The sequence below is a fragment of the Medicago truncatula genome, chromosome 6 (genome assembly GCF_003473485.1).
Source record: "Medicago truncatula cultivar Jemalong A17 chromosome 6, MtrunA17r5.0-ANR, whole genome shotgun sequence".
NCBI lineage: Eukaryota > Viridiplantae > Streptophyta > Magnoliopsida > Fabales > Fabaceae > Medicago > Medicago truncatula.
In genome coordinates, this window is record NC_053047.1 from 6681396 (window position 1) to 6753484 (window position 72089).

General features: G+C 31.9%; 4 protein-coding genes and 1 long non-coding RNA gene across 5 annotated transcripts; 3 read left to right on the forward strand and 2 right to left on the reverse strand.

The window, feature by feature from the left end:
- Positions 1 to 7278: 7278 nt before the first annotated feature.
- Positions 7279 to 11832, reverse strand: LOC25495583 (pentatricopeptide repeat-containing protein At1g09900). The gene is made up of 4 exons (XM_013595807.3): positions 10302 to 11832; positions 8404 to 10212; positions 8176 to 8289; positions 7279 to 7583 (listed from the first exon to the last, which is right to left on the reverse strand). The coding sequence occupies exon 1, from the start codon at positions 11769 to 11771 to the stop codon at positions 10425 to 10427; it is 1347 nt and encodes a 448-aa protein (XP_013451261.1). The 5' UTR covers positions 11772 to 11832; the 3' UTR covers positions 7279 to 7583; positions 8176 to 8289; positions 8404 to 10212; positions 10302 to 10424.
- Positions 11833 to 27614: 15782 nt separating this feature from the next.
- On the forward strand, positions 27615 to 30254 carry LOC25495586 (transcription factor DICHOTOMA). The gene is made up of 2 exons (XM_013595810.3): positions 27615 to 28923; positions 30003 to 30254. Exons 1-2 carry the CDS (start codon positions 27750 to 27752, stop codon positions 30056 to 30058), a joined length of 1230 nt encoding a protein of 409 aa, XP_013451264.1. The 5' UTR covers positions 27615 to 27749; the 3' UTR covers positions 30059 to 30254.
- Positions 30255 to 34457: 4203 nt separating this feature from the next.
- Positions 34458 to 36646, forward strand: LOC112422506 (uncharacterized). Its single transcript, XR_003012833.2, has 3 exons — positions 34458 to 34555; positions 34643 to 35829; positions 36471 to 36646. It is a non-coding gene; the product is annotated as an uncharacterized lncRNA (long non-coding RNA).
- Positions 36647 to 58780: 22134 nt separating this feature from the next.
- Positions 58781 to 64943, forward strand: LOC25495589 (translation initiation factor eIF-2B subunit delta). The gene is made up of 7 exons (XM_013595814.3): positions 58781 to 59388; positions 61506 to 61652; positions 61966 to 62315; positions 62737 to 63481; positions 63590 to 63686; positions 63769 to 63823; positions 64559 to 64943. The coding sequence occupies exons 1-7, from the start codon at positions 58890 to 58892 to the stop codon at positions 64619 to 64621; spliced, it is 1956 nt and encodes a 651-aa protein (XP_013451268.1). The 5' UTR covers positions 58781 to 58889; the 3' UTR covers positions 64622 to 64943.
- Positions 64944 to 66109: 1166 nt separating this feature from the next.
- Positions 66110 to 69602, reverse strand: LOC25495590 (probable transmembrane ascorbate ferrireductase 2). The gene is made up of 4 exons (XM_013595815.3): positions 69281 to 69602; positions 68101 to 68149; positions 67162 to 67361; positions 66110 to 66589 (listed from the first exon to the last, which is right to left on the reverse strand). The coding sequence occupies exons 1-4, from the start codon at positions 69425 to 69427 to the stop codon at positions 66287 to 66289; spliced, it is 699 nt and encodes a 232-aa protein (XP_013451269.1). The 5' UTR covers positions 69428 to 69602; the 3' UTR covers positions 66110 to 66286.
- Between the last annotated feature and the right edge of the window lie 2487 nt (positions 69603 to 72089).

Genomic DNA, 72089 nt, shown 5'->3' on the forward strand with positions numbered 1-72089 from the left:
GGAAGACATTTGCAATTATCAAATCCAGAGAGAAAGATACGAGAAAGATCATGGATAGAAGAAAGCCAGCTAGAAAACTGCTCACCAGGATATCGTCCACATTTATTCTTCTTAGATTTTGGTGTGGCCGAAGGTTTTCCAGCAGTTGTAGGGTGTCCTCTATTTTTCCCCGACAATCCCAATTTAAATCCAAAGACTCAAGGAATTTTTTGTCCATCAAATTGACATCCTGTGACTCCAGCCTAACATCTCTTACTTGATCTAGTCCGTTAATCTCTAAATTGCCTCTTAGGTTGATTAAATTCTGCAATTCATTCAGTTTTCCAGCAACTTTCTTCTTATTCTAGCTTATCATCCATCACCACGATGAATGTGGACAGGGATTGCAATGATGACAGTTTCCCCAATCCCGCCGGCATCATGTCCACAAAGGCTTTACACCAATAAATTTCAAGGTGTCTCAATTGATTAATTTTGTGACAACTTCTGTCCAAAATTCCAGTCTCTCGCAACCGCTCAATTACTTCAGAGTTTGCAAGTTAACAAGATTTCTTATGGATTTGGGAAGACTTTCAAGTCTTGCACACCAAGACAGGTCAAGATATCTTAGATGATGCAACCTACCAATTAAATCTTGTAACTTCTTTAGAGAAGAACGGGACAATTTCAAGACACGTAAGGATTTAAAACTTCAAATAAATGGCAGCTTCCCCACAATCTGTGTATTCACCGTGCCATGTTTCGACGGTATGTAAAATGTTCGCAACCTACTTGCATTCAATGAATTATGAAAAAAAATCAACGGTATTAGACTTCGACGGAAACCAATATATGTGAAAGGGTGTGTTTACTCTTTTCACACTATCCAAGTAAAAGTCATTGTGAGCTACCAGCAATGCAAGATCATGCATCAATTCGTGCATCTTGAAACTAACAAGATTGCCATATTTATCAAACTTTTCATCTAGGAAAAACGATTTCTTTAAACGAGTGTTAACAAATTCATTGCCCACATCCTCCATTTGTTCACTACTACAATAATGGCATTTAGTAACACTTAAAAATTGTAACTTAATCAAGAAAAATGTTACTAATTAAATTTAGTAACACTCGAACATTGTTAGGTAAAGTCCATGTTACTAAAGAGTTTTAGTTACATTTTATAGTATTATCTATTATCTATAACAATTAAAAAGTGTCGCAAATGTTATATTATTGTAACACTTCTTGTATCACTAGTAACAATAAAATAGTGTTACGTTTATAAATTTTGAGAAGTTGTAAAAAGTGTCGCAAAATTGTCTAAACTAAAGTTTCTTGAATCTACCAAATTTTTCTTTACTTAGACTTCATTCATATTTGAATTAACCAATATTAGATACAAGTTTTAATAACAAGTTTGAATTACATACTCTAAAATTTTCCCCCTTCACCGTTCTTATTCTTGCATAATGAAAATGAATTGTGCAACACAATTAGAACTATGCAACACAATTTGAATGACATACTAAAACGATTAGAAGTTTTCATCCAATGTAACATCTATGTACTCTATAAAATATCCCACTGCACTGTTCTTATTCATCCAACCATATTATCAGCCGTCCATTTTGTTTTCTGCTTGATTATTTTTGCTCCAAGTTGTTGACACTCTACAAATTTATTTTCCTCGTCTTTCTTCTTCAAATCTTCTTGCATCCTTTTACAGTATTCAACTTTTTGTCCTGCCAAAATAGACAATATAATGCATGCTTAAGCAGTGGTCACATATAAACTATAAGATAGTCACAGGTCATTAGTTGAGCTGGGAACATAAATTATGCAACAATTATACATAACCAAGAGTAAGAACTGATGCAGTACCTAAAGATTCAACAAGCTATACCTAACACTCTAAATCAAAAGGGCAGCATCCAACTGTTATACTAATATTCCAAATCAAAAGTTGGTTGTACAAAACTGATATCATACATGTAAGCTAGTAATATCCAAATAACTATGTTGAATGGACTGAGAAGACAATTTTGAATATATGCCAAAAACAACTCCCAAGTTAATCCATACTTCACAATGTCATCATGAAGCTCTTAGAGATCAAAATCAACCAGCAAAATTGGTTCTAGCATGACAAAACATAAGTTCAATCTCATGTATAATAGGTCTGAAATAAAGCTTAATTACCAAACTTCAGCTACTCGAGACTCTAGTTATGTTATTAGAATTTGAACACAATAGGAATTCGGCGGATTCTCAAGCATATCATGATCCTTCTCAACTTTGATTTTTTTGGCCTTGTGTTCTTTTGACTTGCTACCTTGGTATTCAGTTTAAAAATATAGAGTGAGTATTCAATTTAGCTACCCAAACAAATGGAACTTTGCTACCCAGTCATTCTACACTTTTACATAATCAAACTAAATTATTTTCTACATAATCAAACAACAAAACATTTAAAAAGAATAAACGAGTACCGGTTAATTTCTTTGGTATATACTAATCAACAACAACTTCATGTTTGAGGATTGGAGGTAACCCTCTGCCATCCATAATAGAATCAACTCGTTCTTTTCGATTTCATAACACTTGGGATTCAAAGAGCAATAGGCGAAACATTGCTTCAATGGGTGCGAAAGGTCTTGGTAACTCCGTCTTAGAGAGGACATGATACAATTCTTCTCTTCACCCATACTCCAGATGTCTCTTCCTTCACAAGCATGAACACAAGCATAAACCCATACTGCAGTTTTGATTGCTAGCGGTGTTTTGGAAAAAGGTTGCAGCATTTTAAGGTGTCTTTCTCGTAACTGTCTATAGACGGCAATGCCAACTTCTTCAACAAGCTAAAGGAATCTTCATAACTTAATCCCTTCAAATGAAATAGAGAGTTGACTCCAATTTCCTCGGCCACAATTCTACAACGAGTTGTCAATAGAAATCTTAGTTTCGCAAGCCACCCCACACATCAAAGAACTTGTGAGTTGATTCCATTTTTCACAAGTCAAGTTTCAGACATCGTCCAACACCAACAAATACCTTGTAACGAACAAGAAGCGAGTGTTGTTCGAATGGTTCTCGTTGATCATTGATATCATCTCCAAATAAAGCTTGTAAGATTTGCTTCGCAAAAGCTTGGATATCGAATGAGTAAGAAACATGAAACCAAACTTGGTTTTCAAATAAGCCTTTGACCTTAGCATCATTGTACACCATTTGAGCAAGAGTAGTCTTGCCTATATATACCACCAAGACCAACAATAGCAACAGAGGAAATAACATTAACATTGGAGTCTTGTTCAAGCAACATGCTTACCATCTTCATTTTCTCATCAGTTCTACCAATAATAATATGATCAGATTCTAAGCAATTAGAACTGGTTGTTATCAGACGTACACAGATCTTTGGTCCTCCTCCTTGGCTTAAATTGAACAAATTTTCCATGATAACACGAAAATCCTTTTGCATGTTGTTCATTTGACGACGAACTTGGAAGCGAGAAACAAGTGAATTTGATGATAAAGAGAAGAAATCAAGAACCTTTGGATGATAGGGTTTCAACAAAATATGATTAGCTATAACTATAAGCTCGAAATAGTTTATATCCTTTTTTTTTGCCATATCTTATCTTATTATCCTTTTACTAAATAATAAATCATTAGAAATTGAATCTTATGTTGAGTGCTTCGTGGTCATTTTGAAGGGTTATCTTATTATAAATTTATCTATGAACAATCTCATCTTCTTTTTTTTTGGTCATGTCTTATCTTATTTTACTCCCTCCGGTTCTTAATATAAAAGAAGTTTTTTTTTTAGGTTCATTGAATAAATGATGTATTTAGTTTACATTGTAGTCCAAATACATTAATTATTCAATGAACCTAAAAAAGATTCTTCTCTTATATTTAGGACCAGAGGGAGTATTATACAAACCTCCTTTTTTTTACACATAGTGGATCTTATGTTGAGTGCTTCTTGTGAGATTTTTGGATGAGATCCAACATAATCAAAGAGGAAACTCGAAAGGGGTTTTGGGTTGAGGGATTTGTAGTGGGAATTGAGGATCTGGAAACACCTTGGAGAGTGAAAATCATTCGAGGGTTGAGAGATTGGAAAACGAGGTTGAAATTAGTGTTTTCTATTATATATCTCTTGAAGCTAATTTCTTATATATCCTCTTTGTATATCTTGTAAGGATTACTTGATAACATATTGGAGAGTTGATCTCTCCCCCATATGTAGGTCAATTTGACCGAATTCTGTATCCAAGACTGACATGTATTTGTTCATATACTCTCTTTATCTAGTTTTTCGGCTATGATTATGGATTTTCGGTATACATAGGTTCCTATATTTACTCTTGGTAGAATGTTGGTGCTTAGACTGTTTGGTTGTTTGTTGTCATTGCTATTTGATCCACATCTTTGTTCTTGTTGATTTTGACAAAATTCACAATAGTTTAGATGAAGAAACTTGAAGGTATATATTGATTTTGATATGTTTAGATGTGCTTGAATACAATGATTTTGTTTTTAAAAATATTGAATATGATTTTAAGCTAAAATTTAGAGTGTTTTCCTTTGCAATTACAATTATAGATCAAATCATTTTTACATGAATAAATAAACATAATTATATTATATTCAAGACTTATTTTCCCCTTTGATATCTTGAGCATCACGATTGTGCAATTTTAGCCTGCATTTATTATAGCAATTTTGACCCTTTATATTGTTCCTCTTAAGCTTTGTTTGCGAGTTTGGAGGGGAGGGGAAGGCTTTGAGGGGTGGAAAATGGACAAATCTTTCAAAAAAATTAAAAGAGTAGTTTTTTAGAGAATGATAAATTAATGCATATGATTACTATATTTTTAATTTTAAAAATAATATAACAACTTAGAGTAAATTTAAAGAATTCGTCCTCGTGAGTTTAACTTAGTTGGTAGACATAACACATAAATGTGCAAGATTCGAGGTTCAAACCCGGGCCACCACCAAAAAAAAAAAAAAGAATTCATATAAACCCCCCAAAACTCTCCTCCAATACAATTTTTTAGTTCCCTAAATAAGGAGAGTTTAGTGTAATAATGAAGAAAAGTTAACCCTCCAAAGTCCTCCCCTCTCATTTCCCTCTATTTTTTCTACTTAATCGTTCCTTTTTTCTCAAACTTTTCCCTCCAAATTCACAAACAAAACCTTAGTAATTTGGTAGACTCCTCCCAAGTTTTTCAAATATTTAAGCTAAAGTGAGATCATTTATTGACCTAATAGCCAAGTCTAATAACCAAAGCGACTTTTATTTAAAATAAAAAACAGAAAACGGTAAAATCAAGCTAGTATATTTTAGAGCGAATTTGATAAAAAATAATAATATTCCTTAAAAAAAAAAATATGAGAGCCAATAAAATCCCTAATTAGGTTTCAAACTTTTTGGCCTTTTTTTTTTGTTTTTAATTAATATTTGAGAAAAGTCGCGGTGGATATGAGACATGTGTGACACAACGGTAAACGACGAGATTTTAGTGTAAATTTGAAAAGTATAAGAAATCTAATCATGGGCGGATTTACCGCCCAGGCTCATCGGCAGATCTTCTCTTAGACCCATTGAGCCATGGCATCTCCCAGTTTTTCTATATACATGATATCTAGAGTAATAGAGATTGAAGTTTTCCTCTGTCTCGGTAGTTAGGAACTGCAATTCTCTTCTACATGTCCCTTGTTCGAGTAATCCTACCTCCTCTCTTTTTTATATTTCTATTATATTTTTAATTGTATTAAAAAATAAAATAAAAAATAAAAAAAATAAAAAAAAACATGCTTGAGAGGGAATCGGACACTGCACCAAAAACTAACCACTGCACCAGTTAATTATCTCAATGATAGTTTGCAACGTCTAAATATATTCCATAAATTTTGGGGCAATTTCCGTATCTAAATTCATCCTATCACTAACTAAATGGTTGTCATCGCATGTTTTCTACTTTTACCAACGGATAAAACGTAGGTAATTTTAAGAAGACCATTTTAAAAATATTATGGACATCTACCTACGGCAGCAAAGGCCAAAATCTCGATGTGTTACGGGCAAGGACGGATCTAGATATTTGGGATATGTTTGACTAAAATTACAAAGAAACAATAATGCAAATTATATTAAAAAAAAATAACAAGGTTTGATACAATACATTACAATGAAAATCGTCTCCTATCCATTTATTGAAATTGAGCTAAAATGACATCATTGCTAATTGTTAAAAGATCATCTCTTTCTATATATAAGTTATAAGACAGTAATTCAGCCATTGTTCATCCACTTTGTTACATGGTGGACTCTTCACAACTTTAAACACGTTCAACACTTGCAGTTGCTACCGGCAAGAGCAAAGTCAACTTCAAAAGCTTATAAATCATAGCAAATGTGTTGTACTTATTTGTTTTCACAAGTTTTACACGAAGATCTGAAAGCCCTTTCAACTTAGCAAATTTAGGGCCAGATTGAAAATTTATAACATAATTTTTAAGTTGATGGTGTAACGCCACTTTCGACATATCTATAAAATCATTTGGATAAAACTCAATCATCTTCAATAATTTGTTCACAGGATATGAAATATTGGATGTTTTCTGGTTGTTGTTACATATTGTGTTTTATTTTATTTTTAAAATTAAATTAAATTTAAAAAATATATAAAAAATTAAAAAAAGGAATTGCATGTGTGGCTAAACCACACATAAACTAATTGTGGATCCGCCCTTGGTTGGAGGCCAAAAGTTTGATTAAACTTATAATCATGGTATGTTTGGTTCTACTCTAACAAGGGATAAAATTGACTCTAGAGATGTAAAATTGATTGACATTTTTAAATGTGTTGAGAAAACCCAAGATGAAGAAAATACATAACAGGATCAAAACGTAAAAAAAGAATGTGAAAATTCCAAAACAAGAGGAAAAAACCGTGATTGTTGTCTGATGACAAGAAGAAAATAAACCTATGTGAAAATTTCTTTTTTTAGAGAAAACTCTATGTACTGTAACAATTTTCAAATAAACTTTTTTTTAAAAAAAATATATAATAATCTATGTGAAAATTGTTACACAACATCGAGTTTTCTCTCAAACACCAACAATTATTATTGAAAGATATGTTGTTTGATGGTATTTTAGGAGAAACTAATTTGAGACGAGATGAGGATAGGTGTGCCATAAAATTTAAGGAGTAAACAACTATTCTAATTAATGCCTCTAAAAAAAAGAAAAAATAAATAAATAAATAAATCTCAGAATATTACAATTATAAACTTGGAATATGCAAAAATTTAATGGTGTAAAAGTTCTTGACAAAGCATAACACATTGCCAACCACATAAAATTTTAAGCATGAGAGTAGCTTCTGGCTACCAGAGAGGAATGGTGACTTTTTTTATTTTTTTTAAGAAGTCAAACTAATCCACCGAAATTGACATCGAGTAGGGTCCGGAACATGGTACCATTTAATTCAGCACAATCCAAATTTTGAGTAACACAGTTACAGAAACTAACCAGCTTTCTCATAAGATAGATAGATTAGACATATCTCGAGACCTGTCATCTGCACCAACAATTTATCTTTTTCAAAATCAAATAGTCTTCTTTTCTTAATCCTTTCCTCAAAGATTAATGGCACATATTAACACTACTTTTGAGTTTCAGGAGGGAGTAGGATTAAATAAATTTAACATGCAGAAAATCTTATTTTTGGATCAGCTAATTTAAGAAGTACATCAACAATCAAGGTTTACGGTTACCCCGCTAGTTGCAGCCCGACTACATAAATCAACCATTGGTAGACTTACAAAAATCCGGAGAGTTAAAGATAAACAAAAATGGTGAAGGAGATTCTGTAGTAAGAAAAAAACTAGTAGAGTTCATGGTTAGGTTAGCTTAACCTGTTATTACTTGAACCAATCACAATATCTAAGTTTGGGTTTGGTCGAGTTCATGTGTATTTTTTACCAAAACTATAAAAGTAAATTGGTTTGGTTCGGTTTCCGAGTTCATCACTAGAAAAAATCTGTATTTTTTTCTCTCCAACATTTTGCACTTACAAAAACGCAGTCAATAACAAAGAATTACGCTCAATGCTCTAAGTTAAAAACATATTCCAAAGATCTCTGAAACTTAAAAATTACATGCAATATTACCCTTCAAGGACATGAATGCATCCTCTTTGCAGAAAGCAGTTCTGTTAGATAGATCTAATTTTTCAACCAAATACATTTTCCCATGTGACATGTACACTGCAGCTTCATATATACCTGAATAGAGTAAAACATGAATATACTCTAAGTCAGTGAAAACAAACATAAGCCAGGTCGTTTATACCTGAATAGAGTAAAACATGAATATACCAGTAGTAAGGAAATCAATACCTGAAAGAAAGCTTTGCTTTCTCCAATCTCTTAAAGGACTTTCTTCCCCCCCTTTTTTTTTTGAATAAGCCAAACTACCCTACCGAAATTGGCACCGGAGAGAATCGAACCTGAGACCTTGAGAGGAGCACACTCCAAGGTCTAAAGTCAACACCACCAGGCCAACCCAAGTTGATTACTTTTTTCCCCCTTATCAAAGACTGTATTAAGTTAATAGATATTGACTACTTGTGAAGGTAATTTCTGAAACTGAGAGATTATCATGAGTAAAAAACAAATACTCATAAAAAGTCTCCAAATATTTCTAAGAGCTCATATATGAAGAAGTCAACTACACCAGACACACAATAAACTTGATTCTTTTCAAGTCTTGTCATATACATCATGAACCATGTAGTTACACTTCCATATTCTAGAACAGGGAAAATGTTACCTTGGAAAATGGTCAGCAGCGCTGTGGACAGTCGATGACACAATTAACTTGGATGGTCAACGCGGCACCGCTGTTACCTTGGAGTCTTTGGACAGTCGACACAAGGTGCTGAAAACTGTAACTCCACAGATCGACAGTGCAGTCGAGTTACACATAGCTCAAATGTTTTTTAAGCACCCTGCGCTGTATATATGCTAGACATTTTTTGCCAAAGATATCTTTATGATGGACAAAGATACATATATGCTCTACTCTGAAAACCAAAAGCTATAAAAGATACATTTTAATAAAAGATTCAAACATACTAGCCAATGCAAGAGAATACTAAAGATAATATCTTATGTACTACACTGCTACAATTCAAAATAGAGATTTTCCTTATGATTGGTAAAGGGAGTCGAGATCATAAAATGTGAGATTGTGACACTGATTGAAATATTCTGTAAAATTCATAAAAGCCGCATACATAAATGTGTGTATCAGTGCATGTGTCCGTGTGTGCACATCATAAGTTTGAGTTACTGCATGAAGAAGCTACTCAAATCATGAAAGGTGTGTAAGAGAGAAATTTAAATAACAGGTTCATTTCTAAATCAAATTGTTTATACAGTGTTTGTTATAACCCCTCACCCTATCCCCTAGATATAACAATTAGCATTAAATGGTTTGATGGTATATACAATACTGTTTGTGGTGCCAAAAACACACTTGCCACAGATGGAAACGACAAATATACTATCTGGACCAACATTACACAGTAATATATAAATACAAACGAAACAAGGCTAACAATATTTGCAAGATAGAATGCATACAACAACAACCAAGCCTTTTCCCACCAAGTGGGGTCGACTACATGAATCAAATATTACACGAAAGATGCACAATTTTTCTTTTCGGTCCAATTCTGCTACAAAAAAAAAAAATATCAATATCAAGATCTCATTTTACTTATCATGCTTATTGGTTACAGTGAGTAGGAAACAAGAAAAATGGAGCTATAGAATTTGAGACAAATGATCCAAAGGGAAGAGACATTATGTTAAGCAGGACAAGATTAACCATTTCTATTATTTTCAGGGAAAAAAAATTAAACGAAAAATACTTGTTTTGGCAAAATTGAGGCGGGACAAGTATGCATAGCCCCCATCTACATGCATTATTTTCAACTCGTGTCAACAAGACTAAACTTTCTTCCTTCTATAGACTACATTGAGCCTCGTTTGCAATTAAATCATTCAGAGATAGCTCTTTTATAGATTTCTTCTAAAAATTTCTTCACTCTTTCTCTACCCGTTTTAGCCGGACTATCTTTCATTCGATTGAGGAGCCTCTATGTCTCGTTCTCGTATGTCCAAACCACATTATGTCAGCTTCTGTCATCATTAAAACATCAAGAACATAGTCACAAAGAGACCAGTTTTCTTAGTACTTGTAACAGCACCTAGAACAGAATAGCAAATACCTGAATAGTAGCAAAAGATTGAAACAAACATCAATGCCTGAACCCCTCTGGACGCAGAGTAGCTATTGAGCGAACCCCGAATGACGGTACAAAAACATGTCACACAAAATCCAGCATCTTTGTTCACTTTTCAATCAAGCTCGTGTATCTTCTAGATAACTCCAAAGACAAATCTGTTTTATTTTTCTTCTCAAAATATTTTCTTATCTTCATATACACCGAATAATTAGGTTTAAGACCCTTATCCATCATCTCATGAAGAATCCTTTGAGAAAGTAAAACACTTCCTTTCTTAAAATGAAGAGAAGCAAGTAAGGTATAGTTTTCATTGCTGGAATAACTATTCTTACCAGCACAAACAACCACATACTCATGCGCTTCATCGTATTTTCCCAATTCAAAATAACACTTTATCACCGCAGCATGAGTTAAACTACATGGTTCAACACCCTTCAAAGTCATTTTATCAATAAACTTCAAAGCCAAATCAATTTGACCATGCTTACATAACAAACGAATAATTGTATCAAACGTAAACTCTTTCGATAAACCATTTTCATTTTCCATCGTCTCAAGAACTTGACAAGCCTCAGCAAAGTTACCAATCTTGAATAAACAACTAATCAACAAATTGTAAGTACTTCCATTTGGTTCAACACCGATTTTCTTCATCTTCTCTACCAAATCAACTACTCTTTCGTAATCACCTCTCTTGCATATCATCCTCAATAAAAAGTTATAACGATCAACGTTCCTCCCAGCTTCTCCTATCACAAACTCCGCTACATCAAAAATACCCGAAAAACTCAACAACTCTATCAAAACCTTAACACCAGAACTTTGACACACACCACCAACCTCTTTAAGCACATTCACAATCCTCACAATATCCATTCTAGAATCCTCATCCAACCATAAAACAACCAAAAACCTAAATGCCCTTCTCCCCAAACACACCCTTTTCGAGTTAAAATCCCTCAAAATCGGAACCATAGCATCAAAATCCCTTAACAAACCACAATTATCAACAACACAACAACCAATCTCAGGATCACAACAAAGCTCAGGATGTGAAACATTAAGCCAATGAAAAAACATCAATGCTGAAACTCTTTGACTAGCTAATGCATCAAAAATGTAAATAACTGAAGCCATAGACAATGAAACATTCATCATATTTAACCTATGTTCTAAACCATTATCACCTTCAATAACCATTGCAATTATTTGAGAAACTTGTTTTGAAGTAGCATATGGTTTATTCTTGTAAGAAGAATAAGGGTATGAAGAAAAGTACCTTGGAGTGTGAAATTGAAAACAATCATGAAAAGGGGTTGTGAGAGAGTGAAATGGGAATGACCCAGATGAAGAAAGTGAAGAACTTTGTGATTGGAAATGCAAAAGGGTCGTTGAAAATGGGGTTTTTGAGAAAAACCTGCAAATTTTGCAGAGGTTTTGAATCCTTCTCATAGGAGCAGAGTGACGAGGTTGTTGTCGAAATCTAAGGTAACCAAGGTAACAAAACTTGTGTGTTTGGTTTTTCTGAATTTTGGGCTTTGCATTTTGCAGTAGTTTTTCTTTCAGAAAATTTTATCCTACACCCCTTTATTTATATCCTTACCCCCAATAATTTATCCAAACTACCCATTTTACACTCACCTCTACATTTATAGCTTTTCAGCAATATTTTGGTTTTTTTTTTAAATAAACATAAATTGGTTGAAGTATTATATGATCATTTATCATGTTGTAATTTCTATTTTTAAAATATCAATTATATTTCAAAATATACACTTCACCATTCAAAACTCTTCCCTCCAAAGCCCTCTCCCAACAGACCACTAAGCTTTGTTAGCTAGTTTCGGATGGCTTTAGAAAAAAGTAAATGAATAAATGGGAGAAATAGAAGACATTGAGAGAAGAGGATTTTGGGGGGTTTATTATTTTTCATAATACAAAATCTTTTTAATGTGGGAAATTAAAAAATTATATTAGAGGATGATTTTAGAGGGTTTTATATGAATTCATCAAATGAAATCTATACTGTTATATATTCTTAAAATTAAAAATTATATTAATTATAAGCATTCATTTATCATTCTCTAAAAAAATACTCTTTCAAAAAGTATGAAAAATTTCTCCATTTTTCCATATATTCCCGCAATACGGATGTTACAGAATTTGGAAGCATTATCAAGGCTTGTAGAGAGTAGTTTTCAACTTCTTTTGCAAACTCCAGAGTTGAGTTTATTAGGCGACAAGCGAATGCGGCAACTCATGCTTTGGCTAGAGAAGCCACTTCCTTAACTAGTCTCTCTACTTATTATGTAATCATAAGTTGTATTGAAACTATTATCATTAATGAAATGTTATAAGCAACTTTCTTTCAAAAAAAAAAAAATTCTATATCCCCTCTTCTACGTTGAACCAAACTGACCTTAAAAAAAATTGTATGCTCCAACAAAAACTTCCAATTTTTTCATTACTTAACAATTTCTCTTAAATGTCGATCAAAATGTCATCTAAGCACAGCTCGGTTAGTAGCTGTAAATACAATTTTATACAGGGGTTGAGGTTCGAATCATACACTCTCTACTTCTCTACGTTTAAAATGTGTGAGCTCTCAACTACTATACTATTTGATCCAAAAAAATGTCGTTCAAAATAGACTCTTTGGAAGAAGAACTAAAACATTTCTGAAAATCATCTTTAACATTAATATTTTGAATGACCAATATGGACATTTTCTATTTTTTAAACACATGGACCACATGTTAGTCTAGCATTACGGTCACCACTTAATTAGTGTATTGAAGAATTGTACTCAGAAGAAAAAAGAAGAAAAGAGTTGTACTCAAATGTACCAATTTTGTAACGGGATAACCAACACAACAAGGACAATGACAATTACCGTTATTTCCTTTATCAAATACTATTCAATATTGGAATGATCAAACTCATGATGGATTGAGAATTGTGACAAAAGGCAAAAGAAGAAAAAAGGGGGAATTTAAGAGTTGATGATTTATTTGTACTAAGAAAGTAAAATTTCAGTAACGTACTAAGTCAAAAGCATTAATACAAATGATAAGACAGTTTGATGATTGTTTTAAAAACAACATGGTGTGGTCTGTTGTGTAATTGTAAGAGACAAATGTTTGATTTTTTTTAACATGTAAAAATTTGATTTCTTGATTGTTGTAATAAAAAACATGTATAGGGAGATTTTATTATTTGATTTTAGTCTCTAAAGTAGTGTTTAAATTTCATTTTTTTGTACATTTTAGAATACAAAATGATTTATTAAACCAATATAATCAATTTCATTTAATATTTTTTTCATTTGATAATAAAGCCAATTGATTTAATATTAATTTATTCAAACAATATTAATTTTATTTTTAAAAATAGTATGCTATAATACCTTTTTATTAAATAAATTTATACTTTTATATGTTTAAGACAATTTTATCTTGCTGGTTTGAGGACCAGAAGGTTGGAGGGATCTACTTGTGTGCAATAAATATATAGCAGCTGAAATATCTCTCTCAATAATAATTATTTGTGCTGTACATGATGAATATCATTTAAATTTTCACTAGCCAGCAAGTAATTTTTTTTTTTTTTGGATGTACTATATATCACCTAAATGAAATTTGAACCCCTTATATAGATTTCATATTTTAGTTTGATTTAAACTGAATTTTAAGAAAATTAAAAAAAATGCATAAAGGTTTTGTCCAACAAAATAGGAATGATAATTTGATTTTAGATCTAGTATTAATAAATAAATAATAAACAAACACATTCAAGTATTAAATTTTGAGTTAGAGATATAACAATATTGTGATGTCATCGATTTCAAACTATATATGCTGATCAATTATGAGTGTAAGATCAATTGTATTCATCATTTCATTTGCAGTTGTGCTCAAGAACAACCTCATGTGGTTCCTTTTTTGTTTTTTGGTTACACCATGTGGTTCCTTAAACCATCATGATACTGGTCATGGCCTTGCATCGAAGTATATCATTAATGCATATATTAAAACATACAACCAGGAACAATGTTGGGTCGGGGTTAGACTTCTACAATGTAGGTAAGGTAATTCATATATGATCGAAAAAAATATTTACATTTAGCGTCTAACACATTTCGACTGTTATTCATAGATATAACTTGTTTAAGAGGGGTATTCTTGGTCATGAGGGACATCGGATTGTGCTTGGTGTGTGGGAATGATAAAGGAGGAAGATCATCTTTTTTATAGGTGTGGTTTTGCCGGATCGGTTTGGTATCATATTTTCAAGTAGGTGAGTCTACGGGTATGATTTTACCCGTAAACATTATCATTCTCTTTGATTATTTCTACTCCTCTAATTTTAAGCATCGGAAAGGGCTAATGTGAATTTGGCAAACAACAGTCTAAAAAATTTGGGACTTAAGAAATAGAATTATCTTTTCTGCGAAGAATCCAAATATTGACGGAGACGGGGTTACTAATCTTCACAAGTAATTTAGTTGTTCGATTCGTGTTGATTCAACAAAAAAAGAAGGGAAATATAGAGTGGACGATTTATCTTCTTTTTACCGAATCAACATTAATCACGTCTTTTATTTTTAATTTTTTAAGAAGCTATGGGAAGAATCGAACATAAGACCTCAGAAAGGAGCACAATTCTAATCTCAAGCCAATACCACCAGACCAACCCGAATAGGTTAATCACGTCATTGTCTGAGTAATAGTGCGTAACATCGGTTATCGAGTAATTTTCAAACCTAGGTCCACTATAAACCATATCATATGTCACCATTCTAGCAATTGTCCTTCAAACTTAGTGTTGTTATGGAGCCATATCTCACTGGAAAGTGGCATAGTGAGCATTAATTTTAATGTTGGCTGTGTAACTGAAGGAGGAGGAGGGGTCCGGTGAGTTTGCAATAACCCAATGTTCCCTTTGGCGTTGCATAATTCAGCGCATAAAAAACTGCACCAAAAGTACTTGTGAATGGTCTTGAGTATCCTCAACGAAACAGTTTCGATCATAACTAGAAAAGGACCAAAAATTGGAAATTTGTAATGATGCATTTCTTACTTGACCTTGATTGATTCTTACTGTGTGAAGACTTGATCATGTAGGACCCTACACATAGACATAATGTTGAAATAAAACCAAGCACTATGAAGTGTATGAGAGAATGGTTCAGCAATTTGAAGATTTTTTGAGAGCTTGTGTCTAGAAAGATACTACCAAATTACCAATTAGGGGGAATGGATCCTCTCATATTAAATGAGAGTCCATCGAAATCTTCACCTTCTATTACAAAAGAGAAAAAGAAATTTTATAAAAAGTATGATTTAAGCATAGAGATATACACACTTGAGAAAACATGAGAGAAAAAAACTAAGAATTCATTATTTATTGCATTTCAATGAACTATAATTAAAGTATGCATTTTCCTCCGTCTTAAATTAGGTATCTTCTCTTTGTTTTTTTTTTTTTGTCTAAAAGTACTTATCCCTTTAATATTTACTTATCTTCTTCCTTATTTATTGCATTTCAATGAACTATAATTATTCCACTAACTATAATTAATAAGAAAAGTTTAAATATTACACATTCTACCATTAAAATCAACACTATTAATTATTTTCTTAATAACCATGTAAAATTCAAATGAGATTATTAATTTGAGACGAAGGGAATAAGAAACTAAAAAGACAATGCATAACTAAATCATCTATCCAAACAAAGAAGAAAAGAGAACCATTCATTAAAAAAATGCAAGAGTAACCTCAACTCCTCCCCATAAACCATTCCCAAAAAACTGGTTTGATTTCTTCTACAACCTCCCCCATCAATGGATGCAAGACATTGAAAATTTTGTCATTTCTCGTTTTTCAAATAAGCCAAACAGTTAAATGTCAAATCTACATAACCTTCTTTGAACCCTTTCTGTGTGCTGGGAGAAAGACACGAACAACCACGGATCGGGGCATTGAGGTCAACTGCCCCCACTCGTCCATTATTGTTTAAGGTAATAGTCACTTTGTTTCTTGAATATGTAACTGGTAGCGACAATAGCCCCTTAATGTATCGAAATTTTAAAATAATCGCTGATTGTGCTATATGTTATTCAAATAATCTTTTACGTTAAAATATTTCATTAGTATTGTGATATTAGTCCATCAATATACGTACTTATGGTCATATTGATCTCTATAATCACTTACTTACTCTCATATTTGTCCCTATATGAGAAGAGTTAATGTTAATATTGATGGACTATTTTAACGTCAATGACTATTTTGACTAACAAATGAGTGCATATTCAAGGACTATTTTGAAAATTTGATATATTGAGGGACTATTATGCCTACTTGTTATACATTTAGGGACCAAAATGACTATTACCCTTTATTATTTTTAACCAATATATACTTAGATAATTATGCATTATGAACTTGCTTGCATGGTATTATTCTTGCCACGTTCTATATTCATAACACTGCGACAAACTATTAAACCAATACTTACATATATATCATTGAGATTTTTTATTTTTTTCTCTCTAGTTTTTATTATGTTTTAGCCCTTGTGCTTGTATTAGAATTAAATAATTAATTAGTGTTATTGGACGTAATAAATAATTAATATCTTGACGCTTAAAGTTGATTAATTGTATAATTAGGTAAGCATGTAACTTGAATTTGGTTTTTTCGGTTTGTGGTTGTAGTACCACTTGTACTAATTCCCGCTTGTGGATGTAGTAACGTTTGTACTCTTTTCCATCTGCAGTATTGTATAAAAAAAATTATTTAAATAAAAAATATATGTGTGATGATTATTGATATATGTAATATAATAAAATGTCATAATTATATTTTGATTATGAATGTCATTATAATATTATTAGTTTTAGTTATAGATTATGTAAATATTAAATAATGATATTTATGGTATGATAAATATCCTATTGCATGTGTGTTTGGGGTATCCGGAGGAGCGTCATGGATAATATGAGTCATTGTCCCATAACGAACAAAAGAGGAAGATATCACTGATCCATCCAACACTAAGGAATATATATGTGTGTGTGTCCAACATTTAGCCTATTCGTAGTTGATATAGAACTTCACCCCTCAAACGTGAATCCAACAATATTTCCCTCAAGTGTGAGTCGTCCACATCATATACTTGCACAAATATTATTACCAACATAACACGGCTTTTAACTACACAAGTAGAAAGATTTTCAAAACAAGAGTCCAATACCAAGATCCGCTCACATTCCACCATCAAGTCAAACAAAAGTTATAATACCACTTGTTTGGAAGTATAGGGGAATGTCAAGAGCAACAGCGAGTTAATGCTATAGGTCCACCAGAGATGAATTCACTGATTCTCCAACAAAAATCTTACGCCATTAGAGATGTGGGTCACCTCTCTTGTTGATGTGAGACTTAACTATTCAACGTTTAACATATTCATAATCGATGTGAGATTTAACTACTCACACTTGAACTTAAGAATGAACATTCATAAGTAGAATATTTGTGTGTTCATACCTTAATAGAATCATAATAGAGAACTATTGTGGTCTTGGCGACGACACTCATAATAGGTTTTATGGAAATGTGGGACACCGCTAACATGTTCATGTTGATACTAAATCACATCAACAAGATGCTTCAATTTAAGTGGTGGCAAGTGGCGTCTATATATGTATCAAAGCAAAGATAATTGGATCTTCATCGTTGAAGTATATTAGTGTTGCATAGTAGAATTGTCATACATTATTGAAGGTTATATGGTATGTGTACATGATGTCTTAATATGTTTGTGTGTTATGATAATACTGCAAAGATAATACTGCATTCAAATTATCATATTCCACTCATTTGTTTTTCATAGGGCTACTTGTATATCATATGTGCGGGACTGTGAGTTGACAGTTGAGGATGGAACCAAAGCTGAAGTTCAAGAGTGAACGACATGTTGGTTTTATATAGTAGATAATTTAATTTGGCTTATTAGATCGTTTGGTCCCTTATTTAATTTCATATTTTCATTTTGGTCCCACAATTAATAAAAATGGTATTTTAGTCCCTCACATTTTCCTCCGTTTGCCAAATAAATCGTTTATGTCAACTTTAACCTCAAATATCTATTGTGGGTCAACATTATAGATGGTTCACTGTAGACCTTATTAATTTATTCAATTTTAGCCCTTTGATCATTTTGAACATAAAGGGGACCATTGGATCATGCAAGACCCTTGACTCTTATAATGGAATACAAACACATGATTTTTCTTTCCTTTTCTTCATCTTCTTCCTTCTATTTCTTCTTCATCGTCATCACCTTCATACATCTTCCTACTCATTTAAAACCAAAAAAATAATAAAAATTAAAACTCAAAATACAACCCATTCTTCATTCATCACCACAATATCGTCTCTTCTATAAAAAAAAAATCAAATTGGATAACCAAAAAATTTAAACTCATTCTTCATTCATCACCTTAATCCATTAACATTCAACACTGTTCTGATTCTGAATCTTTGTACTGTGTGAGGTGATTTTCCTTGTTCCATGGCTCTTCACTATGGTGGTTCTTTCACCTTCACAAGTGTGGTTTCTAACCCTCCTGGTTCAATTAAATTCATCCAACCCATTGTTTCGGGAACCGATCATGCAACAACCTCATTTATTTTACGATAGAGTTCAGAAGGATAAAACTAATTCACTCAAGGGAACATTATAATCAGAGTTCTTTTGAGGAACTCTAATTCCAACCCATTAGGAGTTCTAATTCATATTAGAGTTGTTTGACGGAGTTGAGAACACGGTGGAGGAATTGGGGTTTCGTAATGGCGGAATGAAAATGGGGCTAACGGAGTTATCGATTTGGGGGTTTGTGGAGAAAGAGTGGAATCGGAAATGGGGGATTTTAGAGAAGAAGGTTGTAGAAGAAGCTCTGAATGAGAGGGTCTTTGACTTTAATCAATGGTGTGGCCGGAATCGGAGCTGTGGCCGGAGATGATGATGGTGTTAGTTTTCGGTGGTGGAAAACGGAAGTGATGTTGTAAAGAGGAGTGACAGTTGTGGGAGCGACGCATTTGACTGGTGTGATGCATTCTTTGATGATTGTGCGCCTTATGATCTGATTTGGATTGTGAGCTGGTGGTGTTACTGATGAAGCTTGTGGTTTTACTTGATTTTGGAACATAGAATAAGAAATTGAAATTTGAAAGAGAGAGGTTAATCATGTGATGTTTATTTTGATTTTTGTTTCTGGAAATTTTTCTTGCTTGTTCATTAGTGATGATGATGGTGTTGTTGAATTATGAAGAAGATGAAGAAAAGGAAGTAAAATTTGGTGGTGTTGGTTCACCGTTAGATAAAGTAGACTGCATAATCCAATGGTAGTATTCTCTTTTAAAAAATCAAACGGTTTAAATTAAAAAATTAATAAGGTCTACGGTGGACCACATAGTTATTTGGAGTTAAACTTAACAGTCAGGATTTATTTGGCAAACGGAGGAAAACGTGAGGGATAAAACGCCATTTTTATTAATTGTGGGACCAAAATGAAAATATGAAATTAAATAAGGGACCAAACGATCTAATAAGCCATTTAATTTCTAGTTTCATTATGTGATTGTTTTTGTCTGGATTTGGTTATTGTTTTGGGATATTTAGAATTGGTTCTAAGATTATGTTACATTGATGTGTGAGTTATTTTTTCTTGTTGATTATATTTTGTGATTTTTGCGTATTTTAAATTTATTTATCTCATTGGTAGACATTTATTTTTTGTTGGCTAGTATGATTTGTGCATCAAATTATTGTTAACAATACATTTAATCAGAGAGAATAACAAATTCTGGACTAACAAAATTAACAAGAGTCTTATTAAAAAATAAAGAGGAGGATTCTATTGACTTCAAAAGTAACTCTTTCTAATCCTTGTGAAGATTTTCTTAGTCAAACTTATTGAATATGTTAAATCATGAACATACAAACATCATTATCTTTTGTTTTTTTTAAAGTCAAACATCATTATATCCTAAAATGCAAAGAATCCTCTTAACCTAATCCGTTTAATGAAATGAAAATAAGGCCATGAAAACGAAAAGAACTTGAAAGAAAATGAAACTAAAAAGGAAGAACCCTAAGAAGCTTTGGACGTCGTAAAGAAGAAAATTAAAAAGAAAAGAAATTGTTGTTTTTAAAATAATTTCAAATTGGGCCATTAGATGTTTTGGTTAGAGGCCTTTTACTTTTCCCACCCTATTTACCTCTCACGCACCCTAAAACTTTAACCAAAATGCCCATGGGATTTCAGATTCTAAAATCCGAACACATCCAAACTAAGTTCGGATTTTATAATGCGAAAAATGCTTATGTATAATCAATAATCAAAATCTTTTTTTATTTCAGCAGTTTTGAATTTTGCTTTTAAAGACAACCAAAAACCAAAGTAAGAAATGATAAAAACCTATTAAATAAAATCATCAAAATACCACCAAAAAATTCTATAAATCAAATAAAACTAACGCAAAAAATTTAAGATTTTTTTAAGAATATGAAAAGTTAAAAATAGGTCTAAAAATCTTGATCCTTGATTTTTTTGTTTCTTTCTGATTTCCTGAGAAGTTTCAGAGCAATCTGATCAAATAGTCCGAAAACCGGATTTTTGACATTAACAGCTAACAATGACCTAAAATCGAATGATGAGAGTTAGGAAGATTAATATTGTCCTTAAACTAGTTATCCATGTTACAAATAGATTTGGAATTTGTGCTAACACAGTTCGGATTATATAATTTGGATCGTTCCCCCGAAAAAGGGTGTTTATGGGGAACACAACCTATTTTTTAAGGTTTTTGGATTATAAAATCCGAATTTGTGAAAAAACTCTTTTTTCACCCTATAACAAAGGAAAAATTCAGTTCAGATTCTAAAATTCGAATATCACATGGATATTTTTGTAAAAAAAAAATATAGGATGCACGAGAAGGTGATATGGTGGGAAAAGTAAATCCCTTGGTTAAAAGGTTGTCATTAGTTAAGACCACAATTCTCCTAAATAAAAAATTTGCTCAAGATTAGTCTCTCCTATGTGAATTTAACCTACTACTGCTTTACTTTTAACCATAAAACATCATTGAAAAAGAAATGAATGTTCATCTTCATCATCATTGAACTGTAAAATGGAAGTTTCCTTTGTTGAACATCTTTTTTCAAAAGAATTAAAGAATAATATTGTTTTTTCTCTGTTTTCACTTGAAATGGTCCTCACCATCATCGTTGTTGGCATTGAGGGTGATGCTCAGAAACAATTTTCTCTCGAAATTTTCTGGATACTAACTTTGTACTATTAATCTAACACAACATATTGAATTAATTTTTCATGTTGTTCCCAATTTCGTAGATTGTGTTTAACCCTAATTTCATTTCGATTAAGCCTTTCACCTTAAGAAACCCATAATCTCTTAGTGGTTTTAAAATTAAAATTAAGCATAAATTTTTCAGAAACTATATCAGTTTCAAAGGTCTGTATCTATTTATAGACTATGAAGAAAAAATGTCTAATCTCAAGCATTCACAATTTTTACCCTCGATTCAAATAAAACAAAAAATACCCCCATTGACATATTTAGATGAACCAAAAAATAAAACAAAAACTACTCGAAATGTCTGGTTAATGAAGAAGCATAAACACTTTATTGATTTGCGCTATGAATAAGTTAATGAAGAATGTCTAAAATTAATTGATTCAATAATTAAAAATAACAATTTAATCAAAATGACTCTAAATTCAATACTAAACTAAAAGAAATAAACTAAATATTAGAGTTTGGGTATGCTCCAATTAGGTTAAGTTTCATTTATTCCATTTAAGATTTTGATGTAAGATATGTGGCAAAAAAAAAAATTACGGTTGAGATTTTAAATTAAAAAACAATAAAAGATTATTGTGATATGGGAATAAATGGAATTTAACCTAAATGGAGCATACCCGTAGCCAATCGAAGATACATTGCTCTCAAGTCTCAAGCTAGCACGTTCTGTACGTACCCCACAAAACTTTCTCTCCTAAAAAAATTTCCCATCAATTTGAGTAACCATATTTCATGACAAATATTTACCTGGTCACAAACATTTTTTTTTTAAAGGCTTGGTCACAAACATAAATAACAAATGTTTAGACACACGCATAAATGGAAAAGATAAGAAAAAATAATTGAATTTTGTGACTAATATCTTTCTCGTTTATAATTCTCCATTTATGTGAGTCTACTCAAACATTTTTTATTCCTATTTGTGTCAAAGTAAGACTTTCTCATATTTCATATATATAACAATATTAAATTTGTTCACGAAATTTAACTTCTCTAATACTTAGGGTGTGTTTGTTTCAAGTTATATTTGTTGATTCATTGGAATAAAATGGTAGAAATATATATGTCTATGTTTGTTACAAGTTTACTAAATTTTATTCCTAGGTATAAAATGTTCCTGGGAATAGAAAAATGTTCCCAAAGAAAAGGGTGGGAATAAAGTTCCCATGGAGATGAGAATAATTTCATATGTATTTACCTGTTTTTATAGTTCTTAGGAATATTATAAAGTTAACCAAATATATTTTTTCTAAATACCTTAGAATAAAATTCTCATCTTTATATTTCAAGGAATGTTATTCCTAGAAATAAAATTGGTAAACTTGAAACAAACATACCCTTAGCAATATAATTAAAGAGGGATTTTACATTTTGCTTTTTGTTAAATGACAAATTTATGTGTATATATATAAATAAATAAAAGAATTTGTACATTTTGCTATCTATAATTTTCTGATGTTATTTCAACATTTTAGTAGTTGTTCAACATCAACACCCATCCTTGTCGAAAATATAACCTAATTAAGGTACTACTTGCACGTACATGTAAAAGTTTTGAAGGGACAATAAAACGTATCATGTATTTGTGATTTGTGTGATTACTAGATTTACTATATAAGGCAGGTAAAAGAAATAAGTCAATAGACAGTTACTTTCCCTTTTTAGTTTGCCTTTGGAAAAACGTAACATGAAACCTTTCATCCATTCACTTAATTAGAAAAAGTTAAATTAGAAAAAATGACAATTATATTATAGCCCCAACCCTAACCCTAATTGTCATTCCCGAATTTCTTTTTGAGGTTTATCACTATGCTACGTATGAAATTACGTACCTAAACAAGTACTAAAATTCAGATATACACCAATATATATGGTACTAACTACTAAGTATGTACTATAATATATAAATTTTCTTTTCCTAGGTAGTGGTACAAATTTAAATATCAAGATGAGTAAGAAAGCATATGACTATGTGTAAACACCAATTCTTTGATTGATATGAGAGTTGGGGGACGACCCCTACCTTCCCAAAACATCATCAAAAGTGTGGCAGAGGCAATTGTTGTCAGAGTTTTGATGAATTTTCTGGATTGAAAGTGACACTAGGTAGTACGGGCCACTCTAAAGAACCCTAATTTTTGTAATTACCAATTTGTCTTTTTTGCTGCTGAGTTGGTGTGTTTAATAAATTTTATATTTGCTAGTGTTTTACACATAGGTTTAGTATATAGATTTATTTGCTTTTAATATGATTCTAGATTTTTAAATTTTTATTTAGATAAGCAATATGAAGTCTAGGATATGCTTAATGAGCAAGCACAAATTGATACATGTGGTCAAGAATTCATAGCTAAACTCTCACCTTCTCTATATGTGGCTTTAATTTTCTTAAAGTTGTTAAAAAACTGATTTGGTTGCAATTCTTTTGAAAGAGACCCTCTTAAGTCTCAAAACTATTTTTGATTGTCAAATGTGTTAATTAGTAGTAGAAAAAGTAGAATTGTTAATAGAAATTTAAATTTTGAGTCGATATGATCTTAACTCAGTTATTAGAGACAATATTATATAATTTATGCAGGAGTTGGAATATGAATCTCATACACTCCACGTACTAATCTTAAGAAGAGGTGAATTTTGAACCACTAAATTACTTAAAAAAAAAATCAATTTTGAACCACATTCATTAAATTAACTCTTTCAAGGTATCACTCATACCAGCTACTCCTTTGAGATGCCTGCAAACCTGTGAAGCCCGGATACGAGATACGATACGGATACGATATTGCACCGATACGGAAAAATTTTAAAAATCAAGATACGATACGGCTTGGATACGTTAATAAAAATATATATATAATTAAATGTACAATATAATTATAACCATTTTTTCAATATGCAAATATATTAACAAACAAAAGAAACCAGACATATCTCTAAAAAAACAAAACAAAAAAATCAGTCATAGGCTCGTAGCACATCAACATAAATATAAATAATATTGACGATTAAGAGAGTGATGATTAATCAATTACATACACAATACATCCCAAAAGGAGCACCATCAATGCTATACTATATCCAAAATGAACATTGTTAGTGTTATACTATATTGATCCAAAAAAAGAAGCATTATATCCATAAAAGAACACATCAATACTCAAGAGTTAAGTTATTTTAGTCAACATTAATTGGGGAATAACGGGGCAGGTATCGGTGCTGGGTAATTATCGAATACTCTTCTGATAAGTATCGGGAAGTATCGGATAATTATTTTTTTTTAAAATAATATTTAATCTTCGGATACTCTCCTGATACATATTGGAAAGTATCAGGAAGGTATCGGTGCATGATACACAGGGGATACAATATGTCATCCATTTTAAAGTATCGGGGCTTCACAACTAGAAACTAATTTCCTAGTTGATCTTGACTAGAATGACATTGGTGCCTTATATCAAATAATAATGGAGTGACTCACCTCATTTTCATATTTTGTGATAAAAAAGAAAACCCCAAACAACATAATAAAACTTTGTTTTTTCATAAAAATAATATATTTGAGAATAGTAGTGCTATATATGTCGCAAGAGTTTTGTTTGATATGAACCTCTTTTGGTGATGTTCCAGGTTCGAACCCCAGACTTTACATATATTAATTATGCAACGTTCCTACCTCTTTTGTACTTACCTATTTGATATGAGCCTCTAAAAAATATCTAAAGACATATATTACATTTTAAGTAAAAAATAATTTTATATATTATAATAATATATAAAATTAGTACAAAGGATATAGTTCAATGTTGAAACGGAAACATATTAGAAAGAAGAAAATTTTCAATCTAATTTTAATTGAAAATACCTATGAAAGATGATTTTCTAATTTGCAATTTTGACTAAAACACCGTAAACGATGATATTATTTGTTGACACTTTGTGACATCCAGCAATTTCCATTTGAAAGATTAATGTGATAAAATATTAAATATTTTAAAAATATTCTACCAAAAAAATATTTAAAAAATTAGATGTAAGATCTTTTCATTTAGAATTTACTCAAAAAAGATTTTTTCATAGAAGCACATGATTCACACTATTTAACCGGTTTTGTCCACCTTTACTTCAGGGCCCTGCCTTGGATAAAAGGTTGAACCCTTTTCTGTTTGAGAGGAAATTAAAAACCTTATATGTATGTACCTTATAATATAAATATAAACCTAATTAATTTCTTGGTCAAAATGAAAAACTTTTCACCATCTTTTACACCACAACATAAATTAATTATGGCTCTGTTTGGTAAAAATAGCGGATAGCTGATAAGCTAGCTGATAGCTTTCAGCTGATAAGCTAACTGAAGTGTTTGGTAAAAATAGCGGTTCAACTAGCTGATAAATGTAAAATGACATAAAGGGTATTCTTAATTCATAATAAAAATTATATCATTAATTTAAGTATTTGTAATTTTGTAAACTAATTTTTCTTTAAAAAAATACTTTAAATTTATTAATTTAATATATCCTATGTATTATAAATTAAATTAAATTTTATTCACTAAAATTTTATCTTATATTTATTATCATTTAAGTGTTTCTACTTTATAAAGAAAATAACATTTACCTCAAAAACAAAAAAAAAGGTAGCACTAATAGAGTAATATTAATAACAGAGAATAAAGAAAATAACATTTACTTACCTCAAAAAAATAAAAATAAAAAGTAACACTAATAGAATAATAGTATTTTGTTCCGTAAAAAAAAAAACGAAGGTATATATTTTTTCAAAAAAAAAAAAAAAAGGTTAGCTGATATATATACAAAAATTGGAATAAAGGGATAGTAGTCTTTATTACGTAGCTTATTATAAAAATTATAATGCATAAAAATACAATTTAAATGAAATAATAAGGGTAAAATTAGAAGAAAAAATGAGAAGCTATAAGCTATAAGCTCAAACGCTACTTGGAATAGCTTCTGAAAAATAGATTATAAGCTCGTGAAATAAGCTATAAGCTCATGGTGAAAAAGTGTTACCAAACAGAATTTTTTTTGTCAAACGAACTTATAAGCTATAAGCTTAAAAGCTCTTTTTTTGGTTTCCCAAACAGACCCTAAAAACCTTGATTTAGATTAAGACAAAAACATGTACTAACCTAACTGCACTTCATTTAATCATTGATTCCTTCAAATTCTCTGAGCAAAAAGGAACCCTAACCCTAACCAAATCAAAATATCACACACATATATGCAAGAAGAACATGGTCAAAATATGTTGAATGATTTGACCTTCCTCTGCTTACGTTTGCTTCACAAATTATGTGTGTCTTGTCCTCAATTACTCTCCCTCTCTACCCTACAATCTATTAGTACAAGAAAACCTGATCCAACCAATAATTTATTCACAAAATAATAATAGTAATAATATAAACTATGTAAATCAAATCCAACTTCCATCATTGCCCTAATTGAAATCTCTTCCTACTCTTTTATCTGGAATATGTGTCAGTCTTTGAAATATATATTTATTATCACATTCTTGGATATAGATTAGTACTCATTAATAGTACTCATTTTTTTTTTTTAAAATATAACATTTTTGTCCATAAATCAACACTCATTAATAGTACACATTTTTACTATTTTTTAATCATATTCTTGAATATAAATTAGTTCTCATTAATAGTACTCATTTTTTTTAAAAATATAACATTTTTGGACATAAATTAGCACTCATTAATGGTACACATTTTTACTATTTTTTATCATATTCTTGAGTATAAATTAGTTCTCATTAATAGCACACTTTTTTAATTTTTTTTTTTTAATTTTATCATATTCTTGGATAAAATGTGTATATAAAAGGATTCTTTAGAGGAACATGACTATGTATGGACTGTTAAGTTTATGCTTAGAAGAAGAGAAGAAACCAATTCATTACTCAAAGGAAGGTAGATAGATACTTTCTTCTTCTACACCATAAGGGGTCCTCTTCCTCTCACGAAAGAAATTAGGGCTAAAAAATTAAATTGAATTTTCCAATGTTCCCTTACAGTTCAAACCCTTACCCTTCATTTCTTCCTTCATCATCTTCTTCTTCTTCTTCTACTTCTTCACTCTTTCCTTTTCCTTTCCTAAATCCTGAAAATGCTTCTTCAAACAACAACAATAACACACTTTTTCATGATCCATTTTCAATTCCTTACATACCAATTCATCATCATCCTCATCCTAATCTTCATAACATTACAAATATTCCAGAAACCCTAACCAATTTGGCTGCTTCTCAAGAAAATAACAATAATAGTAACAACAATAATAATAACATTGCTATTCCAATGCCTAAACAAGATCCTTCATCTCTTGGTGGTGGTTCTCACTATGGTATTTCCTGTTTCCTCGCAAAGAAACCGGTGAAGAAAGACCGACACAGCAAGATTTACACTTCTCAAGGTTTGAGAGATCGAAGAGTGAGGCTTTCGATTGAGATCGCTCGAAAGTTCTTCGATCTTCAAGACATGTTAGGGTTTGACAAAGCTAGCAACACACTTGATTGGCTTTTCACAAAATCTAAGAAAGCAATTAAGGATCTAACTAAGAGTAAGCAAAGAAACAACAATAGTGAAGTTGGTGGTGATGCTAAAAGCTTCACATCTTCCTCAGATTGCGAAGATTCCGAGATTGCTACCAATAATTCTTCAAACCTAAAACAACATAAGGAAGGTGCAGGAAGTAAACATGAAGAGAAGAAGTTGAAAAGAGTACAGATCAAAGAACCAGCTTGTGTTAGAGCAAGTAAGATGAAGGAGTCAAGGGAAAAAGCAAGAGCAAGAGCAAGGGAAAGAACTAGTAACAAGATCTCAAACATAAGGGGGGTGCAAGAAGTAGAATTGAAGAAAAAATATGAAAATAATCTTCAAGCTTTTCAACAAGATCATCATAGTGAAGGACCAAGAAATGATTTTAATGTTATTGAAGAATCAATTGTGATTAAGAGAAAGTTGAAACCTTCTATGATGGTTTCTCATCATCATCATCATCCTCATTACCATCAAAGCCATGTGATCCCTAAGGAATCATCAACAAGTTTCAACAACAATGGAGATTTCAATTTCTTGCCAAATTCATCTCCAAATTGGGATGCTAATAATAATGGTACATCTTCCACTAATCGCTCCACCTTTTGTGCTATAGCCAGCATGAATCTTTCTACAGGTATGTCATATGTGTGTCAGTGTTTATTTTATTATTTTCATAAAAAAGAAATTGCTATTTTACTTATTACTTATAAAATATTAAAGACTTAAAAGTGTGAAATTCTTTTTAAATTCCATCTCTAAGTATTTAAAAAAACACAAATCAAAATATTAAAGACTTAAAAGTGTGAAATTCTTTTTAAATTCCATCTCTAAGTATTTAAAAAAAAACACAAATCTAGAGACCATAGTCATTTTTCCGTTTTAATTTTCGTTGATAATTATAATTTTTTTAGTAGTTTCTGCTTAAAAACAAGCTTTTAATTTACTAAAAAAAAGGTAAACAATTAGAAATTATAAATAAATAAAAAATAGAAAATTTTCTCTAATCCGTTTTTGAGTTATAAAATATGGAAAATTTGCAGACAATTAATTAACTTCATTTTTCCGCTCTTAAGTTTCAGTTTTGATTCAAATATTTCTAGTACTTTTTTATCAGAGGAAATTTTTCTAGTACTATCTTTAAATAGTTAAATATGTTTTTGGTCTCTATAAAATTTTTAGATTTTAAGTTTTATTCCCTATAAAAATATTTTTTGTCCCTAAATTTTTTTCTTCCGCAACTTATGGTCGCTGCTTTTAAATTAAATCATGTGTATACTTCAGATTTTTGAATGAATAATTTTTATTGAGATGTTTATAATATTATGACAATATATACTTCTATAAAAAATTTAAATTTTTTAACAAGATGTGAATTAAATATGAATTTTTAAGCCATAAAAATTTAAAAAGTTCATATTTAATTCATCACTTGTTAAAAAAATTAAACTTTTGCAAAAGAGATTTCTATAACGTAATAAACAACCACCAAAAAATAATACAAAATTTCGAAGGATACACATGGTTTTTCTTAAATGCACGGACCAAAAGTTGTGACGAATTTTTTTGAGGGACAAAAAAATGATAAAAATATTTATAGGATTAAAACTTAAAATTTAAAAAATTTATAGGGACTAAAAATATATTTAACCCATATTTAAATAAGACCTAGGGGAATTTTGATGATATTTAGTGATCTAAGTGGTAATTTTTCAGGGCTCCAAATCTTTGGAAAATCATGGGAGGAATGCACCAATCCACGTCTACATTAGTATGTTAGGTTTTATTTTTTTTATGCATTTATTATCCATTATGAACTCTCTCTAGGTTTGTTAAGGACTTTCAAGGATATTCTTTTCTGTGTTTTCTTCCAGCAGTGTAACTTTTTCTGTCCTATATTCTCCCTTGAACCATGTTTGTACCATGATCTGTTGTTCATGATGTTAAAATGTGACACTTGACCTTAAACTGTTGTTGAGTGTCATATTAATTTATGGCCAATATTTTAAAATGTGGTAAACATTATGTTCAATTAGTTAATATGTCAATTAGTTATCATAAATTTGTTCCTAGCTTCTAGCTGATTTTAATATTATTGTTTTTTATAATTTTTTTTAATATTATGCTGGTGACAAAAATATTTAAATATATTTATGTATAATTGTTAATGTTCAACAATGACCGTTATTATCTTAGCTTGAATTATTTTCAAGCAATTATAATGTTCAAATATTTTTTTATATACTTGTTGTGACTGGCCATGTGTATATATGTTTTTTTTTTTAAAAAAAAAAAAACAGAAAATTTTATTCAAAAACGAACCCTACACAAGAAGTGAAAATGCTAGAGAAAAGATACAATATAAAAGATCCCAAAAGACAACCAAACAAAGGCTAAAAAGCCACAAAACCACCCAGACACATGTGTATGTTTTTTTGAGTGGCAAATCAAATCATATATATAGAAAGAAATTGAGTACAAGAGATACATATATCCAATGCAATGTCAAAAGGAAAAGCAAAAACGATGCAACTAAAATCAAGAACCATGATTCAACAAACTCAATATCCTGCTAAAGGCCCGAGGAATCATCAAAACATAGGGGCACAATCAACAAGGTTTCTTAGGCATAGTGAACGTGAAACTAATCGGACGAGTCATTTACCCAAGACACATTATCCTCCATAAGAGTTAGGGTTTAACTACTAATGAGGTTAAAAAAATCCACCCTTAAATCTTGTTCTTGGATAAAAAAAAAAAAAAAAAAAAAAGCCTTACATCAAAGGGTACGTAAGTCAGAGACCACATCTCTTTGATTGGAAACTAGAAAACCCTAGATAATTGATCCGCAAAGCAAGAACCTATACCAAGATATTAAACAACCACTTTCACTACCCCCATCAGAGAACACCAAAGGGTAAGTCAGAGACGACCACAAGGAAGCAAGATACAATACATTGTAACTAGGCACATCAGGATTGACCAAAATAGATTCATATACTTTGCTATCAACACCTTCTTCCGTAACGATTCACCTTTTGATAATAAATTCCACATCCACTTTGCCAACAAAACTATGTTAAAAAGCCTTACATCTTTCAACCCAAGACCACCAGACCTCTTAGGCTTACACACACCCTTCCAGTTCACCTTACAAATTTTTTTCAACAATAATATGCAATATTTATATCGAATGAGCTAAGCTCACGTCGATAGATTGATTTTTTTAACAAAAAAAAAACAATTACATGACTATGAACTGAGAAATAATTGACAAAGACAAAGACCATTTTGAATTATTAATAAAGTCAGAGACCAATTTGAGAATTTGGTACAAAGACAATGATCATTTGATGGTTTACTCAATAATTATGCTTCAATTGCACACATGACAACTGACAAATTAGGCACCTTTGATGTGCACCTATGCACAACAAACCCAATGACAATTACATGCCTTCATTCAAACCAATATAGAGAAACACATTCAATCAAAGGTGGCCTTGTTGTCATTCTTTCATATTTATAATTTTATATCGTTTTCATAATGTTTATAAGTTTTTACTTGCAAAGTTTTCTATGATACACATACGGAGCATGTTAGTTTGTCATATATACAATAATTAAAATGAGAGAAGACATATACTAAATTTAATTTCCTACCTAAATATTGACCATGATGGAAATGTGATAGATTGGGATTGGTGTCTATACTTTTCTTTGCTGAGGAAGGTGTTAGTGATTGTGATGGTACACTCTTGGATCGGATGGGTTTTTTTTTTTTTTTTTTGATGGTAAATAAACTTCCATTAGAATCAAGCTGGAATACAGCCATTTGGATTACAAATATCAGTTACATGTACTGGAATGACAGAATGAAAAGTATTTTTGGAAATTTTGTAAGATGAAGTGGTAGCACTATTTCATGCTACTTTTCAGTCTCATTTCAAGTGCATCAATACTTTTTTTATTAAGAATTTTTTTTGAATTTTTTTGACTTTGTTTATTAATTTTAAATGCAGCACTTTGCCACATTAACAAGAGGAAACGACCTTTATCACTCAACCATTTTTGAAGGAAAAAAAAAAATATAACATGAAAATATTATTTAAAACAATATTATTATACATGAAAATATTTTAATATATAACATGTGCAATGTTTACTATCCACTCAAATTGAGTGTTTCACTATCCACTCATAAAATGTGCAATATTTATTAGTAACAAAGGAAAAACTTACTTAATATTTTAGAATATGCTAAGAAATTATAAAAATATTAATATTAGGATTTTATATATATATATTTATTTATTGCGTCAAAAAATATTAATTTATTTCGCTTAATTTTCAATTTTGTGACCAAAGAAAAGCTTAATTTGAATTTGCAATTTTATTGACTCATAAATTGCATTTTCTTTACTAAGTCAACTGATTTAATTAAATCATAAGCTTATAAGTAACAAAAATCATTTCATCCTGATCAAGAATTAAGAAAATAATCAAAAGATTATGAATAAACGTTGAGATTTAAAATATGTAATAAATAGGACACAAATACTGAAAAAAAAATGTTGAAATTGCTAAGTAAAATGCCATAACCGGAGTTGGATAGTTATGATCGTAAAGAAAAGGGATGTGCTTAGTAATTTCTATTATTTTTACTTCCAATATATCATTATGCTGGAAGAAATGTAAGGAATAATTCAAGTTTGGACGTAAAGTTTCATGTTTTTTGTTTATTTTACACCCAAATATATCATTATGCAATCAAACAAGAGGAAATATTTGTTAGTTTGTGAGTGTTTCAATTTTTTTGTTTGTTTTCTCTGTGTTGAGCTTAATCAAAGTTAATCATTGTTCATTTAATTACACTCATATATGATTATGCAAAAACAAAAAACAAAATGTGGAAAATTTGTAGTTTGTGATTTAAAGTTTCAATTTTTATTGGCTTTCCTCTATGTTTGCGTTCAATAAAAGTTAATCATTGTTCATTTAGACCAATATATATCATTATGCAAAAACTAAAATCAAAATGGGGAAATTTTTTAGTTTGTGATTCAAAGTTTCAATTTTTTGTTGGTTTTACTCTGTGTTGATTTCAATGAAAGTTAATCATTGTTCATTTACATTCAAATATATCATTATACAGAAACAAAAAATAAAATGGGAAAAAATTTAGACTAAAATTCAAAGTTTGAATTTTTGTTGGCTTTCTTGAATTTTATGTTGGCTTTCTTGTGTTGACTTCAACGAAAGGTATTTATTTTTCATTTTCGACCAAATACAACAGTATGAAAAGAAAAAATGGGAAAATATTGTTAGTTTGTTATTTAAGTTTTAATTGTTGTTTTTTTTTTGGTTTCCTCTCTATTTTGAGTTGAGTGAAATATTTAACATTTTTCATGTATGCAATGTATTGAAATCTTCTTATATATTAAATATTAAAGTTAACACATAAGCTTATTTTAGCCCTAATTTTAACCTAAACCCTAATGCCTTAATTTACTATTTTAACCTTAATGCTTATTTCATTTGTTCTATTTTTTTGTTTAAACTAATCGGTCTGCTTATTTCATTTGTTCTATTTTTTTTTCAACAAATCGGCCAAATCACACTCATAACTAAATCTCCTATTTTCTTCAACAAAACAAATCGGTTCTTCCTTTTCTCTTGGTTCACGACATATACAAGCAACATCACTCCTAAATCTGATTTCAACAAAACAAATCGGTTCTTCCTTTTGTCTTGGTTCACGATTCAATTTCAACTGTTAATGGTTTGTTTTTGATCGGTTTGTTTTTGAGAGTAGCTGAATCATTTGTTTTTGATCGGGGTTTGTTTTTGATCGGTTTGTTTTTGAGAGTAGCTAAATCATTTTTTTTTAATGGTTTGTTGTGAAATTGAAATTGATTGTAGCTGAATCATTTGTTTTTGATCGGTTGTTGTGAAATTGAAATTGAGAGTAGCTGAATCATTTGTTTTTGATCGATTTGTTGATTTTACAGTTTATGAATTTTCAAATTAGGGTTTAAAATAAGATTAATAGATTATCTACTGTAATTGTTTTAGTTTTATAGATTATCTATCAAATCATTATGTGCAATTGATTATGTTCAAATAATCATCTGGTTAGTTAACATACCTTTTTCTTTTCTTTGATTCTCTTCTTTTCATCACTATTAACCCTATTCTTTTCATCGCTATTTTAGAAAACATGGCCGGCATCAATATAGAAACTCTTTTGTCGTATCACTACCTAACTGGTAAACTTTTTAATACATATTCCTTTAATCTAATTATATTTTCCTGCTATATATACATGACAAAAATTTGACTTTCGTTTTTTATAGGTCCTCTGCTCAAAAACCCACTTTTAGAATATGACAAGGCAATCAACACGCTACAAGTAAAGTACAGAACATACATCGTCGAGTACGACTTTGACATTGTGAATATACTTTCATTTTCGTTGTACAAAACAAGCTATAATGTTGTTTTTAAAATTATAAACAGATAGTTGTTGAATAGTGTTGTTTGCTAAATTTATAGTGTTGTTTGCATATTGTAAATGTTTGTTCTATTTTAGAAACTAATTGTTTACTATATATATTGTGCTGTTTTGTATAAATGTTGCTATTTGAAAACTGACAGATAGTTGTTTGCATAAACTAAATATTTATTCATAAGCCACATATTTGTCTAATCATGGATATTAGTTCTCACTTATTTGTCAGTTTGTATTCAATGTCCTTTTTTTTTAATTACGGTAGGTCTTGCCTACCATAGTGTGATAAACAAATAATTTTGTTGTTTTCACCAGGGTGCCGTATGCTTGCCAAGTTACTAATAATGTTGTTTATATGTGTAGTGCTGTTTGCAAACCATGGAACTGAGTCATCTTAGAAACTAAAATTATAACCAAGTCTATGCAATGTATCTTATGTATTTTATGTTTTGCCTTGGATCAATGATTCTATTATGGTCTAGCTGAGTTATAATTGAATTGGTTTAAATTTGTGTTTCAACTCATGAACCACTCAACCATTAAAATGATTCAGTTTTTTTATCATTCAGTTTGGTTCAGCTTAGTGATATGGTTTCAGTTAACCACATTTTTCACACCCCTAGATTCAAGCAAGTGTTGGTATTATTTTTTTATATTCTTAGCAAGGTTAAAATCTAAAGAAGTGATAAAATATTCTTAGTTGATTACAAGTTATCTGCCACAATTTTGAAGATTCATTGTTCTTTGTTGTTTGTTAGACGTGTCAAATACTAAGTTGAATTTAATTTGATGGTTTCTTTTCTTTCTCTTTACTATGTTTCTTCCTGAACAACTTTTAACTTGGATTACCCCTTAGATTATGAAAGGTTAACTTGGATTGGATTTGCAATGGTCAGCTTCTAGATGTCACAATAGGATATTTTATGATTGCATTAGTATGCCAATATATGGATGTTGGAAATCAATGGTGGGGTGGAGCCAGAGAGATTGTTCTGGCTCATGTCAAAGTAGGTAAGACATAATCAACACAAGGTAAACCAATTTTGTCTTTGTGAATTAGTTTTTTTCTTACTATTGATTGTGTTCCCTTCACCACCTGTTTGTTATAATGCTTCATTGAACATTTAACACATATTTGCCTGATGGTTGATTGTCTGTCACACTCCTCTGAGTTTTGGAAATGTTTCATCATTTGTCTTTCATGGTTTAGGTTTAAAGTTATGCATTACACGTCTCATTGTAAAACAAGTAAAAACTAATTTTCGCGTCTAGGATAACAATTCAATGTATAATTTTGGAGAGCATTTGAGGGTTCAACTTTGTTCTTCATTGATATATTTTTGGCATCTGAGGAATTTGCTCTGCATTAAGTCACTTGCTTACCGAAATTAGAAATTTTACTTTTTTAATATCTCATAATTAAACCTTATAAGATACACATGAATTATCTCTTCCTTTATGTCCTTCACGCGTCCCAATCTGTCTTCTAATTCTCTCCTTTCTCTGATTTCTCTAAAAAAAATTCCATTTTGATCAGTTACTTTTTTATCAATTAGTTTGTATTTTTTTAATAAATAATGAGCTTACAAAATATTTATTTCTCCATGTTGTGCTCCAATGATTTCAAACAAGAAAATTATTTGCTCATTATCTGTACTATTTTATGAAGACAGTAGTGTGGCATATGAGAACGATAAGGACCTGAAGGCTATCAAGCTTTGATGTGGCTTTTAGGGACAAGGGAAAATGAGGAAGAAAAATCACTATTTGTTATAGTATACTCTACATAGGTAATGCCTCCCAATTTTATCTGATTTCAAGTTACAAGTAATTAGAATTGAGTTTTAATATAGTTGGCTTTGACTTCGAAAATGTATATTGAGAACATAGCACAACCAGTCATGAAAAAATGTATATTAGGATAGCTTATGAAAGCTGATTTTTGTGATTATGTTGATTATTGCTTAGGATAGCTGATTTTTTATTGTTATAACCGTGTAAGTCATAGCCACCATCAGTGGCGGATCTTGAGTTAAATTCTTGGGGCCAAATTTCTATGGAATATATATTAAATGGTTTCAAGTTATATCAATAATTAATAATTAGGAAGAGAACATGGGTTCAAGTCCCCCTCAAACACTTTTTTTTAATACAATATCTAAGAATATGAAATAAATATGTAAAAAGACGACTGGGGAGGGTTGAACCCGCGACCCTAGGCAATTTCTGGCACCCCCTAACCACTGCAGCAATGAAATTTTACTAATATAATACACCTATTATACTATATAAGTTAATCTTGGGGGATACCGTGGCTCCCGCCGACCATCAAAGAGATCCGCCCCTGGCCACCATAGTGTAACAGTAGGCAAAAAGGTTTCTTTTGTAGCAATTTTCTGGTGTTGTCGATGTCTCTGTGCTGCTGCTGTAGTGTGTCTGATGGTGTTGTTATTACTATTTTTCTGATGTTGGGTTCGGCTGTTGTTTATGCTGTTAAAACCACTGCTGTTTGGCTGATTGCAGGTGCTGTCAGTGTTTGTGCTAAGCCTGTGTGTGTGCTTTAGTTAGTTGTTTGAGCAGCAAATTTTGCTTCTTCCATGTAGGTGTCTTGGTGCTGTTTAGCGTGGCCGTGTTTTTGAGCATTGGCCCTTTGTAATCTGTTTTTCTGTTCGCATTCTTAGGTGTGTCTTACACCTTAGTTCTGCTTAATAAAATTTAGGAAGAAAAAAAAATATGACATGGCATTGATGAATCCTTAGATTATTTTGAGTTTGATGTAATTATGGATGATTTTCAATTAATTCAAGATGAATTACAACATTATTTTTGTTGAAACTTATACCGCAGTTTACGTGTAGTACACTAGCAAATATGAATTTAGAAATTATCAACTATTCTTTTAATGTAAACTATAGTTATGTTGAAATATTTTAATATATTATTGTTACAAACTATATCAAGAAACCATCAATTATCCGATAACACAATCATATTATTTGGTACCAAGTCTCCGTAATAGGTACTCTCTTCTTTGACTCCACAATAAAAGTAGTTATCAGATACCAATTCTTACATAACAAGTTCATTTTATTGTGGATGGTCTAAGTACACTTTTTGTAAAAAAACGCTACTCAACTACTTACGAATTGAACCACGGATCTCTTTCTTAAACTATTTAATGTCTCAACCCCTTACACATTAGAATACAACTTATGTGATAGAAAGTTTGTTTAATATATGTTGATTTATAAATAATAATTTACTCAAATGTTAAGTAGAACATCAGACCCGTGCGGCGCACGGGTCAAAAGTCTAGTAGTAATAATAATGATGATTTAATAAACAACCCGATTATGTTTTCTCATCGGAGATTATGATCATATAAGAAAGAGATGTACTTAGTAACTTCTATCATTTTTACATACCAATATATCATTATGCTGCAAAAAATGTAGGGAATTTTCCTATTTTCTACGTAAAGTTTTCATTTTTATGGTCATTTTACACCAAACTACATCATCATTCAAACAAATTTAGCAGTGTGAAAAGAAAAAAATAGGGAAAATATTAAGTTACAATTGTTGTTTTTTGGTTTCCTCTATTTTGAGTTGAATGAAATATTTAACATTTTTCTTATCTGCATCGTATTGACATACCTTATTATGTTTTCTCACCAGAGGTTATGATCGTAAAGAAAAGGGAAAGCGTACTTGTAATGACCATTTTTTTACGGATATCGCTTAATCAAGTAAGATTGGGAATATTCTTAGTTTACACCAAATACATCATTATGCAAAAACAAAAAAGAAAATGGGAAAATAATTTAGTTTGTGATTCAAAGTTTCAATTTTTTGTTGACTTTCCTCTTTGTTGTGATCAATGAAAGGTGTTCATTGTTAATTTTCAACCAAATACAGCAGTATGAAAAGAAAAATAATGGGGAAAATAATGTTAGCTTGTTATTCAAGTTTCAATTGTTATTTTTTTGGTTTCCTCTTTTTTTAGTTGAATGAAATATTTAGCATGTATACATCGTATTGATAAAGTAATAATAATGATAATTAGATAAACAACCCTATTATGTTTTCTCATCAAAGATTATGATCGTAAAGGAAAGGGGAAATGTATTTGCAGCAACAACTACATCATCATGATTTCTCATATTGTTGAAGAATCATTTAACCGAAGAAGACAGTTGAGGTCACGTAACAACAAGTGTTGTAGATCATTTATTAATGATCCCTTCTCTATGGATGTCGAAGAATCAAGTAAGATAGGACGTTCACGTAAGTGCTAAAGAAGGAGGATTCGTCTTGAGAGATGTGGTCATAAGTTCCATTTGTAATGCATTCACGATTGGCGAGGCAAACGTTACAGTTCACTAATTGCCTCAATCTATCGTACAATATCATTCCTTGTCTGTCATGGTTCGATAAACAAGAAGATAAAGTTGTAAAGATTGAGCACTACAAAGAAATATGCATGTACTTCTTCAAAAACCGATTCAATTTGATATTAACGTATTATCATTGTTAATATTATTCAATTTGAGTTGGGGTTGGATTTTTAACCAAAGGGACTTAAGTTCTTATGTTTTATACGTACAGTTGGTTTATATAGAGTCCATGCTATATGATTAAGTTTTGAGGTTAGTATTTATTTTGTCCTTTTAGATCTATGGATTGCAAATATTTCAACTTCGGAAAAGTGTATTGCAAATTTCAGGATAGTTGTTTCTTTAAGGTACTCAATTTACCCCATCTCTTTTATAAATTTTCTTGTTTCAAATTTCAATTTAATCATATATATATTTTGTTTTCTTTTAGCATTTGTAAAGCGTTTCCAAGAAAAGAAAATCCACCTCTTCCACTTCCCACCTTTTCTTATTTAATTAAAGTATGCATTACCCATAATGTTTTGCTCTAATTCATGCATGTGGAAACATTGAAACAATGCATGTTTCTTTGCCTATATAAAATTGTTATTTTTGATTTCATTCACTATTCCCACTCTTCGTAATCATCTCATTCACTCTTCGTACTCTTGGTTTCTCTCTGAAAAATTGGTACTTTTGATTTCAAAATCTTGAAAGAGACTGAAAAACATGATTTTGAAACATACATATTTGTTTTTGTTAATTTAGTGATCATATCTTGGTTTCTCTCTGATGATGCTATTTTTCATTTTTGTCAGTATACTACTAAAGCATTTGAAGTGTAAATAACTCCCTTCATTACTATCTCTAAATTTTGGCAGTTACTATTCAGTTTTGGTCACAATTTGGTGATGTGGTTTTGTTATGGGAATGATTATGCTTAGACACGTTTTTTACTATGTTGGTATCAAGTTGGAGTTGTTTAATAGAGTAGGTCCAGTGGTTGAGATGAAGGAATATTGGTTGTTAAAAATAGACCAGGCTTGCCTAAAGAAAATGTATTGTTTATGATTAATTCCTTTCATGTATGCAAAAGTTCTCAGCTAGCGAGATGTATAATCTGCTTAAGTTTTGATATGGAGATTATTTGTATTTCACTTATGGAGTTAAACATAGTTAGATTAATGGTCTTGAAAGTCATTAAGCAAAATTTTATCCAATCTTTTTCTCAACATTTAATGGAGTGTAATATCTGTTGGAGATTGATATTTTTGCTATTTTTGTTCATTATTATCTACTGTTGTTTTCTGTCATAATTAAAGTGTTGCTTGTTTAAGTGTAAGTGTCATAATTAGATTGTTGCTTATTTAGTAAGTAAAACAGTCCCTAGGTGATAATGTTTATTGTTCTTAGGTAATGATGACTCGTGTTTAGAGTAGATTTAATACAAATTTTATATGTTGAGTCTTACAAACAAACTTATGACTTGGCTCTATATATTTATAGTGTATGATTTAGTTTAATGTATCAAAATATCTTAGCATTTGTACTTTGTTCTCAAAACTTTACTGTCTTCTCTTTTTTCTGATTTATCTTCTTTCTTCTCCAACATTTCCACTTCTAGGTCCTTTTTTCTACAATATTATCATAAAACATTTGTTTCCTATACCATAATCAAGTTAATTGAATAATCCATAAAATTTGTACCCAAAAAAAAAAAAAGAATAATCCATAAAATATTTAATGAATGTGGCAGAGATGAATGGGTTGGCTTCTATGAATTTGTTACCACAAATTGTGTAAAACGGCATATTAGCATACATTTGAAGATGGAAGTAAGCTTATGGTGTAGTTGGATTGGTTCCTCATGTGCAACTTTAGTTTTCTTTTCAATTAAGAAATGATAACCATGTAATCTACTTTGTGAATAGCAAAAATGTAGAAATTTATTTATGTATAGGACATATCATATTCTAGAGACAATCACAACTGTTTTTAGGGACATTTCTCTTCTTTTTATGGACAATCAAGTTAAAAAGACATGTTGGCATAATTTCACATGTTGGCATTTGTGAGGTGAAATACTTCAAAAAAAAAAAGCATCGATGATCCTTTAATACTATATAATCATAAAAGCCATCATTTACAGAAAAATAATACATGCAATCAAAATATAAAAAAAATAAAAAAAAATTATATAAATTATATTCTATTTTCATTCGTATGTTATAGTATCAGCAAATGCATCAATAAAAGAACTCAATACAAAGTTTGTTTATTATTTATTGATTGAATCTCCTATCTCTCTTTGCTTTCATCCACCAAAAATATAATTTTTAATTGGTTAATCGAAAAACAATTATACTGATTCATATCTTAAATTGAATCATATACATCTCCATTGAAATTTTCACAACACAGCCTCACTTTTTTACCATTCATTTTTTTTCCTTCCAGGATACGTCTATGTGAAGTATCTTATAAGTATTTGTGTGTATTTGTCGAGGATCTTATAAGTATTCGATAAAATATATATTTTAAATTAAAATAATTAATTCCAATAATCTGTGGATGTGAGTATCCGTAGAGTATCGATATCTGATACGTATATGATATGGGTCCGTTTCTATTATGGAGTATCCGGGGTTCATAGGTGTATCTCCTCTTAGCTTGCACACTAGTAATTATCCTGGTGGCATAAAGAAACCGCACAAAGTAGGTGCAAGTGCAGCCCACAAACCCAAATAAACGTTAAATGTTGGAATGATTATGGTACTGATGGAATTTCATCCTTTCATGGTTTGAACGTATATAATTCAATCTTATACTATAAGAGACTTTGAATCCAGTGAACGGACATAAAGTACAAACTTTGCAGAGCTGCATTGTATATTTCAACATTAGACCATGTGCAATGGTGTTGAATGGTGGTGTTGAAAGTAAGGTTCAACACTTGAATGCAATGCAATGGTGTGTTGAATGAGAGGAGAGAGGAGAGAGGAGTTGAATTGGTTCAACTATCTTGAATTCTGCCATGCAGGACCCGTAGCCGTCACGTGGCAAATTCTGATTGACTGTCTGGATTTTACTCATTTTAATAATTTGAATTCAATTATTTTATTGCAAATTATTATTTTTAATTTTTTTTTTTTACCAAAATTCATGATTTTATTTTGTCTATAAATAGAGACTTGGTTCATTTGATTTGGACACAGAAAAAAAAACCAAGTTTTTCACTATCTTAATCTTAAGATTATCTTTCTATTAGTTTTTTTTTTTTTTGTCGTGCGCTTAGATTGTTGTATTGCATTTTAAGTTAAGAAAATAAAAATAAATTGTTAAGTGTTTATTATTTTAATTTAATTATAATCGAGAATTGTAATTTTATGTACTCAGAGAAACAAAAATATAAAATTAAATAAGAATATGAAATAAAAAGTGGTGGGGTAGAGTGTTGAATGAAAAAACCATTGGAGATAGTAAAAGTTGAATGAGTGTTGAATAAGAGAGAGAAAATGATGTGGAGTGTTGGGAAGAGAAAAAGTGGGTGTTGAGAGTGTGAACCATTGTAAATGGTCTTAGGGAGGGACACCTTGATAAGATGGTTTTGACTATAACTTCTGGAGATTTGTCAGCAGAATGAAACAAATTTTTATTTTAAAGAATATACGATAACAATGAATAAGCACATGCATGAGAACATAACTTGGATTCATGGGTATTCGCTCCAACCCGCTCCGACTTTGATGGGAAATTATGCTTTAACCGAGTGTGGGTGCCGGTTTGGGCCTATTTATTGCTGGTTTGATTTAGCGGTGGTTTCTATAGAATCATGGTGGATTTTCACGTTTTCACAAAAACTTGCGTTTATAACTCCAGGATTTCCAAGTCCTACTTGCCTCGGGATGTGAGATTTACGGTGCAAAAGCTAATCCAAACTCATACTTAGAGATTTTAATTTTATATGTCATCCTTCTAAACGGAGAGGTCGGGGTAGGCTCTTTGGCTGGTTCTTCTAAGATATATTTGTTTAGTATTTTCTTGAACCAAGTTAGTCGATACATGATGATCTTATTGCCTGTTTGGTTTAGCGGTGGATGGTCCAAACCTGCGTTTCCAATATCAATTGCCGTGAAAAAGTAGAAGCTGGAAAACATAGCTTCAACTGTGACGTGATATTCTACAATATTAATGTATTAACGATTGCAAAAGTATGAGAGCACTATATTCTTTGAAGTTTGCTTAAGTGAACTTAAACTCAAAAAGAAAGGAATGACAATGGGTGCTTAATTAACATGGCATGTTAACTTAAAGGGAAGATCATATGACGTAAAAAGTTGAATTGGTATTTGAAGCAGTCAACATTGTCCTTAAAACTTACCATAGTACAAGAAGGAAGACAATCACTCCATTAAATATCATTTCTTGTGCGAGGTTTTTGAATCGTTCAGTGTGAGCAAACTTATATAGAAACCAGAATGAGTTGTAAATAGAGGTGGAAATAGGTCAGACCGCTCGCCAGAGGTTTAGTAAAAAAAATCCTGTGTGATTTTTTTCATCCTTTTCTTTTTATTTTTTTATCTTTTTTTTACAAGTGTTTTCAAACTTATTATGATAAAAGGTAAATCATCCAAGAGAGAGGTTCGATTTTTTATTGTTGTCTAAACTTTTATTGTTGCAGTGAATTTATACATCTTGTGCTTAAGTTAGTCCTCAAGTTATTAAATTAATAAATTCAATTTGACTTAGAAAATAGAATGCATATATATCTCAATGTAGCTAGGGCACAGTATTGCTTTAAATGAGACATACCTTCAACTGCTTCCATCACCACTATAGCAATCCACGACAAAAATGTACTATGGAGGTTTATAATCCTAATCCTAATGAGTAGTAAATTAAAAATTATAAGAATCAAATAAGACAACAAAATCACTCTTCCAATACATTTTCTTTTGGGGGAAAACCGAAATATAAAATGTGATGATTGCTACCTTGAAGCAGTGATATTTTTGCATGGCTCGCTTCCACCTCCCTCTGCTTCATAATTCTATCACTAAAAAGTCAATAAGATAATAAGTGACAAAAGTAAAAATATATACTAGTTTTTTTTTTTTTTTTTTGAAGAATAAAAATATATACTAGTTGTCAAGTAGCATAATAGTACAAGTAGCATATATGATAGAGTAAGACAATTTAATCATAACATTGTACTTTTATGCTATAGTACTATGTACTCTCTAAATCATTTTTCAAGTGTGATATTGTACATGTGCGATATTTTTAAAAGAAAAAACATCGTGATGAACTTAAAGACTTAAGTTTATCTAATACTGACTCCTCAAAAATAGTTTAAAGATAAATTTAAACTATTTGTTAGAAAAATTATATGTTATATTGATAAAAAAAGATGGGGGTTAAGTTATCTCTTGTACACTTTTTATATATAAATTTTTCTTGTTAAAAAAATCATGAAAACAAAAGTTATCTATCATTATTCGATTTATTTGTTGAAACTAGGAAAGTATGTCTTGAATCGATCTTCCACAAAATCAAAGGAAGAAATTATGAAGTTGACAAATACTCATAGGGAAAAGTAACCTAGACAACGATCAAGTGTGTACCCTGTTGGAACACTAGTGTATATTGGCAAAAACTTGGAGTATACTAGTTGTTATGAGGAGACATTGGAATGTAAACACAATGATGTAGAAACTAGTGTAAAGTGTGAATTGAAAATTTTATGTTCCACATTGGGTAGATCACACACTCTAGTAGTGTTTATATATGTGGGAAATCACTTCCAAATGTGTGCCCTTGGGGTACCCACTTTTGTGAACGGAGTGAGCGCTAGCCAAAAATTATATAAGCCACGCGCGACGCCGTCCGACCGGCTTGGGCTTGGGCTGGGCTGGGCCTTATATTTATTTGCTGCTCCGAGTTTCCTGCACGCGGAGGACCAAGTCCCGCACGTTTCCGCGTCGTGGTTACCGTTACGTGGGCTGGGTTTGGCGGGTCAGCGGAGAAAACGAGGTCGAAACCTCTCTATAAATAGAGAGCTCGGGAATGGGATTCTTCACTCCAAAACCGAGAATCGAATCCCCTTCTCATCTCCCTGGATTCGTCAACTTCCTCCCCTCTTTGGTTTCTCGAGTGGTCTACGTGCCATATTAGACTGGTTTTTCGAAACCATACTGAGGTGTTATTCTCGAGCGATTTCTGGCAGTGCAGCCTTTAATCGTACAGTTAGAACGTCTTAAAGAAAGCGACCTGGTCGTGACTCACCCCGGTAATTGTTTCAAAAAGCTCTATCGTAATTTTTAAATCCAAAATCAACATACCCATATATAGGAAGGAAAACAAACAATTCAAATTTAAATAGCTAGCGTTAATTTCTTTTATAGGTAATTAAATTAAATGTTAGTATGTTGAAGTTGGTTTTAAAGTTGTTTATAGTTTGTTATTTGTCTCACATTGTTCAGGTTTTTGGGTTGTTAAGTGTATAAATATATGTATGAGTATTCTCAATCTTTTAGCTAACTTTTAGGATTCGATCCAAATCTATTTAACTAGTAGGTTATGTTGATTTCTCGAATTTAAAATGTTGATTTCTCGAATTCAAAATATAAATATTTCAGTTCTTCTATAATGTCTCTAAATTCACCAATCAAACTGCTTTGTTAGGGACAAAGACTGAGTTATTCATCAATTTAGAGATTTTGCATGAAACAAAAAAAAAAAAATGGGGCGAAGCTCAACTTCACAAATACTCAAATTCAGAGAAATACACACACTAATTAAAAATATTCAAGAAAGAGAGAAATTATCATGAGAGTGAGAAGTTAATTAACTGTTAATAGAAAAAAATAAATCATTCATATGAAAGTAGGGAGAAAGGTGAAAAAACTAAAAATGAAAATAGGAAAATTTTTTGGTACCTAAAGTTTTGTTGGAAATTGATATCCCCCCAGACAAAATTAATTCAAAATAATTAAATATTAAAAAATAAAATGACATCAAAATCATAGTAGAAAATCACAATTGACAAAGCTACATAATTATTTTGTTAAACTTTTAAAATTATTGTGCTCAACCAAACATTCCTACTTAAGAATTAAGATAGACTAAAAATTAAGAATTAATGGGGTTTTTTTTTTTTTTGAGGGAAATTAATGGGGGTTGAGTAGTTTAATTGATTTGAGCTAATAGTTAAAGAAATCGGATGTCGATTCAAATTTAAACGAATGAGTAAATATTAATCTAATCTAACCTAACAACTCACTATTAATATTTGCAACAAAAAAGAGTTAACAAATAATCTTTAATTAACTATAATTATTGTATCAATAATAATACGTACCTGAAAGAACTTGTTGAACATAGAGAAAGAAAAGTGTTAAAACTCTTGAGAGTGGAGAGAAGTTAGAGAAATGATATAGCCATAACCTATAGGAGAGTAAAATCCAAAAGGGGGTGTGGAAGTAAGTTAAGTGATAGAACTAGCAAGATGGTATCTTTTAACGTATTTTATTCACACACACAGAGAGATAGTACTCTGCATGCTGCATATATGTTTGGTACGTTTTCAGAAAGTTGTTAAAGTAAATTACTTTTGTACGTATTCTTACAAAGGTTCTATCCACATACATTTATATATAATTAAATCTGACTTATATGTACTATGATGCTGTCATATACTGAGGAATAAAGCTTATTATATAGAGAGATATAAGAATTCATTTGTGTGTGCATGGCATGCAGATGCAGATTTATATGTGCAGTGTATATGTATTATGTAATCACTCTTTCATTGACTCCTTCTTCTCTCTCATTTGGCAGTATGCACATAAAAAACTGCTTGAAAATTTAACACTGACAATATTAGATTAATTAAAAAATAGATATGTTAGGAAGTGATTATCGTTAACTATATGCATATAGGTCCAGTTTTTTAATAAAAAAATTCAGCAATGATATTAGTACATATTTAATTTTTCATACACGCATTCAACAAAGAAGTAGAAATGTCATTGTTGATTTTTTTTCATTGTTAAAAAACTGAGCTTATATGCATAAAATATAAAGGTGACTTTGAGAAGTTTAATTAGTTTTTTTCATTGTACAATCGACACTTTATGCACAAACCGGGATTAAGTAGAAGTATTTGACCCACCAACCAAAGTAATAACAAACCACCAAGAAATGATTTTAATATTATTTTAAAAAGAGCTAAACTCGTATCAGTTTGACAACCTTGCTTCTTTGTATTTTACAAGACACCAAATAAAATGATTTGAATGTTAATTGAGATATGGAATATCTTTTCTTTGGGTTGCAATGAAGGATATTATTGGTCAAATGAGAGAATCGTTAAGAACACTCAATACTCTCTTTATTTACTTATTTATTCAGTTAAATTCATATGAGTCCCACCATTTTATGTATGATGATCAATTTTCAAAAATATGTTGTAAGCGATTGACGTCATATTTGATCTGAGAACCTCAAAATTGAAGCATCAACTTTCAACTAAGAAAGCTCAACGGAAACATGCTATAACTAGCACTCCTCTTGGCCAACTTTATAAAAAAAAAATTTTTTACAAAACTTCATAAACAAACTTATGAAGGATATTTTTGGTTCAAATTGCTTCATATTATAGTTGTTTGGAGAAACATGATAAAATGTGATATAATGAATCCACTTATATCATCTGAGTTTTTATAGTTTGACCTAACACAATCCAAAAAAAAAAATCACTTTAGAGGTGAGAGCTACCTTCACCCTCAATCAATATGGGACACTTAAACAAATATGAACCATGAATATTTCTGAAAGCAACCACTATAAAAATCCTTGTACTTGCATGGAGACTATTTAAGTAGTGGCTGCCAACATGAAACTTGCTTTTCATGACTTGGGATTATTCAATCTCCTCACGACAAGTTGTGTGTTATTTGCTTTCAACAAGATGACGATGTCTGTCAACATTTTCAACTTGTAAGTTCTCTTTTTCAATATGGTTGGGCATTGTAGGTGTTTTTCATGATGATGGAGAAATCAATTTATTGCAACAATATTGTGATATTCTTGTTTAATTAATAGTCCAACATCAGTTGATAGATGGTCTAAATTATAAGTGTTTATAAACGGCGGCAATAGTTATAAGTTGGTTTTACGGGGTTGTGTTTAGGGGTGGAAATGAGTTAGGTTGGGCTGAGCTTTGTAAGGCCTAAGATTGACCTATTTCAAAAATTATAGGTTTGAGTCTGGCCTATTACCCGTCATAGGCTCATTTTCATGGTCCATCTGACATTTTTTAAGGCCTGATGAAGCCTAAAAGCCAATGTATTACAATAAGGCTTAACAACGCCTATAAACCTACTACTAAATAGACCAAAACTTATGAAGGCCTAAAGCACGAGAACATGTCATCTACTAAATAACGAAATCGTACAAAGATCTAATCACATCAATATATATGTTACTAAATAACCAAATCATATGAAGACTTGAGTTTATGGAAAAAAATACATCAACAATATCAATAATGGAAGATATATCATATATAAAAAGTTTAATAGGCAGCCTGACGCGCTTAATAGGCTTTTTTTGTAAGCTTTAGTCTGGCCTACTTAATTAAACATGCTTTATAAAAAGCCTAAAGCATGGCCTTTTTATTAAACGAGTCGTGCCAAACTAGGCTTTATATAGGCTAGACTGTAGACCCCTGTCGAGCGGCCTGACCAGTTCCCACCCTTGGTTGTGTTAGCCACAACCACAATTTTTAAGATGATATTAAAATATGGTTCAAATTATTCACCTCATAAGTCGGTTTTGTATGAGGTTTATCTGAGACCCAACCACAATTTCTAAGAATTCTTAAAAAAAAAAAAAATTGAAACATTTTAAAGAATTTTTTTCATTTGGTTGGTGTGGTCCATATGGATGTGTGGTTTACTTTTAAGGGATGGTGTTGCGATTATTTTTCAAAAGAACATATAATTTTTATTTACAACAACAATAAAGTCTTATCTTATTAAGTAAGGTCAGCTACTATAACAACTAATAAATTTTGGAAAATGGTAATAAGTGTCTTTGGGACATTGGTTACAGTACTAAGATAAGTAAATTTGTATCAAAAAATGGTGTAATCATTATCAAGACAAATAAAATCGTGTATTTCTAAAACAAATTTTTTATTGAGAAATTTCTTAACCGATGTTCTTAGACATTCGTTAGCAAAACTTATAAGTTTTCTACAGAACTTTATTGCAAAGATAACCAGCAAATTCAGTATTATTATATTGTTAAGAAATCTTTTTAAATGATCTCTATAGTAAAAGTCCTTAATATATTTCAAATTAGTACGGGTCATATATAGATTATTACTCATGCATGAAAGCTATGGTTCATGTCACATCTCTTTCTCTAGCTATTTTGCTTGCATCACCAATTGCATGAGATGCAGAATCTCAAGATGGGTTGCTACCAACTTGTCAGCTGATTTTTCGTAGGGTATAATTATACTATAAGATAAACAGTATAGAGACATGGATAAACATATATAAGTCACGTACTATGATGTTAGAAAAGAACACAATGATCGTTTTTTCTAGTCTTTGAACTGTGTTGTGTCATATGGAATTGATCATCATTTTGTACATCTAGCAAATCATCACTCATTTAGGCGCATTAGCATAATAATTAATGAACCTGTTGTTGACACTTTTACACTTTTTTTACACTTGCAAAATTAACTATTTTGACCTTAATTAAGGATAATGTACCACACCTTATTCAAAGCAAAATAAAAGATAATGTACCGACCTAATATGTTTATGTTTATGAGTCAATAAAATTTGCTTGAAAGGAGTGTAAGAACGACAATGTTTCATGGGATAAAGTGTTGGACTGAAAAGACCGGTACAAACATAAAGTAAATATAGTAAAGATGAGAATATTGTATTTGATGTATGATAAGTCTAGTTTTGAAGACTAGACTTATGTTGTATAACATGTAGAAAGGAGATTTGTGGATTTTTAAATTGGATCCTCTCGTTTCAACCACTCTCTACTTCCATATTTGTTGTTTATCCCTCTTTGATCATTTTCTCGTGATCTTTTTTGTTTCTTTTTTTTTCTTCTCATTCTTGATCTTCTTTCTAAAATTTAGAGAGGGAGAGATAGAAACACTTGTGGAATGAGGGAGAAGAAGAGAGTGAAGAGAAGGAGAGGATCCGCATCCGCAGATTTTGTACTATGATGTTTGTGAGTAGATCAAATTAAAGGTAGTTAAATATTATAGGCAAAGGAAGACCTAGAAAAGATATAAGTAAATTATCAAGGAAAGATTTAGATATTATAAAATCTGATGGTGTTGAGTTTAAACTTTTAAAGTGTGCTCATGCTCAAGGTAATTTAGCTTCTTAAAAAAAGATTTAAATATTAATAAATTTGATAAAAATATGAATATACGATAAAATATTATAATGTTATTTGATCTATATAACCAACCTCACTTAGGGATATAACTTGATTGTTTTTTTAAAAGACTAGATTTTTTTTTTAGGGATAAAGACTTATTGAATGTGGTTTTTGTTAACTTAGGGATTAAGGGCTTATTTAATATTTATCATTAAAAGATCAGGATCCAAATTTTATTAGCAAAATATTAATATGGACTGACCTAACTCACGTTCAAACGATCACTTCTATGAAATAGCCTGTTTTATTTAAATATCAGGAAACTATTTAGAGCTTTTGGTTTTGACCTATAGTACCATTGGACTACGTTGAGTATGTAATAATAATAATCATAGGTAGATTCCTTCCTTAAAAAAAAAATCATAAGTAGGTTCCTTAAAAAAAGAAAAAAATCCTACGTGGACGTAGGACATCATGAAAAATCCCCTTTTAATATATATTATTTGACCAATGTAGCTTGTTTTTTTTACTGGAATAGATTCTTTTACGTATTCTCTCCGTCCTTTTTTATACTAGTAGTTTACAAAATACTTATAAAAATTGTTGAAGTAATAAAGTTGTCTCAAATATTGTGATTATCACTAAATTATTTTTAATTAAATATATATTTAATGTTAACTTTTCATATATTAAGATAAATTGGTAATCAATGCATCTAAGAATTTGTATATGATTTTCTTTTTAGGAACAATACTTTTTTTGTAAACTACTCCTATAAAAAAGGATGGAGGAAGTATGATTGTCTCAATTTTCTTATTTTCTTTACAATTTTATATCTCTTTTCATCTCTTATGTTTAATGGTGTAGATGTAAGAATTGAAAAAAATGGAGAAAATTCCACTTAAAAGAATACATTCTTTCTTTTTGACCTTTTTTCATAATTAGCCTCTCCAATCCTTTGAATAATTAACTCATTGATACAAAAATAATTGAAGTATAATAAATATTACTTTTGTGTCTCTAATTTGAAATATATATTTATCGAAAACAAATTGGACTTTTTTTTTATACACTTTTTGTACCTCTTTTAATTATTTTTTTAAGTATAGAATCTATTTACCAACAAAAGTTGACTCTAATTTATTCACTTTCATCAAACCCTTTGCGATTTCCCCTATCTCTTTTGTCCTTTGCAAATGCTCCTTCAGAAGTCACCCCTCACCAACGTCTCCAAGTTCTTTTTTTTAATCAAGCAAAAAAATCTATAAACCAGGAGAGGCCTGAACCGTCGTACAAATTACATGGCGACAATCCGAAAAAAGTAAACCTATATTGTCACTTTCCAAATCAAAGAAAATTTTCAGTCTTAAGAGGAACCTTGAAGGTGTAACTAGTGTGTTTGGATTCGCAAGGAAGAAATCATCACAACGAAGTCTAGTTTCACATCACATGCAAGAGTTTTTTGGTAGAAACACATGCAGGTGTTTCATTCAAGAGGAATGTTGTACTTGCAAAAGTATAATAATCGTGATTAGGGTTTTGTAATGTATTGGTCATGTCTTGACTCTTGAGAAGACTCTCAAGGATGGTATTTATAGTCCTCTATAGACCTGATTTATCGCGACTTAAGCAGTAAGTAATGAGCGTACTTTGGTCTTTTTGCCGAAATCTAGATGCTTGTAGAAAACTGCTGAGGCGGCGCCCTGTGGAGGGCGCACCCTAGGCCATACAACCCTTTAGAAGGGCGTTGAGGCCTCTAGGAGGGTCCTTAGACCCTTTGGGAGGACTTCTAAGTCCTTAAGAAAATATTGACGGTTTAAATGTGTTTCTATCCATTCACTAGAAATTAAAATGCTCAAGATGTTGAGCCTAGGTACCGTAAGGTACCTTGTCGAATAATTCATGATTCTTAATAATTATAATTTTCCTATGAATTTCTTGTGGTAAATTATTGGTTTAGGGATTATGACAAGGGGCGGATCTGGGATAAAGTTATCGATGTGGCTAATTATTTTAGCGAAGTTAATTACGCTAAAAATAAAAAAAATTGTTCATATTTTAGTGGAATTTAACCTTTTTTAATTGTAACTTAAATAACATTATAACAAAGATAAAATATTTTAAATAAATGGTCAATTCGAAGTAAACAATCTCACCCAAAAAAATGTATCCCATTGTATATATTTATTGTAAACAATCACTCATAAAATGACGACAGTTCGATGTCTTCTTTCAGTTGCTGTAGCAAAGGGGTGGGAGCTCCACCAAATGGATGTAAGCAACGCTTTCCTACATGGGGATCTCGAAGAAGAAGTATACATGCAAGTTCCCGATGGATACCAAGTTCCCAAGAAAGGAATGGTTTGCCGTCTGAGAAAGTCCTTGTATGGGTTGAAACAAGCTTCGCGGAATTGGTACTCAAAACTCTCTCAATCACTCATAAACTATTGAAAGGCATATATTTCTGTATATATCAAAACAAAGAAACTGTACATGGATATATATTAACCAGAAGAGGCTAACTAAAGAAGGCTAATAAAAGACTAATAAAACTAATAAATACATATCCTATGAAATCTCAACTGTTGAAGGTCAAAACCGTAGACCCTATAATTCCTCCTATAATACATAGTCTGACTGTAGGAGAGAATCAAAAATATTATTTAACTCTTCAATACTCCCCCTCAAGTTGGAGTGTGAGGGTTATGAAGACCCAACTTGGCAGTAAGATCTTGAAACTGCTTGGATGCTAATGCCTTCGTGAATATATCAGCCTGTTGCTTTTTAGTATGGATATAGGTGGTGGAAATTACGCCTCTCTGCAGATGAGTACGAATGAAATGGCAATCGGTTTCAATGTGTTTTGTCCTTTCGTGGAATACTGGGTTTGCTGCAATGTGGATTGCAGCTTGATTATCACAATGCAGAACAGTAGGACAATCATACTGAATTTGTAAACTGGACAATAGACTGCGCAACCAAATGATCTCACTAACAGCTTGGTTCATGGCTCGATACTCTGCCTCACTTGATGACTTTGACACGGTGATTTGCTTCTTCGTCTTCCATGATATTGGGGCAGATCCTAATTTCATCAAGTAACCTGTGGTGGATCTTCGAGTTAAAGGGCATGATGCCCAATCCGAATCACAATATCCTACTAGTTGGAGATCATTGTCCTTAGGTAGGATGATACCTTGTCCTGGCGATGATTTCAAATACCTCAGTACACGCATGGCTGCATCCCAATGAGCCTGTTGAGGAGCTTGCATAAACTGGCTCAATATGTGAACTGAATAAGTGATCTCTGGTCGTGTAATGGTCAGATAGATTAGACGACCAACCAGTCTTCTGTAACGCGGCGGATTTGCGAAAATTGGACCTGCATCCAAAGCAAGTTTCTGATTTTGCTCCATTGGAAATGAGGATGGTTTGCAGTCAAGCATTTTGCACTCGCTTAAAATATCTAGAGTGTATTTTCGTTGGCAAATGAATAGCCCAGTTGCTCCTCGCGCTAACTCAAGACCTAGGAAATATTTTAGAGATCCAAGGTCCTTCATGTGAAAACACTGCTTTAGATATTGCTTGAATTTGTTGCATGTAGAGCTATTATTTCCTGCAACTACCAGATCGTCCACATACACTAAAACAGCCATGAATTTGTCTTCTTCAGTGTAAGTGAATAAGCTATGATCCGCATCAGATTCTTGGAACCCATAGTTTATGAGTGATTGAGAGAGTTTTGAGTACCAATTCCGCGAAGCTTGTTTCAACCCATACAAGGACTTTCTCAGACGGCAAACCATTCCTTTCTTGGGAACTTGGTATCCATCGGGAACTTGCATGTATACTTCTTCTTTGAGATCCCCGTGTAGGAAAGCGTTGCTTACATCCATTTGGTGGAGCTCCCACCCCTTTGCTACAGCAACTGAAAGAAGACATCGAACTGTCGTCATTTTAGCTACAGGAGCAAACGTCTCGTTGAAATCTTCTCCTTCTATTTGAGTGAACCCCTTTGCTACAAGCCTCGCCTTGTATTTCTCAACTTCTCCGGAAGCTTTGTACTTTACCTTATAGACCCATCGGCAACCGACTACCTTCTTTCCCATCGGTGGTAGCATAACATCCCAAGTTTTATTGTCTTCCAGTGCTTTGACTTCTGCTGCCATGGCCTTTTGCCACTCAGGATGTGTTGCAGCCTCTTGATAATTCTTTGGTTCTTGAATGCTACTGATTGCTGCAAGATAAACCTGATGTTTTTGGGAAAAACATCTATCATTGATAAAATTAGTGATAGCATAGGCTTTACCTGAAGAGTGGGACTGATCCGGGTGCTTGCTTGAGGGGTTCTTGCTTATTGTAGGGCGATGGTAGTCCACAAGGTATCCAGGTGGTCGCCTATTACGTGGTGGGAGATCAATGAGGCCATTTTGTTGTTGGGTTTCATCCTTCTCATCAGTTCTGCCTTCTTGTATCATCTCCCCCAAAATTTGTGTCGAGTCTTCTTTTTCTTGACCATTTCGCTCCTCATCTTTCATCTCGTTCTCATGACTCTCATCTTCGTGTGATTCAGAGATGTCATGAAAAATTTTAGAGGGTGCCTCTTTGATCTTATTTGTTTGAGATTCAATGTAGGGAAATATGTGCTCATAAAATATAACATCTCGCGAGGTGTAGAATTCACGAGTCCTTAAACTGTAGACTCTCCAACCTTTATGGCCTTGCGGGTAACCAACAAAGATGCACTTCTCTGCTCTTGGGTCAAATTTGTCTCTGGATTTCAAACGCGTTCCAACATAACATAAACACCCAAAAACTCTGAGATGATCATAACTCGGTGACTTCCCAAACAGCTTTTCAAAAGGTGTGATCCCTTTGTTGGCTACAGTCGGTGTCTTGTTAATGATGTGAGTTGCTGCTAGTATGCATTCTCCCCAAAAGTGAATGGGAAGATTTGCTTGGAACCTCAAAGCTCTTGCAACATTCAAAATGTGTCTGTGTTTTCTTTCAACCCGCGCATTTTGCTGCGGTGTGGCCACACATGAAGTTTCATGAAGTATCCCTTTATCCATGAGGAAGGATTGTACTTTTGAGTTGGTAAACTCGGTTCCATTGTCACTGCGAATTCTCTTGATTTTTGTGTTGAACTGTGTCTCTATCATATTGTAAAAGTTCATAAGTATATTGGTGGTTTGGCTCTTATGTTTCATTAGATACACCCAAGTTGCACGTGTATGATCATCAACTAATGTTAGAAAATAGTGTGATCCATCACTTGAAGCAGTATTATACTTTCCCCACAAATCACAATGAACTAAATCAAAAGGCCTTTCAGCTTTATTCATGCTTTGTGTAAAGGAGAGTCTACATTGGTTGGACTTGTGACATATGTCACAACAGTCTATTTTATTGAAATCAAAACTACATTTAATTAAACCAGACAATTGCTGAAGAGACTGAGTTGAGGGATGACCCATTCTGCAGTGCCAAAGAGTGGTGTTGTCTCCTTGATTTGTAGCATAAGCCGTTCCTTGATCCACTTCTTTGAGCACATAAACCCCATTTTGCAAGCTACCCGAACCAATCATCCTCCTCGTGGCTAGGTCCTGAATAACACAAGAATCAGAGTGATAAGTGACCATACATTTCATATCACACGTCAGTTTATGTATTGAAATAAGATTGCAACTAAATCTAGGAACAATCAACACATTGACTAGCTTGATATATTTATCAAGTCTGAGATTTCCAGTTCTCTCCACAAGCACTACCTCCCCTGTTGGGATAGTGATGTAAAAAGGTTTCTCAAGAACTCTTATATCCTCTAGTATGAAGGAAGAAGGGGTCATGTGATGAGACGCCCCACTGTCCAAGACCCATTGGATCTGTTTATTACCAGCCATGACTGATGATTCTGTCCCCTTGAATCGCATCCCATGCAAAGCATGACCTGTGTCTGTTACTTCTGCTTCCTCAAAAATTTGATTTTGATTTGCCTGAACAGTGGCAGCTCTTCCTCCTGGCTTTGCGCTCCCGCGTTGTGTTCTGCGAGTGTCCCAATGTGCAGGGTATCCAACTATTTCATAACATTTAGCTTTGATGTGACCACCCTTCCCACAATGATCACAGGTGGGTTTTGGTCCATCTCTTTTCTGCCTATGTCCATTGTTGGAATAAAAGGCAGCTCCTTGCTCTACTTTTACATTTCCTTTCTCCCTTTCGGTATTGTAACGCGCTTCCTCCCTTAGAATATGATTGAGAGCACGCCTGAGTGAGGGCAGTGGATCAGAGTTCAAGATGGTGGTCTTGACATGATTATATTGCTCACTGTCTAAACCTCCCAGGAATAGGTGAAGTTGTTGATCTTCTTCTCTTTTCATCAATTCTTTCGAAGCTCCACATGTGCATGATGGCAGTGGTTGAAGTTCATTTAATTCATCATAGAGGCTCTTGAATTGAGTGTGAAATTCGGTCACACTCAAACCTTCATCTTTCTGCATTAGACACAGATTGCGCCACAGTTGGGAAATTCTAGGTGCATTTGCTTGAGCAAAACGCTCTTCGAGATCCAGCCAGACGTCTCTCGCGGTGGTTGCATGCGAGATACTGCCGTGAAGTTTCTGATCCGTCGCGTTTATGATCCATGCCATCACCATGGAGTCCGCTCTCTCCCAGTTTTGGTAGTCTGCATTCTGCTTTACCGGCTTTGTGACTGCTCCGTCAATGAAACCTAGTTTCATTTTTGCACGGAGTGCAGTTTTCATTGAACGCGACCACGTTCGGTAGTTTTCGCCATTGAGTAAGACTGCTACCAGGGGTGTTCCTGGGTTATCCGAGGAACTAAGATAGTATGGTGAGCTTGGTGTGAGAATCGATGAGTTGTTACCGGAGGTATGAGATTTCTTCTCCGAATCGGTTTTCTCAGGATCTTTTTGCTCTGATGCCATATTGAAAGGCATATATTTCTGTATATATCAAAACAAAGAAACTGTACATGGATATATATTAACCAGAAGAGGCTAACTAAAGAAGGCTAATAAAAGACTAATAAAACTAATAAATACATATCCTATGAAATCTCAACTGTTGAAGGTCAAAACCGTAGACCCTATAATTCCTCCTATAATACATAGTCTGACTGTAGGAGAGAATCAAAAATATTATTTAACTCTTCAATAATTACGTACGAGTAAGTTACAAACTTTTAGTATATGATGATGTTGCAACTAATAAAACATATCAAACACTATAGTATAGTGGTTGATGAGTTATTATTGAAGTTTATGCCGTGTCGATTCCGTCATGTTCTTTTTTACATTTATATTTTATCAATTAATTCTTTAAAAAAATGACAAAAACAATCGTCCAAACTTGAACCCAAGACTATGAGTTAGGAAAACATGCACTTGACCACTAGACCAATACATCATATATAATTATATTTCCAAATTAAAAATATATGATATAAAATTAGAGATTGAATATAAAAAAAATAGAGTTGTGCTAGTCTGGCAATAGCCACACCCATCCTGAAGGGATCCGTCCCTGAACAATTATAAAACGAGTGCAAAAGCTACGTTTAGAATCAAATACTCTAAAGGTATGTTTGGTGTAGCGTTGAGTCACTCATTCCCGCACTTCAATGCAATTTTAGCCGTGATATTTGGAAGCTACAAATCGGAGCTTCTTTGCAAACGTGGTTTTCATGCCTTACCACCGGTTCAACAAAAACATACTAAATTTCATTATCAAAATCAATTCTAAGTCTTTTTAATCAATTTGTCATCTTCAAATGTGGAAGCCAACATACCATTAGAAAATGAGATTAATTTTATGTTTTGGTTTAAGGTGACAATAATTGATTTTGAGTAAATTGATTCTTTGAAATTTTTTTTTTTTTTTGAGAAATGATTCTCTAAAATTGATTCTAGCTAAAAGTAAGTTTCCTAAAAAAAAAAGCTAAAAGTAAGTTGAAAATAAATAATCTATATTTAATATTTATGCAAATATAAATTAAACTATAAATTCATGTGTAAAAATCGAAAGCCGTCAAAAATAATAGAATCAATTTTGATTTTGCTAAAAATAAAACGATTAATCAGAGTGGTTCAATTTTCCCGTTAACATGTGGATCCAAGACACATGAGAGTGGTTTAAGTTACTTTTTGGCTTTCCGTTTACTCTTTGCATACACTCATTCAGTCCCTCTCATAAAGATTCCAAAAATCCCTTATAATCACTTCTATCCAAACGCGCGTTAAACCTAAGCTAAAACCTTCACACTTCAACAATGGATCCACCACGTCGTCCTCCTCGCACCATAATCGACCCCGTCCCCAAATTCCGTCAAGTCGGTTTCTTCACTCCATCCGCACCACCCGATCGTTCTCAATCCGGTCCACCCGACCCAACTCACTCTCCACCTTTACCCGAAACCTCCGCCGCCGCTTCTCTCTCCCCCGTCATGATCCCTCCTCCACGTCATCTCTCCGATAATCTCCTCATCCATCGTTCTGCAGCTATGGTGCCTTCGCCGCGGAGGGCGGAATCGATTAGTGTTGGTGGAAATGGTAGCTATTCTGATGCTGCGCCGGTGTCGCCGGCGCCGTCGTCGTCTTATTCGAGTAGGTTGGGTGGTGAAAGAGGGTTTTTTGATGGGAAGGAGAAGATTGTGGCGAGTTCGTTTCCGAGAGGGGGGTTTGATTTGACTGCTTTGAAAGGGAATGTTGTTGTGAAGGAGAGTGCTTTGACTACTGTTTCTGTTGTTAATGATTCTCTTGTGATTCATGGTAAGAGATTCTCAAAATTTTTATTTTGATTATAGTAAATGTTGAATTTGAATGAAATTGTTTTGGATTAGTAGTAGTAGTAGTAGTAGAGAATACTAATTGATGTTTGGATAAAAAAAAACTTTTTATTAATTGCTTATTATATAAGTAGATGTTGAAGTGCTTATGATATAAGTGTTTATAAATTTGCTATTTCTATAACTAAAATAAAATGAAGTTAAATTGTTTGTATATAGGCTATAAGCTGTTTCCATTAGCTATTATGTTGAGTTTGTGAAAATATAAGGTGAAGATATTTTAAGCTGTTTGGTTTGTTTGAATTTGAACTGGTTTTGGATTGAAAGTAGTAGAGATTAGAGAATGGAGATTGAGGCCCTGTTTGTTAAGTGCTTATACACAAGCTATTTCTATGATAAAAGTTATAATAAGGTTAAACTGCTTGTATTTAAGTTATAAGCTGTTTTCATAAGCTACTAAGTTTGTAGAAATAAGGTGAAAATAGCTTACGGACATGTTGTACAGTGTTTTCTTAAGCTCTCCGGAATAGTCTCACAAGTGATTATGCTAGTAGGTAAGCTCAAATAAGTCAATTCAATTAGAACTTGAATTTGAGTTTCGTAAGGTCTAGGGTGAAATTACTAGTAACTGGAAATGCAGTCTAATAAAAAAATTTATTGAGCTTTTTGGGATTCCTTGTGAGAAATTCTTGACATTTTTATCCTTTGTTAATTTTGATTATAATCTATGTTTTGGTTTGTTTGAATTTGAAATGGTTATGGATTTGAAGTAGTAGAGAATACTAATTGAGACCATGTTTTGGATAAAGAACTTGATTAAGAGCTTATAGCGTAAGTGGTTATCATAGAAACGTTTATGTTTAAGCTATTTGAATAACAAGAGATAAAACTAAGTTAAACTGTTGAGTACAAAAAATATCAGTTTAACGTATTTTGTTGAACTGTTGAAACTTGAAAGTGATGTAGTCTCCCCTTTATAGAAGTTTAGATATATGCCTGTGTTTGTCTTTTGCATAAAGAGAAAGGTCTTTATTTGAATATATAGAATTTAAATATATCATTTGGAAATTTAATTGTACGATTATAAAGAATTGGAATCAGCGTGACTTGCTTGTTATCGACGTATATTAAGATGTCTTGTCAAGAGAACAATTGATTTTTGTTGTCTCCGTTCTGTTTTTATTTGCTTATTATTGTCTTGATTTTGTTGCCCTTTTTGGGATTCCTGGTCAGAAATTCTTTAGATTTTTATTCTTTGTTGATTTTGATTTTGATAATAATCTATGGTTTGGTTTGTTTGAAATTGAACTTGGAGAATACTAGTTGAGACCATTGTATTTGAGTTTCATCAATGTAGGGTGAAATTAATTAGAAACTTGATTGAGCTTTTTGTGAAATATGAAGGAGAAAGAGAAAGTAAGATTAATCATCAAATTCTGGTTTGATCTAGAATTCTGCATAGATAGGACATGGTTTCTGAATCTACATAATTAGTTTCAGAAAGGGAAGGGAATAAGTCTATTGGGTTTGTGAAATGGAGTAATACATTCTACATAATAGGTTTAAAAAGCAGGATATTGTTTGAATATATAAAAACTAATATTAAGCTATTAACTAGAGAGAGAACATAAGTTATACACACACACACACACACACACACACACACACACACACACACACACACTAGCATGCAGACGGACATATTAACACTAGCATATTCCTCTTTATGCTCTTCTATTATGCTTAAGTGTGTATTAGTTTAGCGTATTTTGTTGTACTATTGAGTGTTGATTTGTTAATTCTAGATGTAGTTGAAACTTGAAAGTAAAGTGCTATCCCCTTTATTGAAGTTTATATATACGTGTGTTTGTCTTTTGCATTAAGAGAAAGGTCTTCGTTTGGATATTTAAATACATCTTTTGTCACATATTGTTTTAATCTCCACTTGAATTGTGTGAATGTCTTGATTTTAACACCATTCACAAGGTTAATTATATTATCATAAGAATTGGAATCGGCCTGATTTTCTTGCTGTCAATTTATATGAGATGTCTTTTAATGAAAAATTGATTTTGTTGCCCTTTTCTTCTTCACCATTAGAAAAAGAAAAACCACACAAAGGAGGAGGGTCAGCTGGGGAAATGAAAGACCAATCTAATAGTTCAAAACAACAGAAACCAAAACTCACAAAAGCTGAAAGACGTGAACTTCAAGAAGCTCAACGAGCTGCAAAGGCTGCTGCAAAAGGTGTGTATTATCATTCTCGTATTTGGTTTTGAAATGTTATTGTGTCTGTCTGTGACTTTGCATTTGAGCTATCTCACTGAAAGTGCTTTTGCTGTTGGGATACTATCCATGATTATATGCTGATCTTAATAATTTATGGCTATTGGTTTCCTAGTTCTTTGTCGGAACTACTTTTAACTGTTCATGGACTCAAATATTGTGGTTTTTTAGGATGATATAATTTGGTATTTATGAGTTGTTTCATAGGTAACTTTTCTGCACAACTCATTACGATGATGCTAATAAGGTAGAATTTTATAAAATGTGTCACTAGGCGAAGGAAATAAGGCGTCTGCAACTGCTACATCAGCAAATGCAAGACCAGCTAAAGCAGTAAAGCCTGCACAAAAATCTGATAATGCATCAGTTGCAGCCACTGAGAAGAAGGGGGGTGATTTTCCACATGAAAAGGATAGAAAGAAAGATGTCCCTCAACCACGCTTGCAGTATGATGACAAGAGCCGAGTGGAGAAAGCTAAACGTCGTTCTGTGGTGAAACAAACTGAGGCTAGGAACAGAGTTGAGTTGTTCAGGCATTTACCACAATATGAACATGGGAGTCAGCTTCCAGATCTTGAGGCAAAGTTTTTCGACCTTTATCCTATGCATCCTGCTGTTTATAAGGTACTATGCTATCCTGTCATTTGATGTCAATGCAACTATAGAGTATTTGATTTCTATACCACTGTTATTTTTGGGTATATAATAGTAGAGTTGATAACTTGTTAAACCCTTTGTACAATGATAGTTAATTGAAGTTAAACCCTTAGTACAATGATAGAGGCACAATCTTGCCTCAAGTATACACCATCTGCTATGTATGAAGTTATGTTGAATGGCATCCAAATAAAAGCATATTGCATTTAGCATCCTATAGTTTCACCAAGATACCCCATCATGAGCAAATTGTAGTTAAAAGTTAAAACTTATTCACGAAGTTGTAGTGAATAGGACAGTGATTAGGACCCAGTTCAATACGTTTTGTGAACTAGAGCTTTTTAAATATGCTTCCTCAAATCCTAATGATCTTCATTGTGCCTGTCAGGTGGGTTTGCAATACATATCTGGAGATATATCTGGTGGCAATGATCGTTGTATTGCAATGCTTCAAGCATTTCAAGAGGCCATCAAAGACTACAAGGTTCCACCTGAGAAGAGTCTTGGAAGAGACTTGACAGCAAAAATTGGTAGTTATGTATCATTTCTTATTGAGTGCCGACCTCTGTCAATCAGCATGGGAAATGCAATTAGATTTCTCAAAAGTCAGATAGCCAAGCTACCTTTAACCTTGTCTGAGTCAGAAGCAAAAACTTCTCTCCAAGCAGATATTGAGCGTTTTATAAGTGAGAAGATCGTACTTGCCAACAAGGTCATAGTCAAGCACGCTGTCACCAAAATAAGAGATGGGGATGTTCTTCTAACTTATGGGTCATCATTGGCTGTTGAAATGATTCTTTTACATGCACACGAATTAGGAAAACAGTTTCGTGTTGTGATAGTTGATTCTCGTCCAAAGCTTAGAGGCCAGCAGTTACTCCGCAGGCTTGTGGAGAAAGGTCTTAACTGTACATACACTCATATAAATGGTGTTTCCTACATAATGCATGAAGTTAGTCGGGTTTTTCTGGGTGCTGAATCAATACTGTCTAACGGAACGGTATATTCAAGAGTGGGGACTGCAAGTGTTGCAATGGTTGCTCATGCAGCCCGTGTACCAGTCATAGTATGTTGTGAGGCCTATAAATTTCATGAAAGGGTACAGCTGGATTCAATTTGCTCGAATGAACTTGGTATGTATATTCAACAGTTTATAGATGATGAGGCTTTTATTTACAGTTTACCATTGGCCTTTTTCCTTGTGTCCGTATGAAGGCTTATGTTTTACGATGTGCTTACAGGTGATCCAGAAGTCATTTCAAATGTTCCAGGTAGAATGGATGTCAACCACTTGAATGGTTGGGCTGATATTGAAAATCTGCAACTTCTAAATTTGATGTAAGCATTTATTAATTGCAGCACCACACGAAATTGTTATTTAACCACTCTAACCCTGCATTTCTCTCTAAATTGATTGCAGTTATGATGCAATGCCTTCAGACTACGTTTCAATGATAGTCACCGATTATGGCATGGTAAGTGCTGAGAGTTTAAAGAAGAGTTATACATTTTCTGCTAAAACTTGGCATAAGTGCATTTAACCTGGAGCCTCGTAGTGTGCATTTATCCAGTTGGGCTTTAGGTTGCTGTAATAAGTGCAAAATCATGTCCCTGTGTTCTTAGGAGAATGAATTTGAGGATCAAGATAACAGTTTAAACTGCAAAAAACCTAAAAGATTAACATAAAACAGGACATGCAAATAGAAAAATACAAAGTATTATTTTGATAATGTCCGTCCTTAAACTTATTTTCCAAAAGAAATTATTAAAAAGAAGCGGGAGGGGGATTATAATTTAGTAGAATAGAGGAAAAGAAACCATTCTTATATAAAAAAACTCGTTAAATGCTTGTAATAACTAAACTTTGTAGAGCCATTTATCTGAGTTTGAGTCTATTGTTAATAAGTCTTGAGCATTTATCCTCAAATCCGAACTTTGTGGTTCAATTTGTTAGGAAACGAGTGATGCAGTTGCCCATTGCTTGCATATGTATCATGGCGACTTAGTCCCCATGTTTGAGTTTCTACGAAGTTGTATTTGTGATTCTGTCTTAGAGTGTAATGCTATTAGGTTGGTTCACTTTAAAAAAATTAGCAAAAGCCGTTGTCCTTGTGATATAAAACTTTTATTTAACATTCTCAAATGATATTTGGTTTAAAATACGATGGTTTACACGAAATATGTTTTGATTCATATTTCTACTTTGGCAGGTCCCACCCACAAGTGTGCCAGTAATTGTAAGAGAATATGGGAGAGAGCAGGTCTGGATATAAATTATGCAAATGCAAAGGCCTGGTAGGAATGTATCCTAAGATAACATGGAAGATAACAGGTCTTGATATAAATTATGGAATGGAAATGTGAAGGCCTGATCGAAATAAATTTTATGATTGTTGTAACTCTATGGTTCTGTATTATTTTCCATATTGGAATTATGTGCCTCTTTGTTATGAAATTTTGGACATTTTTGTATTCAAACTGTCCTAGCGAAGAGAGCAAACATTTTGCCTCTCCAGGCAGATTCAGCTATGTATTATATCATTCACAAGTTTTGGATAATTTCTCACACAATTTTGGTTTGGCAAGTTTTCTTTATACCTAGCTTCATATCTGATTATTGCCTTGTAGTAAATAATTATGTAAACCATCACCATAAGATGCTGGTGAAGTTGTCACTAATTTTTGTTTTTATTACTGTAATTGAAAAAGAGGGTTGATTGAAATTTGAATACATTAAGCATCGCATCCAATTATTGCTTACCATTGAACATTGACATGGTATAACTAGTATGCTTTGTAGCCATTTTATTCTTTATTTTGCTTGCTAGGAATGCATAATTGCTAGGTGACATTTCATTCTGTTTTGCTTGCGGGAGATGAAAGCTTGCCAAGTATAACTCACTGATTTATTTCATAATTATGGATGAAGTAAACAAATACAGATGGGAATAAATTGAACTACTTATAACAAATTTGTTTTTCTTAAAAATAAATGAAAATCTATGTAATCTATTTTTTTTTGGCAATACCTTTAGATTTGTGCCCAAAGTGGATTATAGTATTTGTTTTTTTTCTAAGTGGTACTTGCTCCCTCTCCAGTTATGATTCAACTAGCAAATAAATATATTCCTATGATGTGACTAAGCTGTCAACATCGGATATTAATATATATACCATTATTGAATTGAGAAGGATAACTTATACATCAAAATAAACATATTTCCTTAAAGTTCCACTCACTAGATGGTAAAAGCTTGTTTGAATATATAACATTTTTTTCCAGTTTTAAATTAATTTTAGAAGTGTCTTTCTTTTTATTGTTTTATTTTATGGATTCAAAATTTTGAATAAATACTACTATTAAAGCACCTACTCAACTTTATAAGAGATGGGATGCCCTTTCATGAGAAAGATAAAAGACTACAAAAAATATCCATACATATCTTTTTTCCTACTTATAATTTGTATTCTACATTATGTCCTATCAGTTAGAATAATTGAATCTTATATTCAATAATTTGTTCATTTCATTTTCCCTAATGGTGCCTAGTATTGTACAAGTTATTGATATTCTAGGTGATTTTGCAGTTAATTATTGTTGTGTAGACTTTTCTATTGAGGTCACTTAACATTCTTTAGAGGACCTCTAAATATACAATAAACTAAATAACTAAACAAATATTTCAATATGTTGACAAGAAAATAAAATATTAAATACTATAAATGCCAAAAAATACAAGTCTTGTCTCATTCCCCAAACATGCACGAAACAAACAAATAAATTATTCATTGATAAAAGCAAAACAAACATTCAACTCTGAAAAGAAAATGAAACTTGTGTATATATGTTGAAGAGTTTGTTCATACAACAATCCATGCAACCTAAAAGGATCTTACAACCGTTCATCATGTTCTCATTTTTTGAAATATATAATCACTCACTCATTTCCTCTTAAATCATCAGCTTTATTATAAGTCGGCGTAACTAAACCGAGAATAACAAAGCCACCTAAAGCAACAATCAAAATGCCTAAGCAGTTGACCAAAAGTGATTCATTGGAATATCGCGATATGACGTTGCCGGTTTGAAGGAATGTAGCCTTTTCTAAAAGACCAGTAGCAGTTGTGGCTATAGCCAATGCATAGATATAGATACCAAAGAACACATGCCATGGCATTAGTGCGACTCTACTATTTCTTGAGCCTCCTGGGTACCAAAATGTTGCAAATCCAGCAGCCAACTGACAAATATTACAGAGAGCAGTTAGATACATGGAATCTAAATTCTGAAGTTGAATTGAACTTGTTATTATAAAAGAGTGAATATCGAAACTAGTCGTTGAGAAAAAATTCAAAGACCTACTTGCACCTTAAAAATAAAAAGTACTAATTTGGTACTCCTTAATCGCAAATGTCAGTCGAAACCAATGTTTTAAAAACCGGACCAGATCAACAGGGAACTAGTATGTTCATTTGTGGTTTGATTCTGATTATCATGTAGTGTGGTTGAACTAGATTGAACCAGGTAGATCTGCGGTTAAACAGTTGGTTGAACCAATTAAATCATGATCCCGAGGTCTTACTGGTTCGATCTCCAATCCGGTTTTTAAAACATTGGTCGAAATACTACAAATCAGGAACTAAAATGTCCCAATAGATTATCTTAAAAGAGTAATTTTGACTGACATTTGAAATTTTGGATGAACAAATGGCATTTTTCATTTCTCAAGGTCTAAATAGGTCTTCGTGTTTTTTCTCGAGTACCAGTTTGGACCTTTACTAAGATAAAGTTCGACTAAAATGGAAAAGATACCTGGATGAAGAATAGGAAAAGGCAGGCAAGGCCTAACCATGAATGCAGGCTGTAGAAATTGTCAATGCCCTTGTCATTGTGAAATTTCCAAGCAGCCCAGAGACCAATTAAGCTCAAAATGAGAGCAAGAAACTGTGATGCTAGATGAACTGATTTTCTGAAGCTTTTAGTTCCGGATACCGTCTTGTACGCAAGCATCCCTGCACATTGTTAAAAAAACAGATGACGGAGTTAGTACTAACACTACAATGACGATACACACAAACTAATAAAGGGATAGTAAGAGGAAACATTATATGCAAACTAAGACAACAGTTTAAAAGCAGCGAAAACAACAATTTTCACTCTTTTCGGTACAAATATTTGAAAAGAGGAAAGAGACCGAAAAAAGGCCGAAAATTTGTAACTCTAAGAAGTGAAACAGAAAACTTCTTTTGAAACCACAGACACTTTCTTTAGTTTTATTCAATTCACAATGATGAGAGTCATAAATGGAGATAAGAAGTTGTAAAATCTTATTTGAACTTCATATATTATTGCAATTAGACAACACAGAACAATTTCACATGAACTTTCAACTCTTGAATTTAAGGAGAAAGGTTAGCCAAGCATAAACTCTAAATAACCATGGAAGGCTTCACCGTTGAAATACAGGGAAAATCTATGGGAATTGACAATAGGAAACATTGAGAATCAACAATTAAGAACAAAATATGTCAAATTCCTATTCAGATTTCTCATAGCATTTGGTTGCATTACATACAGTTAAAGGGACCATCCTAAAATTATTTCTGCTTTCTATCATCTGCTAAAAATTCCAATTTGTTGATCACTATTATTGAGATCTAACAAACCCTTCAAACAAATATCACCATAAAAAGTTTCAAACAGGCACATATAAGAACATTCTCTAAGGATTAAAGAAGACAGAACAATCACCTTCACCATTGATCAGAACAAGGCCAATCACCATCAACACCGGATGAACCTACATGGAATAAAAGTGTTCAAAATCCAAATACATTCAATCACATAAAGCTCAAAAGAATAAAATATAAAAACATCCAGTAAAATATACAAAAACTTAGAGCTAACATATACATAAAAAAACCTCCACAAGACCAAGTGTGTGGTTGTGTGAACACTTGATCAATGTGATCTAGAATGAATGTTATATTGTTAAATGCATTTCTTATGTAAATTTTCGACATGATGCACAAACCACTTTTCATTGTTAAACAAAATCCATGTTGTTTTATGGTAACCAAGCATCTACATGTTTAACAAATAATTTTGCCTGAAAATGAACACTTTAGAACACGCTAGACTAAATTTAAACAAAAACAGTACAAGACTAAACATGTGTTTGGTTCCACGACCACAATCCTTAAAACCGTGGCAGAAAACCACATCAACGTGGAAGCTACACTGTAAAGCTTATGGAAATCACGGTGAGAAGGCATCTCATTTTGTGCTCACCAAACATAACGCTAGGTACATGTTTGGATTCTCCATGAGTTCGGTAGAATCACGGCGAGCCACTTTGATTTTGCAAAAGCTACATTTGGGAGTTTCAACAAAATCAATATGCCACCTAATTTCGACAAATCCACCTCAATACCAAATACCAAACAAGCTCAAATTTGAAACTAGAAATTAAGGCACTTCAACACAATTTGCCACCGTGATTTCGTGAAACTCACATTGATTCTAAAAATGCATGTGTGTCTGACATGTATATGTCCGACACCGACACTTGTGATTACATTGAATTATGTCATTTTCTCAAAATTTTATCGACGTGTCGTGTCAGTGTCCGTGCTACATATAATATGCTAAAAAAAAAAAATATCAAATTTTACACTCCAAATCAAAGACACTAAAAAAAAAAACTTCATAACCACATGGTCAACGCTCCAATGAAAATCAAAATTAATTAACATTAACATTTTTACCCTAAAACTCCTAAATTTTCAATTGCCCCAACAAAACAGAATAAACAGAAAATTGAGAAAAGAAAAAAACAAACCCATTACACAAAAACAAAGAATAATAACAAATCAATAAAAAAAACAATGACCCAGATGAAAAAAAGAGTTAAAAATTTAATCTTGATTACATTGAATATGAGACTTTTGTCATCAGAAACAAGAGCGAGTCCTCCTCTGAAATGAACAACCCATGTTAAGAGAAGAATAGCGATCACAACTCCGATAACTCTCACCGTTGCGAAGATCGGGAATTTGACTACTGGTGGAGTCGCCATTCTAGAGAGAGAAAGTAATTTTAGAGAGAGAAAGAGAGAGAATGAGATTTTGATGTTGAAGGGTGATTGAGGTATAAAGGAAAAAGAAAACTAGGAATAAATTCAGTTTCTTCTTATACCTTTCTTTGAAATTTTCATTCCATAAACACGTGTGTTCTAAGCTTTGAATAAGTTGTTTGTCCAAACATTCCCTTAATCCATCAAATGTTAAATGGTCATTTGGTTCTTGAATTACTCCGTCATCACTTGATAAAATTATTTAACGTCAGAGACTAAAGTGATAACGGAAATGAACATTTAAGTATGAAAACAACTTATAAATTATACGAAAATAATTAACTTTATTTAAAAAAGCATTAATTTAGTTTGTAAACTATGTAAAAATTTAGGTCTGTTTGGATCGAACTTATGCAAAAAAGCTTATGTAAATAAATAAATTTTTATTTATTATTCATAAGGTAGTTTATAAAAAATAATAATCTATGAAGATACAATTTTCATTAGTGAGGATTTATGAATTAATATAAAAGCTTATTTATTTGCATAAGCTATTTTTCATAAGCTCAATCTAAACGAAGCCTAAATAGTCTCCAAACTATCGATGTAGGGACTAAAAACAAAATTTTAAAAATTTATAAGAGGCAAAAACATATCTAACCCAAAAATAAATAATTCTTAAAAGATTGGTATCAGGTGCTACCAAAAATAAATAATTCTTATTATATGAAATCCATTCATTTACTCTATACTATAAAATATTTTAATTTAGGGATTAGATTGACAAAATTTGATGTTTTAAAAAATTTCTTAGAGTTTAAATAACAGGAACACTATATCTCTAACACTCTCTTTACGACTTATTCTTTAATTGAGTGAAATTAACGTGGATTATACCACTTTATATGGAACCAATTTTTTAAAATTGTAACAAAAAAAAAGAATCAATTTTTTGAAATATAAAATACATAAATTTCAACTAATAAAAGAGTAAATGTTGAAGAGAGTGTTCGTATCACTCTTCATTTAGTTATACATAAATATCTATGTCAACTCCATATTAAACCTGCAATCTCTCTTCCTCCCTCACCTTTCCTATCATCACTTATTTCATAAAAATTGACTTGATATTGAAAAAATATTTTGATGTGATTTCTGTATTTGATGAAATGTTGTTTTTATACGACTGTGGATATATGTTGTTACATATGATTTTGTTGAAATATATGTATGAGATTTGTATGAAATATGCAATCATGTTTTGACAAATATTAAGGTGGCAATGGTAGGCTCATCAATGAGAGGAGTACTAGAATCATAGGGCTGAAATAATACAATATAAACGAGAGAAGTATATATTATCCTAGAGATTGTAAAGTATCAATGAGAGAAGTATATGTTACAATATCAAAGAGAGAACTACAAGTAAAATAGATTGCATTAATGATATAGATGCGAGAAAGCCAAAAAAAAAAAAATTGATATAGATGAGATGATAGGGGTCAATGATAGTTAAGATCTTTTGTATAGATTTCAAATACAAACACTAATTGTACTTTCTATGTGTATACTTATTATAATACGTTTTCATCCCCAGACTCGGCCTTGAGGATGTGCAAGGTGTTCAATCAGGTCGGACCTCCAAATGCTACGGGCCTCTATCGAAAAATTAATTCTAATACTCACTCCCCACTTAAATAAAAAATATATATGTTATATCATTTTCTTTCTTTAGTACGCGTTTGAGTTTTTTCTAGATTCTAGTTCTCTTTTTTGTACATAAATCGGATCCTATCAAACCATCCCTAATTTGTATAGTCACTTAATCAGTCAATTTGGAAAGCTATTTCATTGAAAGAATCACAACAATCATTTTTTTCTTCGCATAAACCATTCGTTTTACCCTTTTCCACAACAGAGGAGTGACAAATCCAAATGACACCGTTGAATAAATTTCACCTCTTTCACTTAATTTTTTTAATTCCTTTCATGTTTTCTTCTGATTCTGATTTTTTTTTAATGAAATTTAGCTACACAAAAAAATTACGTTTTATTTTACTAAGAATCTATTTAAAAGGAAAGCCGAACCTCCTATTTCACAGGGACGGCCTTGTTCATCAGTATACGTAAACATTACGTCTTGATCAATTTTTGCTCTAAATTGTTGTTTTGTATTTGTACTATCAACATATACAAAAGGGCAAGCTAGTTTTTTTTTTTTGCCTCATTTATTTCTGTAATCAAATTCAAAATATATTAAACATAGAACTAGAGAGTCAAAAGATCATGAAAGATGGGTTTTCCCTTAATCGCATTGATGCTGAGACTTCTACTGAATTTCATGCAAGATCATGAAAGATGGGGTTTCCCTTAATCTTGTCGATGATAGTGCTGATCACAATACAAAACAAAATTGTAGTTGAGGCATGTTCCGATGATCCATGTTTTTTTGGTTACGAGCTTCAAAACAATAATAATATATTTGAACACATATGCATGCAGAAAAAAAAAGGCAAAATAACACAATTAGTTCCTTAATTTTATTTTTATTTTAGGTAATACTTTTGTCCTTTATCTTTTTTTGTCACGATTTAGTCCTTTATGTTATAAAATGACAATATCTTATCATTTTTTATGAGATTTTTTTCAAAGAAATTTGATTTTC

What these genes read in the sequence shown, in the direction of transcription:
- LOC25495590 (XM_013595815.3), bottom strand. Translation starts at nt 69,427, where the DNA reads ATGGCGACTCCACCAGTAGTCAAATTCCCGATCTTCGCAACGGTGAGA. An exon ending in TGTTCTGATCAATGGTGAAG is followed by an intron (nt 67,362 to 68,100) that starts GTGATTGTTCTG and finishes AACAATGTGCAG; the next exon opens with GGATGCTTGCGTACAAGACG. An exon ending in TTTTCCTATTCTTCATCCAG is followed by an intron (nt 66,590 to 67,161) that starts GTATCTTTTCCA and finishes AATATTTGTCAG; the next exon opens with TTGGCTGCTGGATTTGCAAC.
- LOC25495586 (XM_013595810.3), top strand. Translation starts at nt 27,750, where the DNA reads ATGTTCCCTTACAGTTCAAACCCTTACCCTTCATTTCTTCCTTCATCA. An exon ending in CAGCATGAATCTTTCTACAG is followed by an intron (nt 28,924 to 30,002) that starts GTATGTCATATG and finishes GTAATTTTTCAG; the next exon opens with GGCTCCAAATCTTTGGAAAA.
- LOC25495589 (XM_013595814.3), top strand. Translation starts at nt 58,890, where the DNA reads ATGGATCCACCACGTCGTCCTCCTCGCACCATAATCGACCCCGTCCCC. An exon ending in TGATTCTCTTGTGATTCATG is followed by an intron (nt 59,389 to 61,505) that starts GTAAGAGATTCT and finishes CTTCACCATTAG; the next exon opens with AAAAAGAAAAACCACACAAA. An exon ending in TGCATCCTGCTGTTTATAAG is followed by an intron (nt 62,316 to 62,736) that starts GTACTATGCTAT and finishes TGTGCCTGTCAG; the next exon opens with GTGGGTTTGCAATACATATC.
- LOC25495583 (XM_013595807.3), bottom strand. Translation starts at nt 11,771, where the DNA reads ATGAGAAGGATTCAAAACCTCTGCAAAATTTGCAGGTTTTTCTCAAAA.